General features: G+C 38.1%; 3 protein-coding genes across 8 annotated transcripts in view; all 3 read left to right on the top strand.

The window, feature by feature from the left end:
- The window catches only part of LOC115430591 (inactive phospholipid phosphatase 7), an 11,250-nt gene extending 6,773 nt beyond the window's left edge, over window positions 1-4,477 (top strand). For both annotated transcript variants that reach the window (XM_030150683.1, XM_030150684.1), the window contains one exon: window positions 2,727-4,477. In XM_030150683.1, the coding sequence (XP_030006543.1) occupies window positions 2,727-3,115 (389 nt within the window). In that variant the 3' untranslated portion in view covers window positions 3,116-4,477. The remainder of the gene's footprint in view (window positions 1-2,726) is intronic.
- An 18,760-nt stretch (window positions 4,478-23,237) lies between these two features.
- On the top strand, window positions 23,238-52,292 carry prrc2b (proline-rich coiled-coil 2B). 5 transcript variants are annotated; one of them, XM_030150253.1, is made up of 31 exons: window positions 23,238-23,410; window positions 27,598-27,769; window positions 27,871-28,048; window positions 30,762-30,864; window positions 31,264-31,327; window positions 31,497-31,640; window positions 31,955-32,268; window positions 32,429-32,553; window positions 32,667-32,830; window positions 34,830-34,917; window positions 35,022-35,190; window positions 36,817-37,156; window positions 37,264-37,445; window positions 37,715-37,916; window positions 38,031-38,238; window positions 38,386-40,443; window positions 42,488-42,648; window positions 42,810-42,925; window positions 43,041-43,182; window positions 43,543-43,619; window positions 44,164-44,451; window positions 44,604-44,705; window positions 44,823-45,015; window positions 45,732-45,829; window positions 45,917-46,044; window positions 46,698-46,938; window positions 47,078-47,245; window positions 47,450-47,529; window positions 47,624-47,705; window positions 48,994-49,203; window positions 50,121-52,292. In XM_030150253.1, the coding sequence occupies exons 2-31, from the start codon at window positions 27,655-27,657 to the stop codon at window positions 50,286-50,288; spliced, it is 6,708 nt and encodes a 2,235-aa protein (XP_030006113.1). In that variant the 5' UTR covers window positions 23,238-23,410; window positions 27,598-27,654; the 3' UTR covers window positions 50,289-52,292. The 5 variants fall into 5 exon arrangements, with proteins under 5 accessions (XP_030006113.1, XP_030006117.1, XP_030006115.1 ...); XM_030150257.1 differs by having other exon boundaries at window positions 27,874-28,048; window positions 38,034-38,238; XM_030150255.1 differs by having other exon boundaries at window positions 38,034-38,238; window positions 50,121-50,288.
- Window positions 52,293-61,094: 8,802 nt separating this feature from the next.
- Window positions 61,095-67,206, top strand: edf1 (endothelial differentiation-related factor 1). Its single transcript, XM_030150258.1, has 5 exons — window positions 61,095-61,333; window positions 62,249-62,300; window positions 62,487-62,647; window positions 66,308-66,401; window positions 66,612-67,206. Exons 1-5 carry the CDS (start codon window positions 61,256-61,258, stop codon window positions 66,671-66,673), a joined length of 447 nt encoding a protein of 148 aa, XP_030006118.1. The 5' UTR covers window positions 61,095-61,255; the 3' UTR covers window positions 66,674-67,206.
- Window positions 67,207-72,089: the final 4,883 nt, after the last annotated feature.

Raw genomic sequence — 72,089 nt, forward strand, 5'->3', positions numbered from 1 at the left:
ATTAAGGGGGACAAAGTCTTCTGTCATGGTGTATGTGGAGTATCACAAAACAGTGGTTGTCGTATAATGACCATACCATGGACATGAACTGTCGTCACATGGTGGATATTTTCTCTTGATGTGAAGCGCAATTACTGTTTTCCAAAAGATAATATCCATCTGAGTTGTTGTGTGTATGTGTGTGTTGTTGTATTCTGCTGCTTGGTCCTGACCCTGGACTATAGAATGAATTACTGAATGGAAGAATCTCAACATCACCTACTGGTTTCTGAAGCCAGCAGTCACCATGTTGGCTTTTAGGACCATATTTGGACAAAAGGGGTGGATCTTCAAGAGGTCACTGCTAATCAGGAGCTCATTAACTCAGTCAAACTGTAGATGTCATCAAATAAGAGCAAAGGACATGTACACTATTTAGGCAGTCCAAATAAAACAGATGCAACCAAAATGACTTGTGGGGAAAAAGGATTGACATTATGGCGAGAAGTATATAGGGAATTCAGTCTCTACATTTATGTATCACACAGTACCTAGCATTAGCATTAGCATTAGCACTTGCACATTAGTGCCATTCTCTGCAGTTGAAGGCCTCAGGGACGGACTCCACATATTCATCAGTGCCGTGGTCACAGATTCCTTTTTTGGGGGGGGGGGGGGCATTTTTAGGCATCTTTCAGTCTGACTAATGTCACAGAGCTGTGATCAAGTTACATAAAAATAGAAGATTTGTCAAATCATTATCATTTCACTTCTTCCTGAAAATGAAAAGACTGTGAATAGTGAAAGTCCAGATGGACATCAGGCCATATTTTAAAGTAAAACTAGTGGTTTTCATGTTAAAAAGGAATAGAAACCAGAGTTTGTTCTTGATATGATTTAAAAAAAAAAAAAAAAAAAACCTAAATGATGTTTTTTTTGAGAAAAGTGAGTTTGAGATGTTTCAACAGGCGAAGCCCATTTACAGCAGCTTTGTCTGTCATGAAGTCAAACCAGGGGCCAAACAAACATTATTATTATTTCACCTTCACCTTTTCTTCATATTGTCAAAACTGAAGTCAAAAATAACCAACCCATCAGATGTGACACTCATTTCTTCCATCATGGCTGAACTCTTAGACTAATGTTGTAAACATAAGGAGAATGTTCAGGATGTCAGAGACCTGATACCGTTTACTCACACTGAAACACATGGTCAGTCAGCGATTATGTTTTCATCTGTGATGAAATGACATTAGAACTGTTCATCTTTGGTCTGAGTAGCTACCTTTGGTAAAGTATCACATTTGTTAACCCATGAGCTACTGTTAGACAACAGCTAACATTAGCCTGCTGGCTGTTTAGAAGCTAAATTAGCATTTAAAAGCATGTGTGATACAGTAGCAGAGCCACAGTTCTGAAATACAGTATATACTCATGCATTTTTAAAGCAGGAAGTAAAACCTTTAATCAGACATGTAAATGTAAATGTCTTGGTGTCTTCTCATTCGGCTCAGACACTTTAAGAGTAACATGAAGGAACATTACTCAAACTCAGTGTTTCGCAGCGGGGGCGATACCACCCCCAAGGGGGCGTTTGGAACGAGAAAGCTGAGAGGGGGGCGCTCTGGCACAAATGGGGGGCGTTAGTCACTGTTGTACATTACAACATTATACATCGCTCGCCCCCCCATCCCAGTGTGAGGAGACCGTGTTCAAACGTATAATAGAGGCACATATTCACATCTTGTCTTACTCCCACTATGTTCATACACATAAAACCCAACACGAAAATGTGTGTAATCACTGCTTCAGGTGAAATGTGAGACATAATAAAGCCTGTCCTGTCATTACCATGTAAGCTGTACAGTAGAGTTAACCTGATAGCAGTTCAATGCTAGTTTTAGACGCAGTTTATGGATCCAAACCAGACATGTGTTTTACTTTGAAATATGGCCTGATGTCTGTGCAAGTTCTCATTTGTTGAGTAGTTTTTGAAGTTTAAGTAGACTGGTTTTGTTCTTTTTAAAACATTTCTTATCCAAGAGTCTGATGAAAAAAGAAATACAGCCTGATGTTCCTCTGGATTTTCACCACCCATTCGCTTTTCAATCACTGATCATTTGTTAAACAGTGACATCATGATGGTTTCATGGGTAGAATAGAACAACATGACACATCAGAGTTAAATGGATGCCAGGTGAAACTGGTCTATATTGATCTATATTCCATGACTTTTGATTGTTTTCATATTTTATTTGGAAATTCAACCATTTCCTGTTCAGAATGTACCTATTCTGTTACACTGACTCTCCTCCATGTTGATTTGTGTTGTCTTATGTCATTCTTATTTCTGCATTTGTGATATGTGACGAATTCATGTAATTTTAATATCCCCTAATATATTCAAGATTCAAGAATGTTTATTATCATTATGTGCTCATAATGAAATTTATCTTACAGGTAGTTCTTGGCTACATGAAAATATAAAAACACTAAAGAATATGTACATCAAGACTATGTACATCATATATAGAAAAGAAGTGTAAATACACAGTATGTACAGTACAGTAGAACAGTAGGTGCAGTTTGAATGCATATAACAATAGGGTATAATATGAAAGGATTTTTCCAGCTTCACATGATCGTTGGTAATTTTCTTTTTGTGATTGTCTGTCATTCATCTAGTTTTACAAACTGGATTAGTGCAATGACAGGGAGATTGATTATTATTTTGTGTTTTTTCACAGCCCTAATCCTTGATGTCATGACAGTCGCTGGAGTCCAGAGGCTGGTGAAGCGCAGAGGACCCTGGGAAATGACGCCCGGGTTCCTGGACTGCGTGGCCATGGACGTGTACTCCTTCCCCGCTGCCCACGCCAGCCGGGCCGCCATGGTGTCCAAGTTCCTCCTGTCCCACCTGGTCCTGGCAGTGCCGCTCCGCATCCTGCTGGTGCTGTGGGCATTCCTGGTGGGCATGTCCCGGGTGGTCCTCGGGAAACACCACCTGACCGATATGGTGTGTGGCTTCGCTCTGGGCATGCTCCACTTCAGCCTGATGGAGACGGTGTGGCTGTCATCAAGCACCTGTCAGAAACTGATCTCCATAAGCACACTCAGCTGGAGCCCCTTTTTCTGAGCTTTGACGTAAGGCTGTGCTAGAAAAAAACTGATTTGATACTCTGTTATCCCGCAGTAGCCTTGATTCCAGAAAACAACAAGCAAATCTGAAGCAAACTTTTGAAAACCGCAAAAAAGACAATTCTGTGCATTTCCATAAATAGGTTTGAAGTAAATAGCCTGTGTGGTGACATCAGAGGGCGTAGCAACAGGCTAAAATGACTTAAACACAGTAGAAGAAGAAGAAGAAGAAGCACATTTTGTTTCCACTTTCACTTAAAATCAAAGAAATTTTTTCTAATCTTCCACTCTTCAAAACGGGAAACTTCAAATATATTTATGGAAATGCACCGAGCGTCAAGGACTTAAGGGAGGTTATTTGTGCATCAGTCAGACGTCCTTATTGCAGTTTGTAAGATGATAATATTTGCATCCAGATGCTGATGTGCATGTACAGCACTGGACAAACATGCAGGTTCAAGGCTTTATCCAAGACCTTTGATGATGCTTCACGAATCCTCAGCCACAAGCACACTCACACATGCACGCACGCACGCACACACACACATGCACGTACACACACACATGCACACAGACACACACACACCTCTGCTGCTCTTTCATTTCACTTAAAGCTGTGAACCTGAGTGAAAACAAATGCATATGCTGGCGGTATGTTGACAGTACGTTGGTGGTACGTTGGCGGTACGTTGGCGGTACGTTGGCTGTATGTTGGTGGCACGATGGCAGCGCTGGTTTTGCATCCGGTGGGACATTGTATTCGATGGAAACTTCTTTCAGTTCACTCGAGCTTTTCTTGAGTCACCGTGCCTCTTCCTCTTTACCAAACCTTCTTCTTCTTTTGCTTTTCCTCTTCCTCTTTTCTCACTTTATGAAATACTTGTGCTTTTATTGTTTCCATTTTTTTTGTTTCCACTGGTGAGTTTGTGAAATACTTGAAATATGTCAAACTCTACTCAGAATTTACTGCTGAATGTGCTGAATTTACTTGTTTCTTTTTTTTCCCCTGAAGGGTGAAAATAATTTCCTTAAACATGCCAGTTTTTTTCTTGAACCTGTGGGTCTTTTACCTCAGGGTCTTCTACTGCATTATGGCATATATTCGATACTGATATGCAGATTTTACAGATAGTTAAGGTTTATTTGGCAGTGAAATGATGTGTGTTTGTAAGTGTGTGTAAATGTATATGAGCATGCAGACATTTGAAGCAAAAATATTGGATGGAAAAAATATACTGTTGGTTTTGTGTGTAAATACAGTTTTGTGTATATTAGCAGGGTTTGTTCTGTACAGGAATAGATCATGTTTTTACTTTTTCTTTTCATTGCACTAATAAAATGAGTTGGCTTGTCAGTAAAACCCTCTTCTATTTTTTATGGTCTGCTATTAGAATGCTAATAAGTTTAACAACCAACATGCTTTCACATCTGTAATGTTAATTTTACAGTGTTATCCTGAAAGATAAATTAGTTCAGTTTCCATTAAGGGGAAAAAATAAAAAGAAAACATCAAACACAAACTGATGAATAATTCATGCCTGTGAATGTGATGATCTCTGCAACAGCAACTTTTACTGGTTTAAAGGAAAACTTTACATACACATGGAGTTTATGGTATCACATGCAGGGGTTGCAAAGGTACATAAAGTACAAACAGTATGTTTTTACCCAAGAAGAAGTACTGATACTGATACTTGGAGACAAGGAAAACTACTGAGGTAAAAGAAATCTACTTAAAGTATGAAATTAGATTCAGTTCAACTCCTGTTATATCTTTTATGTTCTTATTCTAAAAAGTTTAAGCATAAAATCTATGTTTCCATTTTAAAGTTTTACACCTGAAGAGGTTTCATATCTCAGTCCTGTAAGCTCAGGTTGGGTGTCTATAGAAATTTCTGTAATTTTCTCAAAAATCACACAAATCCTACATAAAAAATATCAACATGATGCACTTGTGTCTGAGACTGAAGACAATCCAGATCTGAGAACCTATCTCCCATCAATCCAGCATATTTGATGATCATTCCTGACACAGTAAGTTCAGATTTCAGATTTTTTATTTATTTATTTATTCATTTATTTATTTAAAGTTTTTGTTATCATCAATCATTTAAAGACCCAAACATCCACTACTGACCAAAAGCATCTGCTTATCTATAATGTTTAATAACTTTTAAACTACTAATCCTATTAAAACATGTAAATAACTGGTGTAAAATACAGTTTGTCATCTTTTCATGGTCATCGGATATGACCCAATTGGACGTTCAGAGGCTTTGTGGTGAACATGGAAACACCATCATCTTCTACATCATTGATTCACCAGTAAAACCCATGGAGTTGGATCAATGACAGTGGATGGAGACACTTGGTTTATGTTCAGTTAATGAAAGATTTTGCTGAAAAATTCACTTTTTCTTCAATTTTCTTCTGTTTTGATATAATAACCTTTGAATTTACTGAGTTTTCATGAACATCTAAAATAAATTCAGGAAATGAAATATAGGAAAATACAAGATTTAGAGAAAAAATACGAAGATAATTTTATAATAAACGGTGAATGGAGTTGGCTCAATGACAGCGGGTGGAGACACTTGGTTTTACTTTCAGTTATTCATATCTTTCCTGAAAAAGTCACATTTTCTTCAGTTTTCTCTGTTTCTGATATAATAATCCTCAACTTTGATTGGAGCTTTAATGAACGTCTACATGATCAGTGAATTAAATATAGGAAAATTCATGATTTACACTGAAAAAACACAAAATATAGAGGATAATATCATCATAAATGTTGATAAATTATTTAAAAAAGGTTGAATAGAAAGAAAATTTCATTTGGGAACTGACACAAAAGTAGCGCTGGGTCTTCATGTGTTAAACCTGTTTTTTATTATGGCATGGTGTGTGCTGCTCGACCTCTTGGCCAGGTCGCCCTTGTAAAAGAGACCTCTAACTCAATGCGATTTTATCTGGTTAAATCAAGGTTAAATTAAAAAAAAAAAAAAAAAGAAAGAAATGACATAAATTAGTTTTTTACACTCATTGTTCATTCCTTTTACACCTCTTTATTGTCACTGTCACTGACACCGAGATGATCCAGTCCAACACAAGTAACTTTAATACTTGTCATGACACAAATGTGAATCCAAATGTGTGAGTATGTTTTAATGGCAAAGGAATTAATTTACACCATATGTTTCTATTAGTGAATTCACAACACACTGCAGTTATTCAGTGTGCTGATCAGACCTTCGGGGGCAGGGTTCCATGTCTAATTAGTTTTCATCACAGAATTTTCTTTATTAAGTCATTGTTCCAACTTTTTATATTGAACTCAGTTGATCTTAAGAGCAGATAGAAAAAGATATCTGTGTTCAAATCCAGGAACTCAAGTAAAAAGTTGTCAGAAAAATAAATACTCATCTAAATATTGGTTTGTCTTTCAAGAAAACAAGTAGAAAAACTCTTGTATATTTGATTTTGACATTCATTTCCTTCACTCATTATGTTGAAATGAGAAGTGTTAAACAGAACATTATCTACACCGTCGCTCAGTGACTGATTCCTGGCATGATGTGGTAATTTTTCAGGTCAAGCTGCAGCTGAAAACATTCGTGTGCTGATACAACTCTCTCATTGTGATTAAGGTGGGGTTTTTTTCTTCACCCTGTTTCTGACACAGTTTCCTGTCACACTAAACAGAACTAGCTCAGAGGAAACAGCAACAACAGCAGCAACATGAAACCGTTCAGACCGAAGGAACAGAAAGTGCCTTTAAAATACAAGAGCTCTGGAGGGTTGGAAAAAGAGACTCAGGTTCAGTGGAGTTCAGGAAGTATAGGAAATACATGACAAACTGGTGCCAATAATGTGGTTTTAGTAAACACATCTTCCATATAATGTAGATTTTTGTTGATACAGGCTCACAATAGAACACACAAAAAAAACAGATGAAGATGAAGCAGCTGAAAGTGACGCTTGCTGACACTCTTCCTCCTCTTATTTTTCAGAATAGAGCTGTTGTTTGACTTTAGGCCAAAAATGAAGGCCTGACACAAGCCCAAAATACTCCAGTGACTAAGTTCTGATGGTCTGAGGGTTCACGTGGACTGTGTCAACAGATATGTCCAACTGTTGAGTCAGGATCGGAGCATGTCCAAACTGCTTTTAAAACAGAAACACAACGATTCCAGGTGAAGTCTGATCATCCCTGACCACAAACAGACGACTCAATAGCATTCAGGCCGTCATCAGATGGCAGTAAATGTATGCTTTTTAATGATAATGTCTAACAGTTTATTTTAAACCAAAAAGTCCATTTTAAGTCTCCTTGGGACCATTGACATGAATCATCTTAATGTCTGGATCTTTTCTGACGTTGACTGTGTTGAATTAGATTTATTTGGGTACTTACTTTGCTGGGATACTTTTATTTTTAGTTTTCTCTTTGATGTTTTGCATTTTCTGTCCCAATTCAGTTGTGTCTTGTCATATGCTTCATGTAGTTTTTGTGCATGAAACACATGTAATGATGTAATAACTTTAATACTTTTTTTTTTTTTTACATGTGAGCCTGTCCACGTCTCCCCTTGAAGGGTATGAACAGAAATAAACTGAAGACTTTTGTCATTAGTTGTCAAATTTGTTGCATATCATTAAAACTAACTGATGTTACTAACTGTATTTGTTTATTTGCCCCAACACGCAGCTGTGAAAAAAATAAAAAATAAAATAATAATAATAAGGCAGGGGCTCCCCCTAGAGGACATGGCTCCTCTGCACTGTGCTGTGATGGGAATGTTTTCATTGCTGAACATAGTGGTCATGTTTATGTTGTGTAACTAATATACATAGTGTAGCTGATATAAAACTACGTTATGAAAGCTGATATAAAGCTGATATAAAGCTACGTTAACTACTACCAGTTATGAGAAGTGGATTCCTTAAACTTAAATTGTATCAATTAATACACATTCCTCATGGCGTGATCATCAGACGTAGGATGTGCAGCTGTAGAAATAATCATTGAACCACTGTGAAGGAGAATTGAATTTCTTCACAAAAATCACAGGTGGTCTAAAACTGTTTTCAAAGCAGAAGCTTTTTGCCTCCTGTTACTCTTGAAGACTGAAATTTGTTCCTAAAGGTAAACTTATTTCTTAAAAACAGATGTACAGCACAATACTGTGTTTTTAATAATACAAAACATCACTCATAGCAAAGAGCTGAGAGGAAAAAACAATTTAAAATGCACTGTGTGTATAGACCTAGACCAGGGTGTCAAACATGCGGCCTGGGGGCCAAATGCGGCCCACCAAAGGCTCCAATCCGGCCCCTGGGATGAATTTACAAAGTGCAAAAATTATACTTAAGATATTAATAATCAAGGATGTTGAACTCGTTTTAGTTCAGGTTCCACATACAGAACAATGTGATCTCAACTAAAATATTAGCATAATAACCTTTAAATACTGACTCCACATTTTCTTGGTTTAATGTGAAAAACACAATATTACATTACACCTATAAATAATGACAACTCCAAATTTTTCTCTTTTCTTTAGTGTAAAAATTTACATTAAATTATGAAAATATTAACATTTACAAACTATCCTTTAACAATAAAATGTGGAAAAAACTGAAATTTTGAAAGTGAAATTTTAAAGTTATTCTTCCTGTTATTAAATATATTGTGTCTTTGTAGATCCAATCCATAATATGGATGTATAAATGGTAAGTTGAGGTGTAATAATTTTAAAATTGCACTTTTTTTTAAAAAGAAATTTCAGTTTTTTCAGGTTATTCACATCATTTTTGTTTGGATAGTTTGGAAATGTACATATTTTCATTATTTAATTGTGATTGCACTTAAACAAAGAGAAAAATTTGGAGTTGTCATTATTTATAGATTGTTATGCTATTATTTTACTGGTCCGGCTCACTTTATATCATATTAGTCTGTATGTGGGCCCTGAACTAAAATGAGTTTGGCACCCCCGATCTAGGCTTTATTATCTTTAAGATCTCATCATTACAGAGAAGATGGAGATACATTTAGCAACAAGTAGACTCCAAAATGAAGCCAATGGAGCAGTGAAAAGTGGCTACCAGGTACTGGCTCCAAAAAGCACAGAAAATACCCATATGCTGTTTTTTTTCCCCAGTCACATCAGCTTGACTCAGTTTTCTTTTCCATTTCCACTGCAGGTTCACTGATGTCCTTGTCCCTGTGGACAGATTCAGTCACTTAACACATTAGGAGCAGTGATCTGAAGGCACTCAGGAACCAGCTCCAGACTGTCCTCAATACCTCGGTTAAGGGGCACTGACGGGAGAATCAACCACTGTTTCAGTCAGATTTAGTATAATTTTGACTCACTCTGACCCTCAGCCCTTGGTCTATGCTCTCACACAGTAAAAAAAACACCAAAAAACCCGTGTCGAGTAAAGGTGAGTCCAGCTGATGCCATATTTATGGAAAAGTACCGTAGTAAAAGACATTAAATTTGACTCTAACACTTCTTTGACATTTTTGCTTGTATTTGGCATCTGTAATAAACGATTCTGTTGGTCTAGCTTTACAGTTCTGCTTGGTTAATGAGGTTTTAGAGCTAATAGAAGGTTTCAGCGTCAGCTATGTTGGGATTTTTAATGAGTCACACATTTAGAGCTTCTGTTCATTGAATCAAACATAATCAATTCAGCTCAACTGCAAGTATGGCTTATTAATGTCAATAACAAAAATGTTTAATGATTAAGTTAACGATGTCAATAAGTTAGCATTTAACATAAACGCACCCATCACTGCTGGTTAGCTGTAGTTGTCTTTCCTCGATATTTCACTTGTTGTCTTGGTGCCTTTAGCTTCTCTGAGCATCATTTCACAAATCTCCTATGTATTTTTAACACTGACTTTAAACATTATTTATTGGTGAATAAATTGAACTGAACTGTTCACCAGTCACTGGCCGGGGAGTAAAAAAATTATGGGGGATTTTTTTTTTTTTTTTTTTACACGTATATCCAGTATGGTGTTTTTAGTAAATAGGATCTGAAAATGCACTGGTGGTCAGTCCAAAAACACATGGTTTCTCTTGATCTTTCCTTTTGGACATTGTTTGCTGTAGTTTGGCAGCCGCTTTCATCTTTCAATAAAACTTGCACCATAAAATATCTGTTTTCTATTCAAAAACAGAAGTTTCTTAAAGTAGAAAAAGTCTAAAGTAATGATTGTTTCAATACAATAAAGACAAACACTCAGCAGAAGAACACATTAGCAATCACAACAGCAACTGAAGAAATAACTTTGGTTTTGTTATATATCTGCCATGATTAATATGATGGTTGGGGGCGGACAGTTTCATCAAGGCTGAAAATTGCTTCAGCGCAATCATGGACAGTAATGTTATGCATGAGAGAATTTAAAGATAGGTACAGAGTTACCACCCATGTTAAATAATATTTAACATCACCTACAGAAAGAGGGAAACACTGTTATTGTAGCTGTAACAGTCGTTTCAGAATTTGGTATGAGGTTGTGTTTGAAATAATAGACTTTTATTTCTGCTGCTCTGCACACGCTCACAGACTTAGTTGACACATATTGTGACAAGTTTTGTTTTTGATTAGAAATTAATTTTCTCTTTTATTCACCTTTATTTAACAAGGAAATGAGACTCGTTGAGATTAAAAATCTCTTTTGCAAAAGTGTCCTTGCCAAGACAACAGCAGCAGAAGTTACAGACAACAGATATGTCCATATCCATACATCCACACTAATACAAATGTACATAAAATACATAGTAAAAATCAGTTCTAAAACTATTCATAAAACACTAAACTAAAAACATACATATAAAACACCATCAATAATTTACAAATTACCAAAAGTATAAAACAATGTCCCTTAAAAAGCGTCACAAAGCAGAACCTGTTTCAATCAATTAGAAAAACACTTTCATCCACATTTATCCCTTTTCCATTCATTTAAAATGACTTTGAATGTATTTACAGAGACCAGTTCCTTCAGTTTGAGCTCCTTCTGTAGGTTGTTCCAGACAGTAGAACCAGAACATTTAAAAGCTTTCTTTGCAGTCGTGTTCTGACTTTTGGAACATGTAGAAATAACAGATCCTGGGACCGGAGATTGTAATTATTAACATCATTCTAACAGATGTAGATCATTAAATATGATGGAAGAAGACCTGAAAACGTTCATAAATAAAATACCAGAGTTTTATTCTGCATGTAAAAAGATCTGTCCATCCAACTGAAGCAGATAAAAGACAACGATAAGCGTGAACTCTGAGGCCTTTCTTCAGTTTTCTCTGTTTTGATATAATAACCTTTGAATTTACTCTCGGTTTTCATGAACATCTACATCATCTGTTAATTAAATATCAGGAAATACCTGATTTATACTGAAAAATGCCAAATACAACTATAATATTATTAATGATAGTAAAACAAATGGTAATAAATCACTTAAAAAAGGTTAATTACAGAGAAAAGTTCATTTGGGATCAGCCACAAAAGTAGCACAGGGTCTTTATGGGTTGAAACATTTTGCTGATGGAATCAAATGAATATTTTTTTAATCAATGATAATCTAAGTTTTTAAGTTCAACAATTCATGTTTTATTGCTCTATTATTTAATCACTTTCTGAAATGTGCTAAGATAATAACACTATCAGTGCTTTTAGGATGGTATCCACTATGTTGATTTTTACAGTTTTGTACTAAGCTGCTTTTTCATTGGGTTAAATTTGCGCGTACACTGATGTGATGGGCTTTGTGTCTGGACAAAAGATTAGTCTTAGTTCATTAGACGTGTTATTTCTCTATTCTTTTCTGAAGTTCTAACAACATCAAGTATTACAAGAATACAAAGAGTTGGCATGAAATGACTCTTATAAAATTAATGGGATAAACCTGCAGAGATTAAGACAATTCACAACAATTTTTTTTTAAAATTTTGTGTCAAAAAACGCTCAAAATAACACACTTTTTCATTTTTAAAAAACGTTGGTATTATAACCCTTATATTATTATAACCCAAGAAAGTACAAGTTTTGGCTTTTAAAATATTAAATAATTGCCTATATTGAAAACATGATGATGCAACAGTTTTTTTCAGATGCATTTTGTAATGTCCTTTGCTTTGGACAGTTTTTTTTTTTTTTTGGTATAAAGCTGTGAAATTCTTGTAGACAAATGTGGACAGAAAACCCATAGCTGGGTCTTAGGAGGTTAACTTTACTCTGAGGTTTTATGAACATCTACATGATCTGTAAATTAAATATAGGAAAATACCTGATTTTCACTGAAAACAACAAATTACAGAGAATAATACTATAATACAGTGGCAGCTGGTGAAATTACTTTTTGGTGAGGCGCAGTATCCAAGTTAGTTTTCAGCTGCACTATAACCACATATAAACAGAAGGACACATGTACATGCACCACTATTTTAAAATAAAAAATTAGATTCAAATAAAAATGCACATTATGTGTTTTCAGCCATGTATTTTTTTATGTGTAAATTTCACCATCTATTCATCAAACACACTCATATTTCTACGACTGCGTGACGCACCACCCTCAGCGGTGCTAGTAATTCATGTTAATTGGTTTTGTTCATTTCCTGTTTTATTTTGGTGAGGGGTTTTGTTTGTTTGTGTGCACTGTGTCTGTCTTGTCTGTGTCCTCCCTGATTTCCCTGATTGTCTGCACCTGGGGCTCAATACCGCTCTACCCTTTATATACCGTCTTCTCCTTGTGTCTGTTGTCAGTGTGTCTCTCATGCTGTGTCATGTCTGGATCTCCCTTGACCTTCTCCTGGTCCTCTGTGCTGTTTGTTACACTTTGTAGGTCTTCTGAGTCCACATTTGTAGATATTTTTTTGTTATATTTTTTGATACCTCAGCCGAGAAGATTTTTGTGTTAAATTTTTGATACCACATTTGAGAAGATCTTTTTGTTAACTTTTTGAAACCACTTTTGTGAAGATTTTTTTTGTTAGAATTTTTGATACCTCGATTGAGAAGATTTTTTTATGTTAAATTCTTGATTCAACTGTTGTGAAGACATTTTTTGTTGTTTCAATATTTTGAGTAAATAAATACTCAAACTAAGTTGCTCTGTGTCAGTCTCGTGCATTTGGGTCCAAGCCTTGTGTGTTCTTAACACTCTGTTGTTAAAGTCAGACCTGTCCTTGACAAGTGTCTTTTCTACTAATAGTATGGACAATACATTTAGACCAGTGGTGAAGGTAGGACGGATAGATCACATGGCATTAAAACAAATAGAAAATCTACATAAGGGCTAAAACAAATCGACATCACAAATTCCAGGAATCAAACCCCCACAAATTAATAAAATGAATCGACAATTAAAATAATCATTGTTTGTTTTACTGCTTTTTAAATGTTTGCAGGATATTCCAGTTGTTGAGTATATTACTAAAAAACTGAGAAATGCATGTGCATGGTCATATATTTCAGATAAAAAATGTAAAAGTTATGTGGGATTTTGTGTGTTTCAATACTGCTCGTGTCTTTCCTGTATATTTCTTGCATATTTCACACACATCTGTTAAGACCCTGCAAAATACTATGTTAAAAACCTTGAAAGCTGTCTGAGGAATTCAGCTCACACTGATCTGTTTGACTTTATTAAAATATCAGGAAAACTTTTAAGTCTTTTTGGTATTAGTGTGATTTTTAGCCTATTTCAGGGGGATCACTGTAACATTTTCAGCCACTTAAGTGTTGGTGGAATTGAGCTCTTGGTAGGCGGCCATCTGCCTCAAATGGTTGGGGTGAGTGGACAGAAGAGAGAATAAGGAAAAGGACAGAGAGAAGCAAAGACTGCAGACTCTGGATGACCAGTTAAACGCCGAGACAGTAGGGGTCCAGAACCACGTATCAGGAATGTCCACCTCCGGAACCAGAAACACCTGGAAAGAAAAGCAAAAAGAGAAAGGACGAAACACACTGCAAGACACAGAAGATGGATCAGGGTCACCTAAGAAAGTCCTAAATATACACCCCACACTATTTAAAGAGGCAATTCTTTAAGCCACGAGACTGTCACGGTCAACACAGTCTATAAACTCTGGCCACTGCCCACACACACAAACCAAAGCTTAAACACCACCGATTGTCTCTGTACAAAAACAATGACAGCCGTCCTGCATGTAAATAAATGTTTACTTGAAAATTACTGGAATAGGTCCATATCACAGAACTCTAAAAAAAACCAAACTACTTGAAAAAGACAATGCTTTTAATTACAAAAACCTGACATTTTATAGGACACCAGAGACTTAGACTGCTCAACACTGACAATGCATTGGGCTGGGGAACACCCTGCGTTCAGGTCACAAAGACTTACACTGCTCGAGACTTCTTATGCTTTTCACCAGGGAACACCAACACAGCGGGTGACCTGGGTATGAACAAAGACTTATATAGTTCAAGACTTACAACACTCAGTGACTAAAAAAGTGGGTGCCCTCAACACAAAGAAAGCCATTGTTGCTATAGACTGTCAACTTGGTCCCAACCAGGGCCCAAATATAACTTACCTTGGTCAAAAGTCTTACACCACTTACACAGCTTTCAAAGATGTTACAGTTCGCACAATAAATCTTCACACTGATGAATCAGATGGTAATTAAAAAATGAACTTAAATACATAAAAATCACATGTGGGCCACCGTAGTGGTCATATGGCCCCATAATATAACTAAAAAAAAAAAAATTCAAAAATTTCATGCATCAGGTTATAATAGGAAAATGTCATTGGTTTTCTTGTAATAAAATGTTAACAGGAAAAGTACAATTATAAAGTGTAATGGCAGTGAGATTAACAAAATGTGGTTAAAATGGAAGTCAATGCAGCTTTATGTCCTACAGAAAAAATATTATTGCAGTTCAATCAGTTTTGTTGCTAATCTTTAACTTTCCCAAGTCTCTAATCACCACCAATTATTTATCTGCCTATTGTTTATTATATGGAAAATATTCAAGTTTATGTGTTTTTTTGTAATTATTCATGCACAATTCAAATAACTAAACTGGCATTAAAAGGGTTAGAATCCTGAAAATGTTTGAATGTAGCTTTGTTTTATTTATTTATTTATTTATTTATTTATTTATTTATTTTTAATTGATGTATGATGATTTTTTTTGCAGGTTTTTTTTTTTTTTTTTTGTGTGTGTGTGTGTGTGTGTGTGTGTGTGTGTGCCATTTTTGCCAAAAATGTAACCAGAGGGTAACATGCATCATAGGAGTATACAACACATATAAGATTAAAAGACACTGGATTTCATACATATAAGTAAAAAAGAAAAATTCTAGCCAGGTTTCATGCCAAAAGCTGCAACACAGCCAAACTGATCACCAGATTTACAAAAATATTTTCAGAAATGCCTGAGGAGTACCTAAGGGTTAATACCACTTCCACAAGGGTCTACACTCAGGTTAGTGGAGGGAAGGAGTTGCCTTACGTTTCCATTGCAGACTAATATACACAGTCTAGCTACTGCCCAGATACACAAGCCTAAACCTTAACCACAACTGATTGCCCCTGGATGACAGAATTATAGCTAACCTGGATTTAAACAAGCATATAACCTGGAAATGTCAATGGACCTGACTACACCAATCAAAACAGACAATGCCTTCATTCAGAAACACTGGACATACGGTAAAATACCAAAGACTTTCGCTGCTCAACACCAACAATTGAAATATGACTATAGAAGAGACCTTACAATGCTTTGGGTATAGAATACGAGGCACTCTTGCCTCAAACAATTATTTCTTGCTTAACTGTAAAGCAAAAATATAACCATTTATCTTAGATGACGTCATTGTGTTGGGTTGAACTCCTTGGAAAAAGACCAGCTCATCCCACAGCTCAGAGAAGGACACTTCACTTCCCAAAGGGAGGACTTGGCTGTCATATCAGGTTGCTCCACTCACAAGGCTCCAATTGGACCATATGACCTAATAAAAGTTATAAAAAATTTTTTTTTTAAAAAGAGATATTTCCAATACACAGTATCAATATATCATCCATAATTATATGGACAATGTCTTCATATTTTATGATTTACATAACAGGGCACATGAATACTCTTCTAAACCTGTCAAACCCACACACCCCATACTGCCAAACCAAGACTGAACAATCTGGACTTGTCTTATTAAACAGCCAGTTAGATTTTCCCATTTCCTGTTTTGTCAGTTTGGAACCACAACAGGCAGGTAATATGGTAGAAGGTGGGGTTTAAGTAAACATTGTAATTTTAATGATCAACAAATGGCTTCAGTGTAATATTTCATGTACTGCTGATTGTGATTATTTTTCTGGTGGTCTTCCATCCACATGTGAATTTCTTTCTTGATAAAACTCTGTCTGGCATGAAAGCTGAAGGAACTTTTTCTCTTTGGCCTACACCGCATTTAGGATTTCTTCACCACTTAAAAATTCACACCCTCATTAAACAAATTTAAGATTAAAAACATAATTCAATTTAGCCAATTCCTTGAAAAACAAGTACTGAACAAAATCCAAACTGAATTCAAAACTAACATTATGAACACTTACACAAATGCCTGTTTTCCAACATTTTGAAGGTTAATTTTATACTTTTAAAGGACAACTTATATGTTCAACTGACATAGAGCTAGTTAGAGACCGCTCTGAGACACAGTGGAGTTGACCTTTGACCTGTGGGCTTTTGGTTCTAGTGATTCTAACCTTTGTCTGGCCACAGTTAGGTTCAAACTAGAGCAGCCCCATTAAACATAACTTCGCTCAGGTCTGATAAATGAATACAAAATATGAGTGAATTAGTTTAGTCCTCATTTTGACTGTAGAACTGGCCCTGTCTCCACTAGATCTTAAATTATTAGAGTACATTGACTGTTTCATTTTATCAGTAAAGCTGGGACAAAATTTAAATATTAAAAAAACTTATCAGACATGATGGGGAGGGAAGATGTTTTTTAAAAAACACATTAAAAGATAACATTTGTCTGCTGTCATGAACAAATATAAATAATTTAAAATACAGTTATATCTAAATAGCCAACAGTAAACACTATACCTCAGCTCTAAAGCTGTCAAATAAAAGCAGCTAAGTACAACTATAAAGCTGCAGAATAAACAGTCCAGTAAAACTTCCATCCCCTCTACTCTGCACGTAGTATATTGAAAATAATTCATAGTTTCTGTCTTTTTCACCTGAAAACATAGTGACATCATGACAACCTGACATTTCTTAAAAAATGAATTCATATTTGTCATCAACAATTAGGTCAGATGTAGATGACAAAATTAGCTGTTATAGCTATACAAAGAAATTCCCAATTTGTGTACTTAGTTGTAAGAGTGAATATTTGACAGTAGGGCCTGGCCAAGTGAGTAACGGAGTGAGAAAGCATTGTGCAGCAATACTAATCATTCCATATCTGTTTTAAAAAATCAATTTAGCAGCAACCATAATAGCTCAAATTATAGGTCTAAGCAAGTAGGCTACTTAAAATGCCATTAAGGAATAATAACCAAATATTTAATAAAAACCTGAATTTATCATCATTGACAAAGTAAGGGAGTGAGGAAAAATATACAGTAGCTGTTCAAGGTTTGAAAAAAATACCAAAAAGTGCTGTTCCTCAAGGAAAGTGTAAATATTTAGCATACCACACTTTTCTTAATATATGAGAGTACATTACATTCAAAAATTAAATTGATATCATTTTTATTTTAGTTTTAAAAGACATTAAGTCATGGTAAAGGAGTGAGAATCCAAAAGAGTAACGGAGTGAGGTGTTTGTTCAGTGTGATGAACCATAATAATAATCAAAGATTTTATTAACATACCACATATGTTTCATTACTAAATTTACATCTTTCTGCTGTTTTTTTTTTTTTTTAATAATAAAAACCATTAAAAATCATTATTGTATTTGATTATTATGAAATATAAGATTAGACACAGGCATATATTTGGAACGTGGCGTATTTATTTTCACATTTGTATTTACATTCTTAATTTATGTTGTATACATTCATTTGTAGCCTTTACTGTTTCTACGTCTATAATAAAAGTTTGACTTTAGATAAGGGACCAGTGAAAAGCTTAAATGTGAAACAAACTCCACATCTGCTCAGTTTGATGAGTTACCTTTACAACAAATCAAAACATTATTATTTTGGGAAAAAAAAATCTCTACATTTCTTTCATATTTTAACTGAAATGGACTGACTAGTAATATGAATTCTACCCACAGCTGTAGAACAACTGCCCTGGGACCGAAGAGTTAATTTAATTCTGATTCTGTCATTTTCCTCTGATATCTATCTATCTATCTATCTATCTATCTATCTATCTATCTATCTATCTATCTATCTATCTATCTATCTATCTATCTATCTATCTATCTATCTATCTATCTATCTATCTATCTATCTATCTATCTATCTATCTATCTATAATAGTGTGCAATAGACATATTTGCAAATAGAGGTATACTGTATTACAAGGTAAAAAAAATTTAAAGATATAAAGTAGTATAAAAAATTTCCAACTATAACAGTGTAAATATTTCAGCTCCTGCAACTTTATTTATGATCAGAGCCTAAAAGGACCTCTGGTAGCGACTAGAATTTCCAGGATTTTGGAAATTGTGCAATAAAACACACAGTTCTGTTGACACCAGTCTTTTCCTAAGTCTCTGTATTTTCATTTAAATCAGGTTTTGAGTAAATTAAACAAAAAGAAAATAAACTCTGATCATTTTTATGTAGAACAAGATCAGACTGACTGCACAGAAATTAACGTTACTCATTCTTGCGGTCGATTATGCAGTGTCTCGATTGCTTAGAAATGATCATCGTCTCTATAAAACAAATGGACAGTGTTGAAGTTCAGATAAGGTCTGAGTCGGCAGCAGAAACAGAAACAACACAAACCATAATGAATTGATCAGCGTTAACAGCAGTCATATGATCAGAGGCAATCGTTCCAGTTTCCTGCATAAAAGGTATAATTAAAAGTTATTAAAATGCACAGTTAAAAGAAATCTAACACATTTAATCTAGAAATGTCTCATCTGGGAGAGATTTTAGTGTTTGGAAAGTTGGAGTCCAAAAGAGTTCAGGAGCTTTTTGAGGAAATAAATATGTTCCCCTTGTAGAGGATCCATTTGGAGTCTGTTCTTCCACTGTTGGGCCCTTGATGTTCTGTTTTGTAGATTAAAGCCCTGAACCGGAACTGTGGATGAGCATCAGAAGTATCAAAAGTATCAAAAGCATCAAAAACATAAAAACTGCATGAAGTGTGTTTTCAGTGCTGTCATCTAGTTTCCCTCTACATAGTCTATACTTAAAATATGACATGTTAATGCAACACACACATCCTGTTTTTTTTTTCTGTGCTTTAATGTGGTCAAATAAATGGACATATGATGGCACTGACATATACTGTGTGTTTTTACATCTAGTTTTCACCTATTATATAATTTCAGTTAAGTATAAATGTCTTGGAATCCACATAAGATGTCCCACATACATATAATTTAGTCTGTAATACTAGCTGCTGTGTGTTAAAGTCTTTAACACAGTGATTTTTTTTTTCATAAACTGGTGTATTGTGTGTTCTTTTCCTGCTTGGTGCAACTGATCAAGAAAACAAAAATAAGAAATAAACAATCGGATGTGATCTGTGTTACAGTCTTTCATATAAGCTCATCACTGATATCATTTAAATGGTGGTGAATTTGTTTTGATGGTGGGACAAACTGGTCGATATCTAAAGTGTCCAATCAATACTATTGATACCACAGATAATCAGGTTATCATATAAATAGGACAGTTTTGGCAGATCTGATGTAGAATAGGTGAGTTTGAAGGAAAATTATGCCTCAAAATAAATAAATAAAATAAAATAGCAATTAGAACCGCCAATACCTTTTAACAGTTTGATTTATATTTAGATCCACATGCAGTAAATAATATATTCATTAAATAATTATTCAATAAACAGTACTAAGTTCAGTGATCCAAGTTTATTCATGTGTTAATTACATTGATTTTCACTTCAACTGTTCTCCAGTTTCTAACAAAATCGAGATAATTTCAAACTGTTGAATTTTCAAATTACGATTAGATAAATCATCTTTTCCCCTTTTATTTACTAAAAAGCCTTAAAACATCCATGCCAGTAGACCTCTAATTGACACGAAGTACTGATCAGTCAATCAATCAGTCAGTCAATCAGTCCATCCAAGTGTTGATTCAATCACCATAGTTTCACTGCAAAAAACAGAATGACACTCATTGTTGGTGTAATTGATATAAATGTAACACAAAGGAAATGAGTCACTGATAACGCCAACAGCAACAACAGCCATGAGAGGATTCATTATACAGAAAACCAACCACAAACCATAAAAAAAAGTATCGGGCTCCCATTTCCCCCCTGAAATGTCAGCATTTTTACTTGTTTTTTTATATGCTACTTATAAAGGCACTGTATAACACCACAGAAGACATGAAATGTCATGCTCTTCTTATGCCTACTGTATTTTCTTAGCACTGAACAGATGTGTTGGTAGGATGACTGAACAGAGGCTCACTCCTGTTCAGAAATGTATATATTTTCAACGGATGACGGCACCATTTCCAAGCTGAGGATGTGTAGACACTGTGAGCTACACACAGGTTAACATCAAGTGCTAATGTTGTTTACTTTGTTGATTCTGGACCTAAGAATTAAAAAAAAAAGTAAAAGGAAAAAGTAAGTGGGGATATTCACCTTAACTCTTTTTTATTTTCACCAGTAGGAGGAGGTTAAGACCAGCCTATCTATTTCCCATACTTTTTGCCCCATACCCCACACAGATCATGGCTTAAAAAAACTTTAAACCAGGGGTCTCAAACATGCGGCCCGGGGGCCAAAGGTTCCAATGCGGCCCATTGGATGAATTTGCAAAGTGTAAAACTTCCACAGTCAAGGCTGTGGAACTCGTTTTAGTTCAGGTTCCACATACAGACCAATATGATCTACAGTAAAACAATAACAGCATAATAACCTACAGAAAATAATGGCTCCATATTTTCCTCTCAGTTTGATGTGAAAAAAATAATATTACATCATGACTATGAATAATGACAACTTCAAATTTTTGTTTTTGTTTTAGTGTAAAAAATAACATTAAATTATGAAAATATTTACATTTACAAACTATCATTTAACAATAAAATGTGAATAATCTGAAATTTTTAAAGAAAATTAAGCACAATTTTAACAATTTTCTGCCTGTTATTAAGTGTTCAGTGTCTTTTTTGATCTGATCCATAATGCACATATATGATTAAGTTGAGGCATAATATTGTTAAAATTGCACTTATTTTTTTCTAAAAAAAATTTTTTTTTTTTAGGTTATTCACATCTTTTTTGTTCGGATAGTTTATAAAAGTAAGTATTTTCATAATTTAATGTTTGTTTGGTTTTTTTTGCATTAAAACAAAGACAAAAATTTGGAATTGTCATTATTTATAGGTTATTATGTTATTTTACTGATGCAGCCCACTTCAGATCAAATTGGGCTGAATGTGGCCCCTGAAAGAAAATGAGTTTGAGACCCCTGATCTAGATGTAGTTTGATGAAAGCTGGATGGATGGAAGCTTTTTGTTCTATACAATCCCAACACATAAAAGACATGACAAACTGTGAAGCTGAAACTGAAGCACTGTGGTACTGTTTATCCGTCAAATGTTCATTGTGGTCGGTTTCAGATGCTGCAGCTCTTTCATAATTCATAGTTTGAGTTATTGTTTGATCAGTATTAATTGTCAGCCTTGTAAATACCAGCTGGACTGACTGTACATATCCTGACCAAGGAAAATCAAATTCTCCCTTTGTACAGTAATCTACACCTGGCTTTTCTGCCTCCGTCCATAATAATATTCATTATATAGACCAAATGTCATCTAAAATTAATGTTTATTTGCAACATCGTATAGCAAACTATTACATGATCAACAACAAATTAATTTTAGCCAAAAAAAAAAAGTCACAATTTTGAATGTCTGGGGTCGCCAGAAATTTGTGATGTTAAAATGGGGTCACAAGGCAAAAAAGGTTGGAAACCACTGATTTATTGCAATATTACCCTTTGTATTTTGCGTTATCTCAGTAAAAATCATGTTTTTTCCTATACTGAATTCACTGATCATGTAGATGTGGCTGGGCTTGGGGTTTTTTTGCATTAAAACAAAGACAAAAATTTGGAGTTGTCATTATTTATAGGTTATATTTATAGGACTAAACAGGGTGAAGCTGCATTTCACTTCTTTCATTCATTCATTTTCTGAACCCGCTTTATCCTCACTAGGGTCACGGGGCTCACTTGGAGCCTATCCCAGCTTGTTGCGCAAATTAAAAATAACTTAGATTTTTGCTTGAATAATACAAATAAACTCAACAAGACTGCTCCCTGAGGCAATATTTTTCCAAATAAAAACAGGAAATGTACAATTATCTTACAAATATGACAGGGTAACTTTTTTTTTAGAACAACAAACTAATTTTGGTAACAAAGATTTTAACAATATCAGTGGCTGCGATGAGCCCATTTACATTGCACATCTCAGAACATTAAAGTGCAAACTGTATAAACTATGCAAAAACAGAAACAGTGCAGTAAAATCCTTATCCATTCTCCAAACCTAAACTCTTTTTCTAGTCTAGCGACAGATCACCATGGCAGTAGATTTGTTTGTTGTGCATCCCTAAAATGAGCCCAGGGTGCTCCAGAGCTAAAACATTAGTTCTACCTGCTACATGTGCTAACCTGAAGAGAAAAAAAAAAACAGCCAGGAGTGATTCCGTGCCCCCCTTGGCAAGTCTTCACGCCTCCCCTGGGGGGCCCGCCCCACAGTTTGAGAAACTCTGGACTAATGTAATCTCACATCCATGCACTGTGTAAATTTCTGTAGTACTGGGTTTCACCAGTGGGGGGCGCCTCATGGTGCTTTCCTCTTCTGTCCGTCAGACCTCTGTCATTGACGTCATGACGCTGTCCGCCGAGCCGCTCCAGCCTCCACTCTGCTCTGTTCATTCTCAGGCCGGGTAGGACCCAGCAACAACACAGCGGTCGGTTCAACCTATGAAGAGTGGGTTTCACAATCGCCATCCATCCTTTGAGTAGACAATATTTTGTGGAAATATATCTATATCACTGATCAGAAGGTACACTAAGTCGTTGAATCGGTGAGTTACGGATGTGGTTGATGGTGTAAAAATCTTGTTTCTGCCTGTCTTCTTCTCTGCTCCGTTTTATTGTTGCTTTGTTCTGGGCAGCAGCCATTTTTAATCGCCTTGTCCTACATTCCCATCGCTGTCTTCAGACCTTACTAAAAGCCAAGTAAGGCTGAAAATATTAGCACACGGGTTGAGTGAGATATTTCCTCAAAGCACACTTTCTTTTGTAGTGTCAAGCACAAAATAAAGACACCGGACTCCCCGGGCCTGTTGGGTTGGTTTTGGATAGACTGGGTTGTAAGTTTAACGGATTTGTCATCTCGGTAGTTTTGAACAAGCTATAGCTGCGTTAACAGCCGAAGCTAGGTAAACGCTAAGTTAAATCTCAGGTTTGGGGTCATTACACTATATCAAATACCTATTGAGTGTACATGTCTTTACAATCTAAATTGCAATAGGCACGATAATATATTAGTTTATGAAGTGATGTCCACTAGCTCTTGCTGTTTACATAGCCATTTTCCCTTAGCTAAACTAATAACACTTTCTGCTAGCGGTGGTTGTCGGCTAGCTAGCTACACCAAGTGGCTGTGTTAACGCTTTGGTGTTCAAGAAATACTTTAAAACACGTAGAAAAACTCCGGGAGACGAGGGAAATACGCGTAATACACTGTCTGATTATGCCAGTTTTTGTTTTAGTTAATAAAAGACTGGAATTAGCCTTTGTTGTTGTTGTTCGTCGACCTGGCTGGTGTCATTTTCATGTGCTGGAATTAGCATTAGCGCTCGTTAGCATGCGAGGATGCAACCTAACGGTACCTACAATTAACAGCTAATGACACGGGTCAGACATTATCATACACACAGGGACTGTGTGTTATGTCGGTGATTTAGTACAGTAATATTTTTACCACAGTGATCTGATCAAAGTAATAAACTGACTTTAGAAACGTTTGATGTAGAGTACCATTGCGTTTTCGATAGCTTCTTTTTGTCGGACCCTAATGTGGTCTTAATATAAAGCAGAGAAAGCGATTTGAATTCATTAGACTTTCATGGAATGACTTGATCCACTCAATAAACAATTGAATCGAAGGAAGTGATTGAATTATACTTGTTTTGGAGTAACAGTGAAACGCCTTAGCTGCGTTATGACCGAGCGGCCTCCAGTTTGCAAAATGTCTGGTATTCGGCACAACAACGATATTATCTCAATAGATTAATTGTAAAACATAGAAACTCATAAGGCTTTAAGTATCTGGACCTACCTAGGGGAAGAGGGAGCAGATTATAAGGATTTTGCTTCATGGTTTTAACAGTTTTACACCCCTCTGTGTCAGTGGTATATTGTGTGAAAGTAACCATCAAGAATATAAATGTGCACTTTTAAAAAACATATTACACCACTACACTGGAGCTGATTTGATGGCCTTAAATACTGCCCACTGTACGGAAGCAGTGAAAAAATTTGTCATCCAGGACTGTCAAATGTGTGTCCTTAAACACTTAACTGGATCAGCTGTTAACTATCTTCGATTTGACATTTTCCTCTTGACATGCTCTTGTGCAATTATGTTTATTTCCATGCCTTTTGTGTATTAGTTTGTCAAGTGTGGCCTGTGTAAGACTGCAGGTTTGTTGATTTGTTGTAGACATGCTGAAATGTGTTTCCTACACATGAACTATACATATTCTGTTACAGAAGGTGTGAGTCCATAGCTTCTGTTTAACTGTGGTCTCTATAAGACACAAAGCATCTGTGGAAAATATGTGTCTCAGTCTACATTAATATATTGATATGTGTAAGAAATAATGCTTCAACCAGCAAATACCATTATGTGGTATAAAGTCATACAGGTGATTGAGGCAGTGGTTTAACAAGTCTAGCTGAGAAATGTGTGCTGTGTTGTTAAGATAGTTTTGTGCTATTCAGAACAGAAAAAATACATTTACATAAAACCCAAGATTTAGTGTTTCGGCTCAGTTGTACAGTCGACCTATCCTAACTATTTCCACCAGGAATCATATACTAACTAACATGTATTAAAGGTAGTGAGTAATATGGTATTATTAGGGTTTATTAAAGTAGACAACACGGGATAGCATGAGTAGGTCAGACATGTGTTTGTTAAATGGACATGGTGTGCCTTTATCATCGGCTCTGATCAAAGGGGCTCAGAGCAGCTCAAAACACTTGATATTCTACAAATCTATACACTTTAGAACATCATACATAAAAAATATGTCTCTAACATGTGTTTTACACTCAGACAGGATTTCAGGTTGCTTAAGGGCATGTGGTGGAAAATGGAAAACTACACCTTAAGGCAGAGTTAAATTCAAGAGCAGAGAGTTTCATTGAGTTAAGCCTGCTTTTTCAAGGTGCAATCAGTTATGAATGGGAGTGTGGACAGTAGTGGTTGCCAGATCTATGGTGTTATGGCCACAGTGATTTTCCTGCACAAAGTGGGGCTTTTCCTGTGTGGAGGGAATTGATTGGTCAGTTGTTACCCGCCATGTTTTGAGCCGGAACAAGACCAGCAACACTCTCTATGATGGTTGGAATGCTAAAGAGGCGTTTGTGGTTTGGCTGGGTGTAATTCGTAATAGCTTATGAACTAGGCAGTGTCAAACTACTGACTTTGACCTTGGTGTCAGGGCCCTAAAGTTGTTAAATTGAGAATACAGCCATTAACATTGAACTTGTTCTTGGTGTGTGACAGAAAATATTTACTTGGTTTTTATTTTTAGCTGCTGAGCTGCAATTTCTTTGGCCACAAGGACAACAGGTTTTCATAGACTTTAGCAGTTGTGTTCCTCATATAATTACCTTCAGTACAGTGTATGATTCTTAGTTGTTGTCAAAGCCTTAAAATGATCTGGTGATCAATTTTGAATGTACTGCTAATATGGTATCTTGTTTTTCTTGTAATTTTAATAACTATGTTAAAGCTGTACCAAGTTAGATATCAGGGGAAATGCACAGCTCTCTTTTACAGGTCTCTCTTCTCTGACCAAATACAAAGATAGATGACCCGCCATAGTTTAAAAATGCCAAAATAAAGCTGAAATGTGACGTTAGAGGAGCTGTTGTGTAACTACTTTTAGGAAAGTTGAGGTGAATCTGATGAATATTAACAGTGATTGGTGATTAAAATGGTCGATCATGTATTTGTGTCATATTTTTTTCTCAAAGCCAAAACTTTCTCTTCTTTTAATTAATGCGATATGTCAAAAATTAAGTTTTATGTACATTTTGATTTCCTGTTTCAGGGTAATAAGAGGAAAAGGGCATGTTCTTGTATGCTATCTGTTTTGCCCACTTTGGATTTATTTGAAAAATAGGTGTTCTGGCTCAGTAAAATGCATAATTATGTCTAGAAAATCATTTTTGACCATGTTCAGTGATGCATGACTCAGTCGCCGAAGCAAAACAGCAATATCAAGCTTTTCCTAAAGTAATCCCTTTTAACATGATACTGTCTGTAGTACTAAGAAATAAGACCATGTACGGTAACAAAAAGTAGATGTTACGTTTATTAAGCAACAAATAGCTTACTTATGATCATAATAACAAACATTTGGAAATCAGACATGTTTATATGATCAGTTTGGATGTTACATTCATGTAATGTATATATTTTTTAAACCTTCTTAGTTTGCCTTAAAATTGAAAATCTTGCCCTCCTCATAGATTCTAAAGTTTGATATATTTCATGTATAAATATAGTGTGTTTAATATATTTCAAGGAATAGAATCTACAAGGTGGGCAAGAATGTTATTTTAGATTTTAAAAGTGAAACCTAATGATTTTTGCTGTATTTTCCAACATGGTATTCAAATGAGGTCAGGTCAAAGGTCATGTTTGGTTATTATATGGAGCTGGATACGTATTAAAGGCACTATTTAAGTATGCTTGACTGTGATTTTTTGGAAATATTGCTGGTGCAAGGTGATGTCAAAGGGGGTGACTTAAGGTGCTGTAGCAGCATCTTGAGGTTTAGACAGTTGTAGAATATCAATATATGGCATTATAAGATGTATTCTTCTTGGGCTCAAACATTCAACTGTTTCTGAGTAAGTCTATGAAAGTGGGCTAGGTAGGTACAGAAAGAGATGAAGCCTTTTCCAACCTAAGATAAAATATTTTCTCATTCTGTGCCAATTACTAAAGATAGAATTTTTTTCTTTTTAGAAGGCACTGGGAAGAGGCGCAAGGGAAAATTTCCATACTCGATGACATTACATCGCAATGTCCGATCGTTTGGGGCAAATAACCAAGTCCAAGGATGGGAAAAGCAAGTATTCCTCACTCAGCCTATTTGACAAGTACAAGGGAAAATCAATAGAAACTCAGAAAAACACAGGTAAGCACTGTTTGCCTAATGTTATATTATTTTCCACCAAATTTAATTTTTAGATCTTTGTCAACAAAGATGTTGTGTTTGCTGTTTTTCTACATCTCCAGTAGTTCCTCGACATGGCTTACAGAGTCTTGGCAAAGTGGCCGCAGCCCGGCGTATGCCCCCACCCGCTCACCTGCCGAGCCTGAAATCTGAAAACAAAGGAAACGATCCCAACGTGATTATTGTGCCCAAAGACGGTACAGGATGGGCGAACAAGCAGGAACAACCCGATCAAAAGAGGTCAGAACAGAAGGCCATCACATGCCACACTCAGCCTATCATAAATATGATATCACTTCAGTGGGTTTATTTGAGCTAAACTTGATGATTTTGTAATTTTTCATAATGTTTGCATTATTTCCACTTTACTACCTACCACTGACTGACTCTTTTTGGGCAGTTTGACACTCAAAACATGGCGGCAGCTCATTTAATTCTTCTGCATTGTGCTTGTTTTTTAGACATGATAACATTGTAAAACTTCTTGTAATTGGTCTTAAAGTGCAAACTAGTGTTTAATACAACTTATGCCGTGGTTCCACTATGTGGAACTGGCTCAACTCGACTTGGGTACCAGATACTATTCCTCGAGACCGTTTCTATTACAGGACACTACCGACTTTACAGTACCTGGACGTATAGCGATGCAGCACATTGCTTCCGTGTCGTCTGCTCAGAGAGTCGCTGATAAACTCGCTCGTTGCGTGTTGTCTCATCAAATTCATGCTGAATTTTATGTCGGTCACCAAAGACTGAATCTCCTTACTGAATGGTGTACTTTATCGGGCTGTCATCATGTGGATTAACCTACCGCTACATTTACTGTAAACTTCCGCATCTGGTTTTTGTAAAACGGTGGGTCACAGAGACAACTCTCTGACCAATCAGTGGTCTGCAGTGTTTATACGTCACGTTTTAGTATCTGTTCCCCAGTCTTGGAACCTCGGCAGAGGTGATACCAAAAAACTAATATTGGGTACCAGATTACAGGTCCTTTTTCGTAATGGAAACGCAAAAGTACGAATGGAGTTGAGCCGAGTTGGTACCACGTAGTGGAAACGCGGCAATAAATGAAATGAGCTCACCTTGATCTGGACGAAGTCCACTTCTTTAGGTCCATGGTCCTGGCTCTGTTTCATTACTCATTAGTTGAAAGTAGAACTATTACAAATATTCTTACTAGTGTATAACGGTTTTAACACTGTAATTGACTCCTACTGCAATGCTGGCAGAAAGTTAACAGAATAGACGATAATATTTTTATCACATAACTGATACCCCCATCTAGGAGCAGGCAAAATATCCAAAATGTCCTGTCATGATCCACTTAAAGTAACCGAGATTTCTGTAAATTGAATGAAGAAATCATCAGTGCTGCCACTAACAACTAATTTTCTAATTACTAATGTAAACGACTAATTAAAAAAAAAAAAATCAAGTCTTTGTTTTTTTGTTGTCCATTTTATTTTGAATGCAACTCAAGGGCCAAACCATAAAATGTCACCTGTACCATGACAAATGTAAACAATATAAATAACTTAAATATTACCAAACAAAAAATTACAAAGTGGAATGTTTTCCACATCCTCCCCCCAAAAAATTTGCACAACGTGATTCAAGTGGCTAGCAATCAATATAAAAAATATTAATACAATAGGCCCTATGCAATTTCCAGTGCAAAGTGACTTCCAGTGAGCATTTGCTTCACAGTGCAAATATATGTGGTGCAAATATTGTGTCATATCTCTCAATCATTTTCAGGACACTGTCAGTGAGTACTGTTGCAAGTTGTGGCATGCAGTCCTTCATTGGAAGGATGAATTCAGTCAGATTACTCTACCTACAACTGACAAAAAGAGAGGAGAAAAATACACAATGAGGCTACTGATGTAGACATGGAGAGCCTATTCCTAATATCATGTCTGGGATTCCACCTTAACCTTCACTTACTACTTTTGTTGGAAACTCATTAAATAAACTGTTCAAAAACATTATGTAGCCTATTAACAATCTAAGCATAAGCATCTGCATTTCCATTAGGTTACGCCATATTAGTCAGATTCTGAACTAGCCTACTGCCTAAAGTAAGAGAGAGCAGGCGCATATCGAGGCATTGGCATGGATTCCCAGGGTGCCGTGGCTTCAGGCCACGAAGCCACAGCACCTGGGGCTTGTCTCTGGCAGCAGTCACAGGGAGATCCCGTTCCTACTGCGTTTGAGACAGGAGGCCAAAAATAAATAGGCAGTCAATAGAAAAATTACACATTGACTAAAAAAATGGTCGTCGACTAATTTTCATTGTCGACTAATTGTGGCAGCATGAGAAGTTGTTAAGTACTTGATCATGTGTAGTCAATCCAATTTTATTTTATATAGCACCAAGTCATAACAAAAGTTGTCTCATGACACTTTACACATAGAGTTGGTTGAAACCAGACTCTCAATCAGGTTGTTATTTTGGAAAACTGCCTTGTTGTTTTGTTTCTAACATGCTAAGCTCTACCGCTTCCCAAATCATGATTTTGTCTGAGGAATCTTGATTGAACAGTCAAGTGAGAAACCACTTCTGATTAGCTGTGTGCTTCAAGTATACAGCAGATACTACTGGAATGACCAAATCTCCTTTGATGGACATATATACTGTCATAACATCCAGTTCTACTCTGATCACAATGTTTTGGCTAAATGTAAAGCACTGTTGACTTTTATTGAAATATTTAGTGGATAGCCTCAATAAACAGCCAGGCTTGAACTTGGTAATAATCCTCAGATGATTTTTACAAAATAGTCTTTTAAAGTAGAATTTAGGTTTTGTATTTAGAGGATCCAGTCGGTCTCTGTTAATGTGTCTTGTGTCCAGTTCTCCCTGAGGGAATGTATCTTTTATCAGCTTCTTTCTTGATTCCTTCTTAGATTCCATAGAGCTGATGGTTTTCCTTTTCTGTCCTTGCAGTTCTATTGCATCAATACCACAGCTGCCGGAGTTGCAGCCGCAGCTGGCTTTACAGAAATCTGTCTCCAATCTGCAGAAGCCCTCACCAGTAGCCAGCCAGGAGGTGTGTGTGTATATATATATATATATATATATATATATATATATATATATTAGTATTAGTGTAGTATATATATTTATATAAATACTGTGTATATGATTATGGGTGGTGTAAATTTGCAGTGATCAAAAAGTTTAAAAAAACATCTTGTTTATGTCAATCAGACCAGACAGTGATTTCAATACTGTCTTTATAGAATTTCTTACCCTCTTTGCAGAGGTTAAAAAGCAGACATTTTCTGAAGTTAAGCCCTTGAACAATGATAAGTCTGCTTCCAAAGTAGCTGAGGAATGAATAATGTTTGATACTTTATGTAGGTATGATGTTGGTTAAGGAAGATTGTCTGGCAGAAAAAGAGTGGTACAACTTTGAGACTGACCTTGATTTTCTCTGTTTCCACAGAACACAAACACAGGTGGACCAAAGCAATGGGCCCAGCTAAATGGAAAGGGAGTAGAGCAAGATGGTGAGTCACTGCTACATTTGTGAATTTGTTATAATTGAGGGCAAGATATCTGAGGCATACAGCCCTTATTTTGACCTGATGTGCATTTACCAGTTAGCACAGTATACTGTATTTTTCTAATTAATCATAATAATGTTTTTTTGTTACACTTACTAACATACAACATCAGGTTCAAGGGCCTCAAACCGACTTCAGCCCTTCTCTCACGAGGAATTTCCCACACTGAAGGCAGCTGGAGAACAGGACAGGGTTGGCAAGGAAAGAAGCGGCTTCGATCCGTCGTATGGGCCCGGACCAAGCCTCCGCCCCCAGAGTAAGGCACCATCTGCCAGCTCAGGAGCTGGCTAATATTCCTATAGATCAGCAAATAACATTTGGAAAGCTAATTACCAAATTGGCAAGATTTTGGTCAAGAGCTACCATTACTGCTAAGAAAGTAAAAGATCATGTGATAAACCAAATGAAACCAATTCCATAGTGGCAGAAGGTAGCAGGTAAAGGTAGTGTGTTTACAACCCATTGTTCATGGATGGTAAAAGGCCTTTTTAAGTCCTTAATGAGTAACATACAATTTGTGATTTCTTGTTCACATGAACTAAAAATGTGTAAATAACTCTTCATTTGAAGATGTGACGAGCTGGAGGGAAGGTGGTGGCAGGAACCTTCAACCTTCATCCCTGACCCTCAGCCTGCCAGCAGATCCTGAGGGAAAGCTCACTGCCCTGGGTGAGACTGGTACCCCCCCAGCCTCATCTCACCCCCCTTCTGCCACCGGCACCACCACTTCCACCACAGTCACAGCTCAAACACCCAGTCTGGATCCCAAGGAGCCTTCGCTGCGACCTGCCCAGCCTGTCCGCAGAACAACCGTCCCTACTGCTCTGCAGTACCAGCTCCACCACACTTCAACTGCTGTCTACCATGACATGTTACCTGCATTTGTAAGTATATATGACTCAGGACTTACTTAGACTACTACTTGGAATGAAGTACAAACACAACTTCCAAGACACCCTACAGCAGTTTTTGGTTACAGCCATACATGGCTTACACTCTTTTGTTTGTTGATTGTAGTTCACTTTCCCATCCTACCATTTACAGATGTGCTCTAAAGAGACACGTGAAGCCCCAGGTACAGACCACGCCCCTACCACTGTTACAGCCCCAGCCCGATTTGATACTAAACCCACTTTCAGGCAGAGCTATGCCAAACCTGATCTAGTCAAGTAAGTACATGCACAGTGAGAACCCGTTTTTTCTTCAAGCAGTTTGACCAAGAGATTTTTGACGACTGGCATTTGCAATGTTTTTTTTTTTTTTTTTGTTCCTGTGATTCCAGTGGCGATGTGAGGAGAGAGAACCGCTTTGTTCGCGGTCCACCTCGACTCTCATCTCAACCCATTCGCAGGCCAGGTGACAGACCGCTTCGGCCAGCCATCATCAACCCAGAGGACCTGAAAGATCTGGATGAGCTCGACAATGACTGCGAAGACGGATGGGCTGGTTAGTAGTGCTTTAAACCATTCATCTACAAATTTTAGCTAACAGCCCCCTTTCCACCAGATTCTCTGGAACTTTAACCAGGAACTTATTTACCTGACAAAAGAATTCCTGGTAAGCTGCATGGTTTGCATTTCCTCCGCACATCAAAATTCTTGAAAATGTATTCAGATGAGGCTTGCTCATTTCAGTTGTGACTGCTTTAAGTCCCACTGAATGTATAGAATGAGGTCCAGGTTGTTTAGAGCATATTAATACGTTCTTTAACATATTCAGATGGACAGACAGATGATTGTAACACACTTGTAGGAGTGAGATGAATATATTGGGCCTGGCTTGAGCTGAATAGCGTATTCATCAGATGGATGAATACATCCCTACTCCTTACAGTTCCACACAAGCACACTTGCATACTAAATTGCTTAATCTGTTTCCATAACACATAGTTGTTGTTATCTTGTGGTTATGTCTTTTATAGAAATTTTAGTATTAATACACATAAATAGACTATCATTCTGGAATGGCAATAAAAAATTTCTGGTTTTGCTAGTTCTTGGCCCGAGTACAGGATGCTGCAACGGTGCATTTGTAAAATAGTGATGGGAGAGAAGTTGTTTTGATGAAACATGTATTCGAGGAAGCACTTAGTGCTAGTAAAACAATTAAATTCATACAAACCAGTGTGTCTTTGTCAAAACTTACATTTTCGGGGTGCAGTTGTAGCTCGGGTTCATTCATTCGCCGTCTGAACCATTTTATCCTGGAGAAGATCACGGGGGTGCTGGAGCCTATTCCAGCTGGTTATCAGGTGAAGGTGGGGTACACCCTGGAAATGTCACCACTTCATTGCAGGGCTGATGTTTAAAGAGGAACAACCAATCACTCTCACATTCACACCTACAGGCAATTTATCAGATCATGTTGTCCTGTTGGCCTCATCAAACCTGGACCTTCAGCATGCACTGGGGTGGTTTGCAGCTGAGTGCAAAGCGAATGGGAAGAGGATCACCTCCAAATCCGATGGTCATGGTTCTCAACCGCAAAAAGGTGGTCTACCCTCTCTGGGACGGTGGGGTGTCCTTGCCCCAAGTGGAGGAGTTCAAGTATCTCGGAGTCTTGTTCACGAGTGAGGGAAGGACATAACGTGAGACTGACAGGCGAATCGGTGCAGTGATGCGGCCATTGTATCGGTCTGTTGTGGTAAAGAAGTAGCTGAGCTGATAGGCGAAGCTCTCGATTTACCGGTCAATCTATGTTCCTACGCTCACCTATGGTCATGAGCTTTGGGTCCTGACCGAAAGGACAAGATCCCAAATACAAGTGGTTGAAATGAATTTCCTCCATAGGGTGGTTGGGCACACTCTTAGAGATAGGGTGAGCAGCTCAGTCACCAGGGAGGAGCTCAGAGTAGAGCCGCTGCTCTTCCACATCGATAGGGGCCAGCTGAGGTGGCTCGGGTTACTGTCTCCTGGACCCCTCCCTGGGAAGGTGTTTGGGGCATATCCTGCTGGGAGGAGGCCTCGGGGAAGACCTAGGATGTGCTGGGGAGACTTTGTCTCTCTGCTGGCCTGGGAACACCTCGGGATCCCCCTGGAGGAGCTACATTAGATGTCTGGGCTTAGACTGTTGCCTCTGCAACCTGGCCCCAGATAAACAAATGAAAATGGATGGATGGATGGATGGATGGGCAATTTAGATTAACCAGTTAACCTTTTAGTGCATGTCTTTGGGCGGTGGGAGGAAGCCAAAGTACCCAGAGAGAACCCATGCAAACGTGTCTCATGTTCAACATGCAAGGAACATGTAAATTCTACACAAAAAAAGCTCAGAGGTTGTTCTTTAATGTAGGTAGTGGATGGAAGGAGAATGACAGTCCTGCCACTGCATGACAGCTGTTGTCTCCAGACTGCTATATAAACTGCTGTTTGAGGTTGGGAGACATGATGATTTATTCATAGTCAGTGACTATCACTGTTGACAGGTTTTTTGTTTTATTTTTTAGGACTTCATGAGGAAGTTGATTATAGTGAGAAGCTCAAATTCAGTGATGATGAAGAAGAACACGCCCCCGGAGACAAAAACAAAATGTGGTGAGATCACTTATCTGTTACTTGTTTGAAATTGCTTTTGAAAATTATCACACTATTTTCAATGCTTGGCTGCTGTATTGTTTGAATATTGTTTTTTCATGTAGGACTGAATGGGAAAGGGAGAAAGAACACCAGCGTGACTGCCAGTCCTCCCTAAGTCTAGGTGAGGCCGCCTACCCCCAGGAGAGCCCTGATGACAGTTACCCCTACCAACACCATCACCATGAGCCTCCCAGGAAGGCCAGTGGTAGATACCTCTCTACGGACAACCAGGTAACTACTTGTGGTATTGTGTTTTTCCACTTTCATCCTGCTCTTTTGAGATTACCTTTCTAAGATTAACTTGCTATTTAAGCACATTAACTTTGTAAATCCCCCAGTGAGTGTTCAAATCACACTGCACAGGTGACGGTATGAAAAGTACTGATTGTATGCAGCTACAACCCCCTCAAGTCAGGCTGCCATTGTGAATTGGGACAAATGACCTTGCTGTAACCATAGTGATATGTGTGTCATTACTTTATACTTGGATACCACTTGCTTGGCAAGAGAAAAGGATGTGATAGACCTAGTAGTAACAGATTTTGGCCCTGCTGTACTGTTGCTTTGATATAAAAATTTGAATTATATGCCATGTAGAATTTCTTTGAGGAATTAACTTTTTACCTCCACCAGGGGATTTTGTGATCGCTTTCCTTTGTGTGTTTGCATGTTTGTTTGTTAGCAAGAGAACTCAAAAAGTTATGGATGGATTTTCATGAAATTTTCTGGCACAAGGAAAAAATTATTAAATTTTGGTGGTGATCGGGGGGGGGGGGGGTTCCTGTCTTGGCGGAGGTCTGCGCTCTCCGAGTGCTTTTCTTGTTTATTATCATTCACCATCCACTTACAAAATAGTTGAAGATTTTCCTAGGTTGTACCTTGCATTGACCTTGTTTGAATTTGTTTTCCATTTCTCTCTCGTTCAATTGAGATTAATCCAACATCTTGTGAACCTATAAATAGTATAGATGACAACAGATACAAATGAACAGATTATTGATCCCCAGAGGGAAAATCACTTTTTTCATCAGCTCAATAAAAGAAGGAAGGAAAGACAAACAAAAAGCAGAATTAATGAACAAGTAATCACCAGTTCATGAATCATCAGACTGAGGTGTTTTAAATTCTGGTGGCAGTGGGCATGAAGGGTCTTCTATATGTCAGTCCTAAATTTTAATGAGGTTAGTTGTCCACTGCAGCTGCTCATCTGGTTTATCAGAGTGAAATGAAGAGGATGATCTGGATTTTCCAAGATTCCCCCCACCACATTCCCCAATTGTTTCCAGCGCCTCTCCAGAAACAAAACCCTCTTTTTTTAACCAGTTTGTCCAGGCGTTTTGCATCCTTTTGTCTGGTACTGCTTTCCCAGCAGATAACAGCTTAGAAGAGAGCACTGGCTTCAACCAACTGGTAAAACGTGCAGCATCTTAGAGCAAACATCAAAAGACGTGAGCCACCCCTGGAAAAATAGCCAACTCTGTCCCTGTCAACAAAATGCATCTGTGTTCAGGGACCAGTCTATCTTGTTGTCTTAGATCAGGGGTGTCCAGTCCTGGTCCTCAAGAGCCACTATCCTGCATGTTTTTAGACGTATCCCTCTTCCATCATACCTGATTCAAATAATAATCTTCTCATCAAGTTCTGCAGAAGCCTCATAATGACAGTCAGGTGTGCTGGAAAAGGGAAACATCTCAAACATTCAGGATAGTAGCTCTCGAGGACCAGGATTGGACACCCCTGTCTTAGATGAACACCAAGATATTTGAATGTCCGCGCCACCTCAGTGTTCAGTACTATTTTTTTTTTTCTACTACATTTGCACACACTCACTTAAACTTGTGTCCATTCCATCTCCAGCCACAGCAGAAGAACCAAGGTGATCCAGTAGCTGAACAGGAAGATCACCAGCGTCACTCTCAGGCTCCAGCCAGGGCCAAATACGTGTCTGCTGAGCTGTCTGAGGCTGTTGAGAGGGCCCGCAGACGTCGAGAGGAAGAAGAGAGACGAGCCCGGGAGGAACGTTTAGCTGCATGTGCTGAAAAACTAAAAAAGCTGGATGAGAAGTTTGGGAAGACTGAAAGACAGTCATCCCGGTCAGAGGAAAACCAAAAAGATGGAGAGGGAAAGGATGCCCCACTGTCCCCGATCCGGGATCAAAGTAAAGCGCACCATGACAACTGGCAATACAGCATAAAAGGTAAAAAAAAAAAAACAATGTCCAATAATATATGAAACCAGTATGTCATATGAAATTTCGAGATTATGGAAAATCTAATAGAATATTTTGTTTAAAATAATTTTCAGATGGAAGCGAGTGCCCTCCTGAGAACTCATCTGTCCATAGTTACCGTGACGAACCAGGCTTCTCTGCCTACCGAGGAAGTGAGGATGAAAGCCAGGAGCCCTCCTCCCCTTCAGACTGTAGTGGTCGCCAGGCCTCCAAACCCATGCCTCCCCGCTTTCAAAAGCAACCACATCACCAGCAGGTGACTACAAGTTAATAGGTTTTCTAACCTGTGGAATCCTAATTGTAGTTGAGTGCCTCAATGTTGTAGTTGCTGCTTTGAGAGAACAGGGCTGGATGTTTCTCAAGGTTGAAAACTTGAGAGGTACTGAGATGTATTTAAAGGATTTAAAACCTAATTGTCTTTGAATTAAAAAGCCTCTAGAATTTCATTGGATAGAAAGCATTTGCTTAACTCATTTAACATTCATTAATCTGAGATAATCTACTTACATTGCTTTCATTCCACAGGAACAAGTATACAAGATGCAGCACTGGCAGCAGTCAGGTCACCCTACGTCATCTGGCTCTAACCACACCCAGCGGGGCTACTATCCCCCACATGTCCTTGGCTTTGATCCTCGCTGGATGATGATGCCTCCCTTCATGGATCCCCGTATGACCCAGGGAAGATCTCCTGTGGACTACTATCCCAGTGCGGTTCACTCCTCAGGTAGATACCATGAAGAAAACAAGTATATAAATAACTTCAACTTTAAAAGCAGATGACTTTCATATAAAATGATGTAATTTTTTAAAAAAATCCCCAATTTGTAATTGTTCTCAGCAGGAATGATGAAACCTATGATGCACCAAGACCACCTGAATAGTCCTGGCTCTGATGAAGGCTGCCATTCCAGTATGCACCAGGAGAGAAGAGCCCCTTCCACTGAGCCCTGTCCTATGTGGAACCAAGATGGGTACCCATTACGTAGTTTCACTCCACCCTACCAGAGGCAGCATGAAAATTCCAACAGCAGCCAGCGGGACGACAGGTTAGTTATTCTGTAAATGCTTGAAATAAGAGAGTTTTCAAATGATAATCTTCTTATGTTACATTTACGTTAGTTTTCTTTTGTTTGTTTTGTTTTTTTAAATTAAAATGACACTGACCTACCTATTGAAATTCTATTTTTCCCCAGAAGTGACATGGCCTGCTCTCAGCAAGACTCCTATGAAGATAAGGCCAATGAGTGCTTGGACCAACCACAAGATAATCTCCCTCATCACACATACCCAAGCAGAGGACCAGACCGAGAGCACCAACACCATGAACAAGGCTTACTAACCACCGCTCAAAACCACTCCCAGCATCATGCAGATGGTGAATACCTGAAACAGGACTCTAGAGATAAGTATCTGAAAGATGGCACAGACTCTCATGATGAGACATCAGATGGCTCCAAAGACATTTGGAAAAGAGATGGCAGTCAGAAGAAAGATGGAGGACCCAACAGTGTCCAAAACCAGTGGTCTGAACCCAGTTCCAGTTGTAGTAGTAGTGTCAGCCAGCCATCTGAGAACAGTGGGCGAACTTTGACTCGTAGAACTGGGCCAATAAAGAAACCTGTTCTTAAGGCTCTTAAAGTAGAAGAGAAGGAGAATGAGAAGCCTAAGCCTGAGCCTGAAGAGAAGCCTGTCCCATACCGCCTGGAGAAAGAAGTCCTTACAAATGTTTATGACTTAAAGAAGGATAACCAGCCTGCAAGCAACAGGCGTTCAGCTTCACCTGTTGTTGAGAAACAGCCTGAAGAGAGGCAGCGTCAGTCTCCAGCTCCAACTAAAACAGAAAGGCCTCTGAGCACCCAAAGTGATGACTCTCCAAAGGATAGTGCCTGGGACACTGGCAAGAGTCAGCCATCCAGAGACAACCAGGAAATTCGTGAGCCACAAGTACCACGGCGCAACAACTGGATCTTCATTGATGAAGAACAGGCCTTTAGTGCTGTGAGGGGAACAGGTAGAGGCCGTAGTCGAGGCTTCAGGGAGTTCAGCTCTAGAGGTGGAACCCGAGGTGGCCGAAGTGGAGACAATCTCAGAGGGGCTTATAACAACAATAACAGCAGCAGCAGTGGAAGTGGTCCTCAGCGGACAGTCAGAGGTCGAGCCCCCCCAAGGGACCTTGTCAAGGTGGAGGAGTTCCAGAGGGGCAAGCCCCGAAGGCGGAACGTCAGTGAAACATTGAGTGAGGCATCTGAATATGAGGAACTACCCAAGAGACGTCGCCAGAAGGGATCTGAGAATGGTGAAATTTACACAGAGTCTGGAGAAGTTCGGAAAGCAGACAGAGACTCTTGGCGATCTAACAAAGTGTACACAGATGAACAAACAGCCCCCGATTCCAGAGAAAAAGCCAAAGCCAGCAGGAGCTTCGGAGGTCGCATGTTGCCCCCCAGACTGAATGCCACTGGAAGTTACAGTCGAAGTTTTGGTGGCTCTAGGGATATTTCCACATGGAGAGGCCGTGGACCTCAGTTCAACAGCACTGGTGGTCCCATGCAGGAAAATGGTTACGGTCCTGGAGCTGAAACTGCTTACTCCCGCAGACCCACTGTTGACCGCGAGACTCTCAAGTACACCCCTAAATTCACCGGCTCCTTCATGGAAAATGGCACAGAGGACCGTGAAGGAGACTACTACTTTGACAATGATAACCCTGACAGGCAGGTTTTAAGGCGACGCCGCCCACCTCGTCAAGACAAACCTCCACGTTTCCGTCGGCTGCGGCAAGAGCGTGAACCTGGCTCAAACCAGTGGACAAGTGATGAGTACTTAAATGGAGACTTTGCGGCCCCCTGGCCTGGGCGCTCCAAAGGCAGTGGGGATGACAGCTGGCCAAGTGGACACTATGCAGGTGGACGCTCTAGTCAGCATGGGCAGGCAGAGGAGTGGGAGACAGGATCAGACAACAGTGACTTTGGAGACTGGAGAGAGAAGAGGAGCGGAAGTGGAGGTGCAGCTCCTCAGGGACACGGTGATATTCCGTCAGACTCTGGTCACAGTGAACCAGGCTCAGGTGAGAAGAGGGAACTGTCCAAGAGAAGTTTTTCCAGCCAGAGACCCTTAGTGGAACGGCAAAACAGGAAAGGAGAGCCATCACTGCTGGAAGCAAATAAGATGACGCGTACACCCGATAATCCTCCCACCTCCTCCTCAAACAGGAGTGAAAATTGGCAGAATGGAGGGGCATCTTGTAAAAGGTGAGGAGAATGGGAGCATGGCTGTCTCTACAGATTAATGGGATGAAACTGCATTTGTTTGTGTCTGCAGGTTGTAAACTATTGTATGTAGGTGTTTTATTAAAATTTTGTGGGCTCTCTAGTGCCTCCTTTAAATTCAAGCCCAGTCCTTATATTGAGTTTCTTGAAGATGGTTCACCTCTTTAGTCCAGTAGCTTTCCTGAAGTGCTAAAATAAACCCAATCTTAGATGACTGAAAATTGTCACACGTTTCTCATAGTCACTTGGAAAACAAGCAAGCTTCCTTTCTATATAGTTTAGATGTCAATAGCTCATTGCCTGTTTCCAAAGCTATCACAGTATTTTCTTCTAACAAGGTATGTGATGCTTTCTGCTCAGCTTTATTGGACTGACAAATGTGAAAAAGATACCTGTGCAACAATGGAGTTAGGGATGTAACTATTAGAAATTTTGGTGCTACGATTATTGTTAGGGAAATAATCGTGGTTTCACAATTACTACGATAATTTTGAGGGGGTTTATATGTGGGGGTGCAGTCCATGCCACGCATACTTCATAATGGGTACGCGTAGACGTGAAAGTGAATCTTTGTAACAGTTCACTTACTTTTTCCAAAGTGACCTGCTACAATGTACTTTAGGGTCACGGGTGGATTAGCCATCAGCAAGGGAAATAAGCAACAGACAAAAGAAGTCTGCGTCTGGCTCTATATTGGCCTTTTCATCTCCACGTGAAGCCAGCACACACCTCCCACGTTCGAGCGCATCCCCAACAAAACAAACTCCAATATAACACAAATAAACCACAAAGCAACCACATAGCAGAGCCAACCAAAAAAATTGAACACATTTAATACAAATCATTAAATATAAAGCAGCTCACCCCACCCCCCCCACCCCCCAAAATACCTTTCCCTTTTTAGTCCCCAAAGTTTTTACGCATGCAAATAGTCAATGATCAGTTGCAGTAGCTCCAGGCTTTACTCACGGCACCGTACAAACACCACCACAGTATTGGCCCGTGTTGGTCCCAGTAGCTCCACGGAGGACAGTAATCCACTGGACAATGGGAGACGTTTAATCCAGAAAGGTATTAAATCCACAAAGTTAGCTCCGCAGTGTCTCAAACTCTGGCATGCTGCCAATTTGGTGTATGACATCCCTCTCCTCTGTGCATCCCTGTGCACGTGTCATATCCTCCTCTTTTTATGCTGACAGCGCACATACATTTTATAAATTCTTTTTGAAGAATATAGCGCACAATAAATCAACACTGTGACCAAGTTTTACAAAAGGACTAGCAAATAAGTTTTTTCATCTTTGCTGGAGGTCTTAAAGTGATGCATATTCAACAGCCATCATTAATACAGATAATGACTTATGGGGTCTTAACAACACATCACTAATTCCTCTAAATCTCCCGCTGTTGTGAAACTTCGTTAACTTTTATTTGAGGAGGCAGGACGTTTGTTTAAGCCAGATTGTTGTGAATGGGTTGCACGATGGTAGCCTGAAGCTGCATAGATGACAGTAGCGAATGCAAACTCCATGGAAATGAAAGTGACAGGCGGTCAGCTTGTTCCTTCTGTCATTTTCACTGGTGGAATGTTGAATGTAGTGCTTCTGTAACATTGCTTTTGTTCTGTGTGGGAAGTGCAAATTGGCATGTCTTTTGTTCCGCTCTTATCTCTGTACTTTATGAGACAGTTATTGGTAGCCTTGACGAGTCATTAACCGTGACGTTTAAAATTGGGATTAATTGTAACACCATGACATCGTTACTGCCCTAATTGGAGTGTTGCCTCATTGTACAACACTGGATCTTCCCCAGCATCCCCCTGAGATAAAGTTTAAGTCACTTCAGATTTTTGTGTCTACCAACATTAGCTTTTGCTGCTCTTGGTCAAATGAAAGCTTTTGGTTTTACATTTCTGTAAACTGCCAAACTGTCCAGAATTGATTTTTTTGTTTTTTTATGTAGAGTGATACTTTTGCTGTGTTGCATACTAAATTAAAAGTTTTATCCCTGTCTTTCCTGTTTGCAGCAGGAGCCCAGATGAGCCAGGTCCAGTCTACAGCATAGAACAGCCTGAGGATAGGGAGCCCAGTGAACCCTCGGGGAAAAAAATAGACAAGGACCTGAAGCCAGGGCCGGTCAAGACAGACATATCTGAACCTCTGTCTCAGTATGAGCTCAGCTATCCGAGTGAGTTACATGTATTTTCTTTTTCTTTTTTTTTTTTGTTAGAAAGGAATCTAACAAACGGTATCTGATAAATCTACTGCACTAACATCTGCCTGTTAATGATCCATGTGACAAAAAGTTTAAGAATAATGGATCTACCTGACACTATGTCTGTTCTGTAGTTGAAGGGGATACAGGTGGATCAGTTTCCAACTCAGATGGGTACCAGGATGCCTTGTCCAAAAAGCAAAGGCGTCCACAGGAAGATGAGAGGAGGCGGAAGGAGCAGGGAGCTGCTGTAAGTTCAACCCATGCTCTAACCTGATGCTCAGTAGCCACTGCAGAGGATGAATTGGGATTTTCAGAATAAAAGTACATGGTTTGTTAAAGTTGCCTTAACTTTTACCTGTTAGGTGCCGGGGAAGAACAGGCCGATCACATCCAAGATTCCACCACGCTTTGCTAAAAAGCAGGGAAGCATGAGCATCGAACAACCTGAGGAGGCGCTTTCCTCAAACAACCTCGGAACTGAAATCTGGGAAACAAACAGCTCAGGTAGTTGGCAAATTCAGTTTGATGTTGGTGTTTTTTCAGTGTTGCAGTTGATACTTTAATGTAAAAACTCAATAGATGATTATGATAACTTCAGAGCAGTCATGAAGCAAGTGTGACATTAAATATTCTAGCCAAAAGGTGTAGTGAAGTCCTTCATTGGGTTTATGTGACATTTGTATTGATGTATTGAAGTTTTTTAAGTTTCAAAACAAAAAAATTATTTGTCAAAACATTCTCAATATTAACCTGATAATTGACAGAGGGCATTATCTCTTTTGCTCTCTGGTTCTTTAATGAGTGTTATGTGGAAGGAAATATGTCTGAACTGTGCACTAATTTTTCTAACTGATTCATTCTTAGCTCTTTCAGTCCAGTCTTCAGGGGGAGACTCATGGACTAAACAAGTGTCATACACTGGCAGTGAGCCTAATTCTGAGGTATGGCCTGGACTTACTAATTAGACACTTAACTATGTCATTGTGTTTTGCTTGCTAGTTTAAAGCTGCGGGAGACTTTCATCACCAATTTTTCATCAAATCTGTAAAACCCCAGTCATATCCCCAGCATCATGAATCTGTAAGTCTTTCTGTGATTACTCACCTGAATTTCTTCCCTCAATTTTGAAGTGTACTCCACCATAAACAAACCATTTGTTTACAAACAGAGCCGGTAGGTAACTCAGGCATCTTCGGAATTTTGTCGCGTCGTGCATTGGGAGAAGCATTGTAACAAATGGTTTGTTTATGGTGGATTACCTTCAAAATTGTTCACCATGAGGGAAGAGATTCAGGTGAGTAATCACAAAAAGACTTACAGATTTGTGATACTTAGGCTATGACTGAGGTTTGACAGATTTGATGAAAAATTGGTGACAAAAGTCTCCCGCACCTTTAGCAAATTTTATCTCTTTATCACTGGAAACAGTTGCATTAGCTGTCACATGATTATTTCATCTACTGCACAACTTTTCTCCCTGTGCAGGACTCTGATGCTGGCCCAGAGCAGACAAAAGAGCAGCACAAGCCAGGCCCTATCGGGAATGAGCGTTCCTTGAAGCATCGCAAAGGATCAGAAGGCGTTGATAGGTTGGAAGGTGGCCCTATCACGCCCGTCAATGGTGTGGATCTCCATGTGGACACTGTGCTCCCTGTGCCTCCTATTGAGTTTGGTGTCAGTGCCAAAGACTCTGATTTCAGCCTGCCACCAGGTTCTACTCCAGTGCCTGTGTCCAATCCTGTCAACAAGCTTCAGGATGCACTCACCACCAATGTGAGTGATTAAACACATTTCCTACTTAATGTCAGATGCTGATATTATCACCACCACAGATTCAGTTATTGAATACTGCAGGACCTTCCTTTCATCCTTAAAAACAATTAATGTGTCTTTGGATGACATTAATGGTTTTCTTTGTTAAACAGACGGCTCTCAATCAGAGCATCCCCATGCTACGCTCCAACCACCTGCAGCCCGCCATCAACCTCAACCCCATCTCCTTCCCCACCGCAGACCTCACTCTTAAGGTATTTGAATTACAGTACCAGAAACATAATGATGCTTTACAGTATATAAGCAGACAATAAAATGTCAAAATAGTTTTGTTCAAAGAGGCAAGTGATCTTGAAATCTTGTTTGTTTAGATGGAGTCAGCACGTAAGGCGTGGGAGAACTCCCAGTCGTTGCCTGAGCAGGGCTCACCTGGCGGAGGGGCTTCAGGTGCTCAGCCTCCCTGTAGTGTAGGCTCATCCAGTGGGGTCAGCTACAGCTCTTTTGGAGGAGTTTCCATGCCTCCGATGCCTGTGGCCTCAGTAGCACCTTCCATGTCAATGCAAGGTAAAACTAGACTTACGCCCAATCCCAATTCTCATTTTCACCTCTACCCCTTGGCCCTTACACTTGGCACTACCCCTTGAAACAGAGTTGCAAGGAGTAGGGGTTGAAATATTCCCCTTTGAAATGAGACAACCCTTCGAGACCTGTTACGTCATCAGCGGTCATCGATGCCGCTATAAACAGATGTGACAACTTTGTGAAAGAATTCACCATGCTGTCAGCAACTGTAACCGTCTCTGTTCCATGGGCTTTGGGCAGCTTTTTGCAGCTAAAAACTGCAAACCGTAAGAATGCAGTCTGTAATTCATTGAAACGGCTTTAAACGGATGATCAAATGATTGCGTTATTCACGAAGAAGATATGTACATTTGTGTGTTTCTTTCATCACACTGCTGCACTTTTTTTGCTGCGTTTACCTCCACTTGGCCATGATCTGAACAGAATTATGGGAAATTTCTAATACCCCACCGTTTTGCAGCGTGGTCCTTGAAAATTCTGTTTCAATGGCCAAACAGCCCTCCCTCTTAGCCCTTCCCCTCCAGCTCATCAAGGATTGAGACACTTCTACCCCTTCATGTGAATGCGCAAAATGGAGGGGTAGGGCTAAGAGGGAGGACCAAGGGGTGAATTAAGATTGGATCTTAGTTTTGCAGTTTTGGTAAGGCATTATTTTTGATGAGGAGTCTAATATCAGCTGTGTTGTGTCCCCTCTATAGGTAATCATATTCCCCCTTTGTATCTGGATGGGCATGTGTTTCCTAGCCAGCCACGCCTTGTGCCACCCACCATGACCCAGCAGCAGACCTACCAACAGGTAGAGACACACAGACACAAACCAATAAACAGCCCTTTGTATCTGTATGCAGACTTGTCATTGTGTTACATGTGATTACCCATTCAGGCAGCCGCAGCCCAGCAGATTCCAATCTCTTTGCACACATCTCTTCAGGCTCAGGCTCAGTTGGGGCTTCGTGGAGGTCTGCCGGTCTCGCAGTCCCAGGAGATGTTCAGTTCTATCCCCCCTTTCAGGTACTGCCTGAATTGTCATACAAGTAACTGCGATTAACAATATTTTTGATAGTCGTGCAACTTCATGCCACAACTATAGTGTAAGTCTAATGATACTTGAGTTATACTTGTTTTACTAGTCAATATAATTGGAGACTGATCCCATGAAATCGCGTTGTATGTCACGCCAGTTTTTATGGCATTTGGCGTGACATACGTACACATTTTCAACCTTTCCTGTGTTATTCAATGGCATTTGATTGCATGTCAATTTACGCCAAGATCTCCGGTTCACATAACCCTAACCCTCAGTGCGTGGTATTTGACGCTGCATGAAAATAACACGCGGAAAGCTTATAATATGTATAGATAGCATGCCAGTTAAAAGTGGCATGTATATTTACACGAGTCATTATATCACATTGATAATTACTAATTCTCTTTTGAACCTGTAGCAGAAGTAGTATGTGGAGCGGAGAGCAGTATTTACAGGAGCACCAGTCTAATCAAAATAATGATAAAATGTGTTGTATTGGTGTCCGTTAGCTGTTACATACAGGTGAATGGTGACAGTTCAGTTATTGTGATCATGTGATTATGAAATGGTTGTGAGAGGCCTGCTCATACTGGTGTTTGGTTCTTCACTCACCTGGCCGCACTCCCCTTTCTTCCAGGTCCCAGGTCTACATGCACCCTAACCTGTCGCAGCCCAGCCCCATGGTGCTGTCAGGTGGGGCCCCCCTGAAGGGGCCCTACTCGGCCTTTCCTGGCATGCAACCATCAGACATGGTGAAGACCCAGTCAGGCTCACACTACCAGCCCATGAATGGCAGCCAACCTATGGTCTATGACAGTCAGATGAACCAGGGCCCTGGTATGGGTTCCTCACAGCTGATGGACTCTCAGCTCATCCAGGTTAGTGCACAACTGAAGTACACAGGAGTACAGTAGTCCTGTTTATACTAGGACTAGTCCTTATCTCCATTATTAATTACATAATCAGATCATTAATAGATTAACTTGATCATAGCTAATATGAAACATTTTTCACCAGGTGACCATGCCATTACCTGGCTCCCAGCTGCGCTATGGCTCAGCTCAGCAACATCTCATTCTTCCCCAGTCCATCCAGCTGCAGCAGGGACAGAACTTGTCAGTGGGGGCCCCACGACGCATGATGCCCCCCGGCTCCCAGCCCCCGGTCATGACTGGCAGCCGAGAGGTACAATCTGATCTTTATGCATAAACTGTTGTTTTCAGAACTGGGTGCATTAATTGATATTTAAGTCTGCTTAAGACCAAACAACACACAAGCAAATCTTTATGAAATCACTTCGTTACCAAAAACAAAATGCTGATAACATTCTTCACCACAGAAATACAAAGCAGTGTAATTAATACTGACATGTTCTTGTCTTTCCAACAGGGCTCCCAGATAGATATGAAGGGTTTCCAGTTCTCTGAGAAGCCCAGTCATTCCCCTGGCATCTCTGGAGCCTCTTACAGGTCAGTAAAGTACTACAGATAATAGAAGCTTCATCAGGTCATAATGCAGTTAATGGACTGTCAAACTACATGTATGTTCTGTGTTTGTCCTCAGGCCGGGGTCTGCCAGCCCCAGTGGGAAACCCTCTGGTCCGGGGGGGCCTGTTGGCCCTCTGCCAACACATTTCACTCAACAGGTATTTAAATTTTTCACTCATGAACAATGATTAACATTTAGTTTTAAAGTTATCTCACAAAGGCATTTTCAAACTTGGTCTAAACTGAGTCTTCAACCTCAAAGGTGTTGTGTGTGATATTTAGTGACATCTAGTGTTGAAAGTGCAGATTCCAACCATCTGAATAGTTAAAGCTGCTGGAGACTTTCGTCACCAGTTTTTCATCACATCTGTAAAACCCCAGTTATAGCCTGAGTGTCATGAATCTGTCAGTCTTTCTGTGATTACTCACTTGAATCTCTTCCCTCACGGTGAACAATTTCGAAGTGTACTCCACCACAAACAAACCATTTGTTTACAAACAGAGCCGGGAGGTAACTCAGGCATCTTCGGAATTTTGTCACGACGTGCATTGTGGGAAGCGGCAGCGCAACCATATGACATCATGTGGCTGTAAGAAACTCAACGCGAAAGCGGCTGAAGGGAAGCGGAGCAAGCAGAGCTCCGCCTGGCAGCGGCAGCTTCAACAAACATGACGTGGAAACGCCTGGAGCTCCGCTTCCCTCCAGCCATTTCTGCGTCATGTTTGTTGCAGACATATGATATCATATGGTTGAGCATCAGCGTGGGCCTCCGCTTCCCACAATGCACGTCGCTACAAAATTCCGAAGATGCCCAAGTTACCTACCGGCTCTGTTTATAAACAAATGGTTTGTTTATGGTGGAGTACACTTCAAAATTGTTCACCGTGAGGGAAGAGATTCAGGTGAGTAATCACAGAAAGACTTATGGATTCGTGACACTTAGGCTATGACTGAGGTTTTACAGATTGGATGAAAAATTGGTGACAAAAGCCTTCCGTACTTTTAAGGGTTAGGTATGTGGATCAGAACCAGTGTCACAGATGCTGATCATCTGTTTGGGTCGGTACTGGGCCGACAGCATCAGATCAGGGCAGTCCGAATATACCACCACAGTACACAGAAATGATGCATTCAAAGATCATGGAAAAGCAGTGAGGTTTTTTTCTGCTTAATTATACTATATTATTATTATTATTATTATCATATTATTTTATATAAATAAATAATTGTGAATGTTTCATTCCATTTGCTCACTGAGAGCCTCTGTAACCGTTCTAAACTTTATTGACTGGGATCAGTTAAACTGGACCTGGATCAGAAATAAAGTACACATTTGAAAATGCCTACATTCAGTACTTACTGGCATGCTAATTCTGTCTATTTTCCTTTATCTGCCTCCCATGTCCTTTACTCTGTCCCCCCTCGGCTTCGCCTGTGACCCCCAGGTCCCACCTGCTCAGGGCAGCATGGTGATGCACATGCGACCCCCCACCACTGGCCCTTTCCCCAACCCCATCCAGAGACCAGTCATGCAGGTCAACAAGCCTGTCATCATCCGCTCCCCCCCCTACCCCAACCCCGGCCGTGACCCCCCCCACTCCACACCTCCCTCAGCCCCTGAGCCCCCCATCAAAGGGCCAGAGGATGGCATGAAGGTGAGCCACCCACTATAAATATAGGTAATTTACTTTTAATCCATTTTCTGTTTCTCAGTTTCACTTGTTTGTGTATTTTCACTACGTACAGTTTATATAGTATTTAAAGTATATATACATATATATATATATATATATATATATATATATATGTATATGTATGTGTATATATATATATATATATATATATATATATATACAGGATTTACAGTGTGTATATATGGTATGTCCAGGATTTACACTGTCTAAATATAGTATATACAGGATTTACAGTATATGTAGTATGTGCGGTTTATACAGTGTTTACTGTCTGTGTGTGTGTGTGTGTGTGTGTGTGTGTATATATATATATATATATATATATATATATATATATATATATATATATATACCTATATAGTATTTACATCACATGCAGGACTTACTATATATAGTATGTACAGTTTATTCAGGATATACAGTATTTACCTTTATGAATCACTTTTACCGCAGATCACGTCAGTGTATATTTTTAGTGCCTTTAGTGTGTTATCTAGTAACTGTATTGTTTGTAATGATGCTAAGTAGTTGTTTTTGCTGTTGGTGGGTTTTGAGATAAACTGTAAATATTAAGTAGACAGTATATAATGAGCTACAGTGAAGCTTTGTTGAAAACAGTGAAGTTAATGTGTTTTCTTTTGCACTGTAAACTTCACTAGTCAGAAGTGTGTAGATGCAGACATTACCTGATATCAGTTCACATCAGACTGTTTTAAGTGATACTATGTAAACAGTTATACTAATAACAGTACTATTGTTCTACTACATTAATACTGCAGTAATACTGTAATACTACTTTAATACTGCATAAACATTGGCTTCCAAGGCTGTAGGTTTTAGTGACTCTGCCTCTTTTTGTTTTTTTTCTTTTTTTGCAGAACAAAACCATGCGAGATGTGCGCAAGGCTGTGGGTGAGGGGAAGACCCCCCCTGTGGGCATGACCAGCAAACTCCAGGAGCCCCTGCCCCCCCCAGGGCAAGCCAAACCAGCACGCACTGGAGCCATCAAACCACAGGCTGTTAAAGTCGAGGAGGGAAAGGCGTAACAATGGACCTTAAAATCCTCAACATCCCCAGCCTGACAACACCAAACCCCTGAGCAGCCCCCCCCCACCTCCCAAGGCAAAGAGGGGTAATGAATGACCCTCTGGAACTGTCACAACTGGACGTTATTATTTCACAACACATATAGAGATATATAAATATATATAAATATATACATAGACACAAACAGTCTTTTAAGCAGATCTCTTCAAGGTCCTCTTTAATTTATTATTAGTCATTTTAAGGGAGAAAAGTAACGAGAAAAGATGTTTGTTTTTTGTGTTTCTCCCTAAACTAGGAATAGAAAATGGCCAACTGAAGACAGATGATTGATTTTCATACTACTTTGCCAAACTGTTCTCTGCTCCCTGTTAACAGACACTTCAACTCCCGCCAAAAGCAAACTGTCAAAAAAAAAAAAAAAATCAGCAAATTCTCAATGCAGCGGGACACTTTTTTTGTCATATTTCATTGGCATTTTTGCTGGTAAATGTGGAGTTTCTTCCAAGTCGACCATTCTTTATTGGTAAAGGACTCCTTTTATGAAAGCAGAAAAAAAGACTCCGGTTTGTGGACGTCATGCATGTCACCATGATGAAAGTGAAGCCATGCTTTTCCTGGTTTACTTCGCCCAGCTCATGAACTGCGGCTTAAACTGCTTAGATTGGTAGAAAGTTACCTGTCAATATTTCTTTTCTTAAACTTTTGTTCTTTGCATTTACACTTTGTCGCTGGCTTTCTTCTGTGTGTAAAACAAAATTAAAGGTGGACGTTTTCCCAGAATCATGTTGCTTCCATGGAACTCCCCTGGCATCGACACAGCGCGTGCATGAACGAGTGTAAACTTTACAGACTGTTCCACCCACTGACCATTATTGATCAACAAGGTGGTGACAGTTTTGGCTTCATTGTGATTTTTTTTTTTTTTTTTTTTTTGGGAGGGGGGGCGGGGGGTGTTAAAGAAGATGCTATATTCAACATTGCTGTAAAAAAAGACCCAGAACAGCTGATTGAATTGTTTGCTTTCTTACTGTGTTGTTTGGGTTGTAATGAATCAAAGTGTCTGTTCATGAACATGTGATGTGATGAGTTTTATATCCCTCAATCTGGGCTGTTTTTTTTTTGCTTTTTTTTTTCCTTTTATGTTTCCTGACAGACTTCTCTCTGGTTCCGTTCTAACTCCAACATCCACTGATGTTTAGAATTGTGAAGAAAGTGAGATCATCACTATTTATTCTTCAGCTTCTGGTCTCTGAAGTGGCACAAGCAATAAAATGCAGCCGAGCTAGAATCATAATCAGGGTCCAAGTAACTTTTTTCAGATGGGAGTTAATGATTACAGCGGGGTGGGGGGTGGGGTCTGATCTTTGCTTTGCTGATTTATTTTCATGTATGTGAGCTCTGCAGATCCAGAGGAAACAACAGACTTTTAAAGTGTTTGTATTATTTGAAAATGTGAAACTGTTGGAGTTTTTTTTTTTTTTTTTTTTTGTAATGGACACATTTTAAAACTCACAATGCCAATGTCATAACTGGTTCAATGTTACTCTTACTATAACGCTCCATGACACTACAAATGTTGCGGTTTATCTTTGACAGTGTTTCACTGGTATATATGTATATGCATACTTATCTGTACAGTTGAGCCTGATCAGTGGGGGGGGGGGCTTAAATCCACAGTTAATTTTAGATATTGTGGCACTATAAAGGATTTAACGTTGAAAAGGTCACTGTGTTCTCAGAATGGACTGCTTTCACTTGTGAATAGGTTTCTTGGGCTTGGAGTGTTTTTGCCTCTTATCCCCTTACTGCAGAAGCTTCTCATCATTGTACCTGCACCAAAATGTTTCCCTGACTTTTTTGTACTTTTCAGATGCATATTTGATTTTTGTCAGAGGACCAGTGCTTTCTACAGCTGATCTCCGGTCTGTTTATCCTACCTGATCTTTATCCTTTCAGATACTTGGTCATTACTCTCCCTTGTTAAAAAAAAAAAAAAAAAAAGAGCTTAAAGAAAGAAAAATAAAGCGGTCGTGATTTCTTAAATGTACTGTCGATGCTGTATTCTCACTTTGTCATATTAAAATCATGCATCAAATTCTTGTCAATGCATAAATTATGGGGGACTGATGTCAGCTTTGGCAGCTGTGGTTTCATTTGAGTGATGGATGGAATTCATCACTGAAAGCTAATGTACCCTATGCACATATCTATAGTGTACTATTATACTCCTGCTGTAAAGGCTACGTTTGTACCATTTTGAGGAGAAAGTGTTCTCAAAAAGCACCAATTCTGCATATTTCTCTAGTCTCTGTCTATAATATAACTGTCAAATAATGTGTATTGATAAGAAGTAACACCTATTTTTTGTTCGTCTGTAACTTCTTTGTAACAGCAAAAAGGGTCAGATTCCACTCATGTTTGTTTTTAAGTGTGACCAGCTCCAGTCACAGGAAAACTATTTTTTGCTGAAATGTGTTTTTGTTTTTTTTTTGTGGTTCTCATACTGTACCTGTGATGTCATCAGACTCCTGTGCCTACGTCCTGAAGTGACATCACACTGTGTTTATGGATGTAAATGTGGTTCTGTCCTGGTTCTGCCTCTTCAGGTGCAGAACTGGGACCTCAGTCTGAACCATCCTGACCCATTTCATCTGACTTTTAGGTCTCTGTAATACGACATGACTTTTAAAACATCAGATTCGTGTTAAATTCAGACCACATATGAATGTGTCCTGGATCTACGGAAGAGGATTAGGGCCACTGGAAAAAAAAAAATTAAGGTGCAATATGTCTATATTTTTTATTATAATTATGAGAAAAAAGTCAGAATTTTGAGATTAAAGTCAGAATTTTGGGGGAAAAAGTCAGAATTCTGAGAAAAAAAAAAAAAAGGTCAGAATTCTGACTTTGTTCTCACAATTCTGACTTTCATCTCAGAATTCTTTTTTCTCAGAATAATAATTTTTAAAAATTTATTGGACCTAATTTTTTTTTCTCTCTAGTGGCCCTAATCCTCCTCTGTATGGGTCTTGATCTGATAATATATACTTTAGTTTTAAAGTTAATCCTTTGAATTCACACCTTTTGTTTTACTGGAGTATTTTCACTGTGTTTTTGGAATTTTAGTGAGGAGAATAATGTGAACATGTGTCACTTCACTGCTTTAGTCCATGTGTCTTAGTCCAGGACTGTGACCAGTTCATAATGGAATCTGATTTTATCTACATTTTTACATAGTAATGTGAGCAGATTAACCCTTAAGCTCTGAATAGTAAATCAAAGCAGATCCGGCAGGTTCAGATCAGTTCATGTTGGTCAAAGTGTTAAAAGTGAACAGACTCCAGTGTCACTGGTGGATCTGATCCACATGTACTGGACTCATCATGACAATATTTACAGTTGTAGATTTAAAAGTATGGAAACTGAACAACTGTAATACTTGATTTATGACAATATTCTAAACCTACAGAGTAGGATGTACTTAAATACTTTGAATACCTTTGGACTAGTACATTTGATCATGTAGGTGTCATTTCATGCACTGTTTCTTCTCTGATATTTGTTTTTTTACTCATTTAAAGGATGTGGATCCTGAACATTCATTCAAGCTTTATTAAGGACACAAAAACTAAGTCCATAGAATAAGGTAGGGGAAAAAAAACAACAACCAAAAAACCTGAACCTCAGTCTGCGTCAAAAGATGAACAGAACTCCAGCCTCAGTTCAGCTCAGGTTGAACTCATGGTTTAACCCTCTGGTATCCAGGTGTGCCTTTTAGGCACACTTTGCACTTCTTTTTAAAAAACTAAATATTATTTTTCACAATTTAAATAAGGTTAGAATTCAAAAGTTGTTCATTTTTGCATGATCTTTAAAATTCTGGCAACCAACTAAAATGTGCACATTGTAAACAAAAGAAAATTACCAGACTAGCATCTGTCTCCCAAGTGTGCCTAAAACGCACTATTTCTTCCATTTGATATGTATGATTAGGGCTTACCTGGATTTACAAAAATAAACTCAAATTAGAGCAGAAAAATAAATCAATATATAATATTTAATAGTTTGATTTATAGATGTGCATTTTACGCACACCTGGTGACAGATGCTAGTATTTTTGAACATTTGGCCAAAAATAATGCAAATTAACCAATGTTGGAGTTAATCATTGACATATGCAAAAATCAAACAATATGTCATCCACTTTTTATGTAGTATATTGAAAAAAAAAAATATTATTATTATTATTATTTTTTTTTTTTTTTGCATCCGAAAAAATGGTTTGTTTACATTACAAACACGGCATTTAAAGGGTTAAAAAATGTGACAATTATTGAGTATTCGGTATTTTTATTTACGGTTCAAGTTGATGAAATAGGAAAAAAAAAGTGTAAAAGAATTCAAAACAAACTGTATGAAAATTTTTTGACGTTATTCCACAAGTGTGCGAAAAAGGCCCACTTGGTGTTTCGTATGGGCCTTACTGGACTGGATACCGGAGGGGTGACAAAGCCGTGTTTACTAACTCCACGCTAACCCGTAGACCTCCGTGTCCGTGACGTGGGCCTCATTCCGTGGATGTCTGTGCAGACCCGGGCCTGTCCGGACGAACACCAGGGAGACTAACTCACTCAGTTTTCTGTCATTTATTACGGTTTTACCTTCGAGCATTTTACAGTCTGCGTCAAATAAACAAGGTAACCTTCACTGTTTTTACCTTTTCTTTTCTTTTTTTCTATTCTTTTTTCTTTTCTTTTCTTTCTTTTCAGGTGACGGCGTTCATACGCGTCAGATGTTGGATTTAATCGCATAGTTGTTGCGATAAAACTGGATGTAGTCTGTCGTACCTGAGGGGGTAATAAAAGAATGAATGTAAAACTAATGTTTTAGTTTAGAGTTAGTGTCCTGGGTTATCCTGGTTTAAACTGTGAGTGCTAGCTAACTAATGTGAACGTTAGCATCACTTCCCAAAACTCAGCAGTTTGACACAAAAGTCTCGGTTTGTAAGTTAAGGTGATGCTAACGTTTGTTGAAATACTTGAAATATGTAGAGTAAGTTTTTTACTGACGAAAAGGGAAAAAAGGATGCAGAAAAAACAATACGTCAGCCATTTTACCAGGATGGAGTTAGCTTAACTTTAACAAACAGTCCTTTAGCTACAAGACAACTCAGCTAATGAGGTTAACTGTGCTAAGTTAACTTATCATCTGTTAGTTTTGTTTAAAAAAGTACTAATGCACTTTTTGACGTATCCAATTACTGTTTAACAGATGGATATAATGCATAAATATATTGAAGCACTAACCTTATATATTGTTTATTTCTTATGTGTGTACAGGACTTTGGCCAACTGTATTGTATCTAAGGCTTTATATTAAAGTTCATTTGAGTACCTGAGAACCTTATATTTTCACATCACCAGCTCCTGTGTTCTATTTTGTCCTTATTTTTTTCTATTATGAGACAAAAGTGGATAATCTAAGTGTGTGAGTGTTGAACTGAACCTGAACAAACTGGGAAAAACCTCTTGGTTTCTCTACCAATGCTTGATAAAATACTGTGTTTTTAACAAGCTGTAAAGAGGAACGCTTCATGGACATCCATGCAGTAATAAAAAATAGTAAAAGAGGCGCTCTGTGGTGAAGGGACCGTCAATGCACAAAAAATACAAAAAACAAGGCACTGTCTTATAATTTTAAAATGCTTTTATTCGTTATGGCATGTCTCAATGGACCTCATTGAGTCCCAACGCATTTCAGCCTGCTGCCATTTTAAAATTATAAGAGAATGCCAGGGTTTTATATTTTTTGTACAAAATACTATATTTACCACAATAGATGGTGTTTTTTTTTTTTTTTTTTTCTCTAAAAATCAGGTGTTTAAAAATTGAGTTTATTATTCACAGAATCCAGATTGCAGACTCACTCAGATTTCTTTGAGGTCTTTCCTGAATAGTGTAAAATTAAAATGATGCACAAACAAAACAAACTACCAAACTGCCAGAGCCCTGATGCACTACACAAACACAGGGAAACCCTGAGTTATGTGGACACAAAATACTGTATCAGATATGCTCTATTACAGCAACACAAAGGTCTATTCAAGTATAACTGCTAGGAAGGTAATGAGAATGTACGTTTGTGCTGATGGTGTCAAGGGACAGATTCACACGACACTGATGGAGAAGCACAAACACAGGCACATAGGTCTATGTATACTGAATTATATGTTTTAAACCTACAGTTTTGCATAACAAATAACATATTCTTGGTTTTTGATGATGCATGATGTGAAGACTCATCTGCTGTTTATAAGCCCAAATTGCTTCCAGTTCCAGTGTTCAGGTGTGTTTTTCTGATCCAGGATGATCAGGTGTGTTTTTCTGATCCAGGATGACGACCAAAGGCAGAGTCAAACCCGATGAAGATATGATGATGATGCTGGAGCTTGAGGACCGACTGAAGGAGCAGATTGACAAACTGGAGCATGTTCGTCTGGCTGCTGTTGAACTGAAGGATAACCTGTCGGGGGTACGTGAACACACAAATACACAAATGAAATACATCCACTTCTGCAGAAGTAAATCTGTTTTGACGTTGTTTTGTGCTTCAGAGCCACAGTGATGTGACTCAGTCTATTGCTGATCATCTGGATTGGTTAAACCACCTGTCAGAGCGAGTGGAGACTCTTCATATGAACACCACTGTTTTTATTCAGGTGACACTTTTTAATGGAATATGATGCAGAGTTAGTGGCTAACTCTGCATGTACTGTTATGGTTCATTTTGTATTCTAGTGATAATCTGGGAGAATATTTGAGCTTAATTGTTTGTCTTTAAATTACAATAGTTTATTACAACACAGTGAGACAGATAAAGGTTTTATTGTCACTGATTTGAAGGTAATCTTTCATCTTTCAGACACTGTAGGAGTTTATTTTGTGCCTAATATTTTGTCATATCCTACAGGACTGTTTGTTTCATTTGTGTAGATCAGCTGAATGCTTGACAGTTTTTTGCATCACCTGTCTCTAGATGAATCCGAAACCTCGGGTGTGGGCGGGGAAACCGGGCTCGAGACATACCCACCGTTGGGGGCGTGTCCACCAGGCTGATGACGCCCTGTCGGAGTTCGGATGGTCGCCCATTCGCACACGACGAAACAGTGATGCCGCCTCTGAAATGTCCTGTAACTGGTGATCACAGCCTTCAGGTCGCTTCAGCCAAATGGACCAAAGAAAAGGAAACTTTGCACATTTCTACTTTTACTCCATGTTGACATTATAATGAGTTCAGTTCAGGTATTACATGTAATGTGATATTATGACTATGTACTGTATCATTGCCTTATTTGTTAGATTTGAATTAAACTCCCTTCAGTTTTTTAAGAAGACATAGTTCATTACTGCCTCTTACTGATGTAGAAACATTACTGCTCTTAACCTCTGACCTCTACTATGTACTGTATATTAAGTTTGACACCTGTCTCATCTATTTCTACTTTTAGGGTTAAAATATCTGTTGGAAAATACATAAACATAAACTTAAATGAAGCTGTAATAAGAGTCACCCTTTTTTCTCCTGAGTTATTGAAGACCAAGCTTTGAGAACTATGTTTTTACTCCAGACAGATGTCCTCTGCTCAACACCACAACTTTGCATTAGACCTAAAGGAAATACTTTTACAAACTCATCAGGTCCAAAGAATGGCATGTACATATTATTCTAAAGCAGCGAAGTGGGAGTGTTGATGACGGTATGGATTTGTTTAAATATTTAATGTTCAGTTCCATTTGATTATGTTAACCTTTATCATGTTATGTGTTATTTACGTTCATGTTGGAGTATTGAGCCCTGACACCCTGGCAGAAGTAGGTTGAACCCTCAAAGATTGTCTGTGTAGGAAGAGTCACTCTACTCAGTGTATTAAACACACGTAACTGTGAGAAAGATGATCAGACACTAAAATATCAAAGCGTCATCTTCTGTTCAATATCATGTCCAACCTACATAGTTTTCTAGTCAGTATGGAATTTGTTATATTATTTTCCTACAGAGGTAAACTTTATATTACATTGCAGCCCAAAACGTCACTGGTCAAATCATTACTGTCCCAGTGAGACAGTTTTACCTAAATGTACAGCAGCTAAAGTGTGACAGTGATCCATCCATTGACCTAGTTTGTTTCTGTGACTGAGTTTCTGGTTATTAACTGACCTTGAACTATGTTAAATTAGTTTTATGGAACTGAATCAGCTAAGAATGAGTCAAACGTAACCAAACCAGTTGGACTAATCTGGTAATCTGACTTTATGATCAGGTCAGAGTAAATCCAGTCCTTTCATTAGTGACCCCATGTCCTCTGTCACTTGGATTTATTTAATGCAGTGGTTCTCAACCTTTTTTTGGCTCGTGACCCCATTTTAACATCATAAATTTCTGGTGACCCCAGACATTCAAAATGGAGCCTTTTTTTTTGCTAAAATTAATTTGTCTTTGATCATGTAATAGTTTGCTATACTATGTTGCAAATAAACGTTAATTTTAGACAACATTTAGTCTATATAATGTATATTATTATGGACAGAGGCAGAAAAGCCAGGTGTAGATTACTGCACAAAGTGAGAATTTGATTTTCCTTGGTCAGGATATGTACAGTCAGTCCAGCTTGGATTTACAAGGCTGACAATTAATACTGAACAAACAAGAACTCAAACTATGAATTATGAAAGAGCTGCAGCATCTGAAACCGACCACAATGAACATTTGACACATAAACAGTACCACAGTGCTTCAGTTTCACACTCACAGTTTGTCATGTTTTTTTATGGATTATGAGTGTCTCTGTCAACTCACTGTATATTTTTTATTAGTAAGTTTTTTTGTTTGTTTTGTTTTTTTTTCTGTTTCATATTTTTATTGGTATGCATACAAGATAACAAAAAAATACGTGCCAACACCATGGCACCCTGATGTCAACATTAACCAGGTTTGTAAACATCATTACTTTCGAATTTGCTTTTTTTTTTTTTTTTTTTGTGACAAATAACAATAAAACCAGACAAACAATATAATGAAAAATAAACTAAAACATAGTCTGAATAATATACTTGAACTACTGACATAAACATAAGAAAATAAGTAAATAATTAATAACTAAATTTAAAAAAAAAAAAGGGGGGGAGGGGAAAGGGAATTACATTGTCTCAAAAAAATCCAAAAACACTTGCCATTTATTATAGAATTGGTTCGAGTTTCCTCGCTTCAAATATCTAATTTTCTCTACTTTTAAAAAAGACATAACTTCATTAATCCATTGTGTATTGGAGGGGGCTATTGTAGATTTCTAATTAAGGAGGAGGTGGCGTTTAGCAATCAGGGAGGTGAAAGCTATCACTTCTAACTCTTTTACATAGTATTGAGTATACTCGTCCGGGAGACCAAAAATAGCAATGTGTGGTGAAATGTCAATAGTTTTCAAAAATACCTTGGACATGGTGTTGAAATAAACTGACCAGAAATTTGTCAGGGCTGGACAAGAAAAAAACGTGTGTGAGATTGCAGGGTGAGCCTCCACATCTGTCACAGATATCTATCGTATTTGGAAAGATCTGAGCCTTGTCTTTGAATAGTGACATCTAAACACAACTTTGAACTGTATCAAAGTCAAACGGGCACAAATAGATGTTTTATGAATGACTTTCAATGCAGATTCCCACCAATGCTCCTCAAAAACCAGTCTTAATTCACGCTCCCAAGTTTCTTTTGTATTGCAAGTTAAATAACCATCGTATGACTGAATAGTGTTATAAATTTTCGAAATTAAAGACCTATGTAAAGAATTAAGTTGCAAGAGTTCACCCCATGATTGTTCAGGTGGAAGATGGGGGAAGTTGGAGAATAGAGATTTTGCACAATTCCTCACCTGGAGAAATCTAAATAGATGGGAGGATGGAAGATTGAATTCAGTAACCAGGTCTGCGAAAGAGCAAAATACCCCTTCCTTGTAGAGATTCTTAAAACATTTCAGTCCCTTATCTTGCCATAAGGAGAAAGTGGGATCAGTAAATGCAGGTTTAAACACAGGATTTTTCAACAGTGGGGTTAAAACCGTGGGAGCAGTAAATTTAAACTGTTTCCTGAATTGAAACCATATCTTAAGGGTAGCAATAACTACAGAGTTGCAGGTAAAGCCAGAGGGATTTGCTATGATTGGGCCAGTTAATAAGGCAGAAAGAGAGACAAGGGGACATGACTGTGTTTCCAGTTGACACCAAGGTATATTAGTTGACTTGGACCAGAATGCAATTTTAAGTATGTTCGCAGCCCAATAATAAAATTGAAAATTAGGCAGAGAGAGGCCGCCATAGAACTAACAATTCTGAATGTTTTGGGTTGTTTTTTTTTTTTTTATCAATTACTAGAAATTTCAGGTGACCCCATGTGGGGTCCTGACCCCAAGGTTGACAAACACTGATTTAATGTAATTATTTTCTCCTGTTTCTTTTGTCTTATGGATCTAAATCGGTCCATAATGAGACCTGCTTTCTTAGATAATGGACTCTGCTCAACAGAACAAACTGATTATTATTTGTTATGTTAACATTTATACCAGTACAGTCCGTTCCGTGGCCTGGGTCAGATGTGGGTCAGCGGCGCCGTGTCCGTCCTCCACCGACAGAGGGTGCTGTCGGGGCCGCGTCCGTGCTCCATCAGCAGAGGGCGATGTGGGGGGCGTGTACATCCTCCACCGGCAGAGGGTGCTGTCGGGGCCGCTCTGTGACGTCACTGTCTTCTGATCGTTGTAAATAAAGCTTCGGTGGGGCGCGTGGGTGATAGTTCTAGAAGGTCCGCGTGAACCGCAGACGCAGCTCCGGCTCCAGACAGACAGCAGATAAAACCCAACTCACATTATTTCAGTATCTGTGACCCAGAAAGATTAGCGGTACCGACTGAACCTGGGAACATGGCAGAGAGCGACTGGGACACGGTGACAGTGTTGCGGAAGAAGGGCCCGACCGCTGCCCAGGCCAAGTCCAAGCAGGTTAGCACGGGTTCCTCAGTTAGAACGACTGTTTGGGTTCTCTTGTAAACCGGTCTGTGTGAGTTACATCAGCTCTGAATGACGGCCACGTTAACGGCTAATGGAGGAGCTGCACCACTGATACAGAACATTTCATGCGTGGTTATAACACCGAATGATCACAGAATATCATCGATTCACGGAGATACTATCGTTTGTTGACAGTCACCAAGATGTTTATCTGGAAAAATAAAATGAGCTCTTTGTTCAAGCAAACTTGGCAGTAGTTAGCATTAGCAACAGTTAGCTAACTAGTTAGTCCACGCCAGAGAACTTGAAAGCTGTTTCCTTAGCAAAAATTTGGTTTTGTGGTCAAAGAATTAAAACTCATGACCTAAGTGCAAGTTTGTTTGATGTAATTAACTAAATAGATAGGTAATACAAATACAAATCACTTGACTTTACAGAAATAATTGTGGTTTTTCGTTCGATCCGAAGCGTAAACTGAACAGCTAATGTTAGCTCACAGTTGATGGCGTAGTTAGCTGCTAATGCTGTCTATATAAGTAAACAACACGAATACATTATCAGGCTCAAAAGTGTCAGCTATCTCGATAAAAGTAACCTCAGATACATCAGCTAACCTGATACACACAAACAGTCTGGTTTGATATTGGTCAGGGCATGGTATTACTGGGATCATGTACAGTTTGGTTTGTTTGGAGGAAGTGGATGTGTCCGAACCAGGCCCGGTTTCATCATTCTGTGTTTACTTTATGGGTCAGACACAGATAGATAAGACACGCAGGCTGATTATTCATTAACCAACCAGGTCTGCGATAATCAACAGCAACTGTGGATATTACAGAACTGGAGTCGTACTGTTTTTGTCAGTGAACATTTGTAAAGGTTCCGTTTTGTCCATGTTTCCTCCAGGCGATCACTGCTGCTCAGAGACGGGGGGAAGACGTTGAAACAACAAAGAAATGTAAATGAACTTTTTGTTTACATTTATGAAAGACGTTGGTGACCAAAATTTGCAAAGTTCAAATCTGACTCATTACAATTTTAATTGATCAAACCGAATGTGACTAAACTGTGTGTTCTGACCCATTTCCCATGTGTGTGATGCTGTGATGACCATATTCCTCTGGTTTGATGCTTTCTCTTACAGGGTCTGCAGGGCAGAATAAACAGCATCTGGTGACAAAGAACACAGCCAAGCTGGACCGGGAGACAGAGGAACTGCACCATGAGAGGGTTTCCCTTGAGGTTGGAAAGGTGATTCAGAAAGGTCGACAGGATAAAGGCATGACCCAGAAGGACCTGGCCACTGTGAGTACATGTGTACATATAGATGTTGGTTTGTAACAGGTCAGAAGGTCTGGTACTTCATGAGAAAAAGCCTTTGTGTTGTAAAACTGGATTAAATGTCTTGTTGTGAGGTTCACTTACATGAAGTAAGTCATAGAGCAGAAAAGAAAAAGCTTCGACAATAGGAGTGTAACGGTACAGAAAAATTGTGGTTCAGTAGAGGGGTTTTTGGTTCCATTTCAGTTAAATTTTTGTGCATTTTTGGCACAGTGAAGGAGACCAATTTCTTAAAAAAAAAAAAAAAAAAACTTTGAATATAACTGATTTTCATGAAACGATGCTGGCACGCCACTCTTGTTTTTTCGACTTATCTCTCCATTGACATAACTGACTGGGAATCCAAAATGCTCCCACACAATAGTAGACAGACTGTCACAGTTCCTAAACTGTTAGGGTGTTTTATACTTGAACATCTAACAGTGTGAATGTTTCCTGTATATTTATATATACAGTCATCCTCAAAATTATTCATACCCCTGCCATTTTTTGTGATTTTTTTTTTTTTTTTTTTGTGATGAATGAATGAGTTTTGTCAAGTTTGTTTGTGACTTGTATCTGATAGACAAGTGAAGGAAAAACAACAAATGATACTTGGACAAATACTTTGTTTCAGGAGTATTCATGCATTTCCAAGAAATGCCACGTTCAAAATTATTCATACCCTAGGTTTACTAAGTCCAATGTCTGTTTTTAATAGTGAATAGAGTAGCCTTTGTTCTTGGTGATGGTTCCTGTTTGTGTCCACAGGCTCTCTTATGTCTCCTGTGGGATTTTGGTCCACTCTTCCTGTGCCAAAGCCTCCAGCTGGGTCCGGTTCGATGGTCTCCTACCCATCACTCTGGTCTTCAGCTTCCTCCACAGATTTTTTTTTATATCATTTAGGCCAGGACTTTAACTGGGTCATGTGCTTGAACCACTACTGCACTACCTAGGTGGTATGGTTGGGGTCATTGTCTTGCTGGGGCGTCCAATCAGGACCAACCTGGAGTTTCTCAGCGGACACTTTCACGTTGTCATCCAGGATGTTGATTTAATCCTCCTTTTTCATGATGTCCTGTATCTTGATGAGGTTCTCGGTGCCGCTAGCAGAATAGCAACCCCATAGCATTATGTCGCTACCACCATGCTTGATGGTTGGGACTGTGTTCTTCAGCTTGTATGCTTTTCCTTGCTTCCTCCAGATGTAGGCAACATCCATGTGGGCAAACAACTCCATCTTTGTTTCATCAAATCACAGGACTGATGACCAAAAGCTTGGATCTTGGTTAAGAAGAGCACTAGCAAATGCCAGACGAGCTTCCCGATGTTTCATCCTGAGTCATGGCATCTTCCTGGGTCTGCATCCATGGAGACCTCCTTTGTGCAATACTCGCTGGATGGTTGCCTGTGATACCTTCATACCTTTGTTATGCTTTGTGGCAACATAATGCTATGGTTATAACCTATAATCCCAGGATGCTTCTCTGCTAGTAGCACTGGAAACATAATCAAGTTACAAGGCATCATGAATTTAACATGATTATATCAACATCCTGGATGACGATGTGAAAGTGCTGAGAAACTCCAGGTTGGTCCTGACTGGACATCCCGGCATGACACTGACCCCAAGCATCCAGCCAAGGTAGTGGTTCAAGGACATTGCCCAGTTAAAGTCCTGACCTAAATCATAAGGAGAATCTGTGGAGGGAGCTGAAGACCAGAGTGATGGGAAGGAGACCATCTAACCAGACCCAGCTGGAGGCTTTGGCACAGGAAGAGTGGACCAAAATCCCACAGGAGACAGAAGAGAACCTGTGGACACTAACAGGAACCATCATCAAGAACAAAGGCTACTCTGTTGCCTATTAAGAACAGACATTGGACTTAGTAAACCTTGGGTATGAATAATTTTGAACATGGCATTTTTTTGAAAATCCATGAATAAAATACTCCTGAAATAAAGTATTTGTCCATGTATCATTTGTTGTTATTCCTTCACTTGTCTATCAGATACAAGTCACAAACAAACTTGACAAAACTCATTCATTTTATCACAAAAAATCACTAAAAATGGCAGGGGTATGAATAATTTTGATGACTGTATTTCTGTATGTGTGTATATCTGATCCAGTTGGTTTTACTTTGACTCTCCAGTTAAAGGAACAGATTAGATACCTGTTTGATAAATTTACAACCTGCAATCATTGTGTGTGTGTGTGTGTGTGTGTGTGTGTGTTTGATGTCACCATGTTGTTGATACTGATTGGTTTATAGGCGTTAACTTGCATCTGTTTTTTTTTTTTTTTTTTTTTTTTGTTGATTGGCCATGATAGTCTTCTACCACTTCCTGTAATTGGTCCAAAAGTGTTTAACACAGACTCTCAACACCTGATGTCAAGTTTTCAGGTGGATCTGAAAAACTAGAATAGAGTGGAAATATCTAGTATTCTTATGTCAGGTATTTCAGAAAGTGAAAATGATATGTATTGTAAATTAATTACAAGTTAACTAAAAAATTTCAAGCATTTTTTTTTTTTTTTTTTTTTTTTGGTGTTTTCATAATAGCAGCCCACAAATAAAATGAATACAAAAAATATCCACACTATACTGATTCAATGTTAATGTGCTGTGACACAGTAGTGAGTCCACAGATAAACGTGTATGTAAATTTCCGCATTTCTGTACTGTATAATTGACTATATGAAATAATCTAGTATTTTGACACTGAGATTAGGATTTTTATGAGCTGTAGCTGTAATCCTCAAAATTCAGCTCAAAGGCTTGGAATATATCCCTGTATGTGTAATGAATCAGTAGTACATGGAAATTTAACTGTTAAAATGAAATGATAGAAAATCCTTAAGATTTTAGTGAAATTCAGATGTTTATGAAGCACCTGTAGATGGTGTGTATTAGGTCGTGTTTGCACAGTGGATGAAACCCTGAATAAATGGATGAATCTGAGGTTTAACCACTGGAAGGAGACACACCAAGGCACTAGTATTTAACTAGAATATTCTCAGAGTGTTTGTCAGGATGATTTTATGTTTGCTTTTAGAATAAAATTTTAAGGGAAACAGAAATTTGCATTTTCTTTTTGTTTTTCACTGCTTTTTTTCTCTAACACTATTGGTGCTCACTGTTTATTCTGAAATGAAGAACTGTTAAACACAAACTGAAATGATGGATATTTTAACTTCTAAAATACTGACTGAATGAATGACAGATGGGCATTTTAAGTACTTCTTGAGGTCATGGATGGATGGTTAGTCCAGTAACTGATCAGCATCAAAATGTGTCCTTCACACCAAAATGATAATAAAAGACCAATCAGGGAGTGAGTGAACTCCAAGTATCCTGTTTAAGATCTGAAAACACTTTTTCAGACTTTATTTTTGCAGCTCTTGGCAGAAACAGCCATAAACATTATGGAAAACACTAAACTTCACCTACACAAATAAAAATGTGTTGACTCTTAAAGATGGCGACTATTCTTATGGTTTCCACTAATCAATTATTTGTGCACGTCCCTAAAGTGAGTGAATGAATGAACATATGTATAATTAATGTCCCATTACTAAAGTAAAGGAGTTTGTCACATTGGTATGTTTGAATAAAGTTATTTCCCTTTTTTCTCTTCAGAAAATTAATGAGAAACCTCAAGTGATCGCAGATTATGAAAGTGGGAAAGCCATTCCCAACAACCAGGTCATGGGCAAAGTAGAGAGAGCAATAGGTGAGAATCATCTGAAAGAGGAGGGAATGTCCAATATTCATCTACATACATGCATACATATGCACATACATACATATGTAAACATATACACATACATGTACATATACTCGCATACATATACATACACATGTATATGCATGCATGCACACATACATACATGTGTACATACATGTTCCGTGTTAGTGATGTGTTGTCATGTTTCCTAAACAGGCCTTAAACTTCGTGGGAAGGACATTGGCCAACCCCTGGAGGCAAAACCCAAGAAAAAATGAACATAAAGCCTCGAAATCAGCCCCCCCCACCCCTGTGTTCCCTTTGAACCCGTTCCCTGCACCACATTGACCCTGAGCTCCGCCCCTTTCCCCACCCCCTCCACCTGGGCTGATCTCACTGGCGTCCTGCCTCAGGACCTGGTGTTCCACGTCATTACAGGCTGCATCCCGAACAGTCACCGATAACACTTTAATCAGTTACATGAATGAATAAAGGAATGATCTGATGCTTTTTTCAACATCATAAACTCAAAGTTCTGTGAATTTTCTCCTTTCTCTTATGTCTGCTTTGGCTTTGGCATGACCAATTCAACTTCTGTTTTTTTAATGATGTAAAGTCAGTGAAAAGGTGAGTTTGATTTCATGACCAGATCAGTTTTAATTCTGAGCATGATGTTAACGCCAAAAGTGCTTGATCGCATCAGTTCTTTTTCACACACTCGACAGTGGGTGGATTATTCATTATTACAGTGTCAATATTTTAATGCTGTGCTTTGTTTTGATCGAAAAATAAAGTCTGGCAGTTGATGATCTGTGGGTGTGAGTTTGTCACTAAATAGACATTCAAAGTCATTTCTGTCCCATAAATACCATCATTATTATAATTATTAAAACACTCAAATACACTTTGAATACATGAAGTTTATGCTTTGTGATGCCTGTGCAGTTTTCAGTTAAGCTCTGGAGATAAAACTAGTGAAAACCTAAATTAACCGCAGATCTGAGCTCTTGAGTGATGAAAGTAAAGTAGTTACCGGTCAGAATTAAAACATGGAGTCAATTGAAATCATGCAGATTTTTGTGGAAATACAGAACTGTAAAAAATCTTGTTTATTTAACCTTTATTTAACCAGGTACGTTAGTTTAGAACTGATTCTCATTTCTTATTCCACCTGTATCTGTTGGTTTTCACAGTTCAAATGATCATATCTATTTCTTTCTCTTTTCATCAGATACAACAAGAAAATACAGGGAATATGTGCACAACCTTAAAAGACAAAAAATGAACTGAATGTGTTTTAAAGGTTAAATGACTGATGAATGATAAAACAATTAAAAACATCTGACATGAGTTGAATGAAACCTGGTATAAAACAACAGTAAATTAATGCCGTAAGTGTCGTATTATCTGAACCAAAGGGTTAAAATAAACACCCTAAATAAAACCACTGTGGTTTATAGAAGCTGTTTTTCCCTGAACTGTAGGTTGTGCTGCTGTACATATTTCACATATATCCAGACTGGATCTAAATGCAGAGACTGACAAATGCATATGAACTTTATTAAACCAACAAACAAAATGTTGGAGTTCTAGTTAGTTAGTTAGTTAGTTAGGGTAGTTTTTATTTCAGACACATAGAATCAGATAAAGAACCAAACAACATAGTCAAACAAAAATTTTCGGCTCTCAAAAAGGAGTGGGAAGAAGTATAACTTATAGACTCCCACCCTTTTTTACAAACTGATGAGTAAATTAATTCCGCTTCCTTTGCTGTAACACTTTTTTTTCCTATATAGTTTTACAATAACACAAAGCATCCATACGAACCATTCACATATTTTTTTTTCGTCACCTCGCACCCGGTCAGTTTTGCAGAATCAACCTTTTTTTTTTTTTTTTACCTTTTTTAATATAAACTGTAATATTTACTCACAACTGGCTATTTTTTCAATTATTATTATATAATTATGATTAATTATTAAGATGCAAAATGGAAGAAGCTGTGAATCTAGTGCATTTTTTTTTTACTTTTCTAGTGTTTTAGTAACATCTGGGAAACTGATTAAAGTGATTTTTTCTTTAACTAAATGTGAAATGTGGCAAGGTAAATTTATTTATATAGCACCATTCATACACAAGGCAATTCAAATTGCTTTACAAAGACATAAAATTACATAAAAAATCAATAGAGAATAAAGCATTAAACAAGTGGAGAGTGCAGAAGTTACAAATAAAGAAGGAAATTAAAATGGGAATAAGAGACAATTAAAACATTGATTGATTGTGATTAATTAACATGTGATTAATTATGTGTAATTAATTTATTATAAGCTACACATTTCAGTAAAAATTACAATGTGTAGCTTTTTATCTGTACCAGATATTACTGCGCAAATAAGATAGACTGCCTCTTATCAGATTGAAATGTTTCCTCTAATTCATATAATAATATTGTATTTGATTATTTATTTTAGTTAATATTTTTAATGATACTAATTTTTGCTGATCATTTTTACTTTATGTGATAATGATTTACATGTGGGCTGAACCTTTCTCTGCGGTGGCCCAGAGGTGCAACAGCCCAAAAAATTATACACTCTAAGAAAAAAAAAACAGAGCAGCCCAAAAAATTATCCACTGTAAAAAAATAAGAGAGGAGCCCAAAAAAATTATCCACTATAAGAAAAATAAGAGAGCAGCCCAAAAAATTATCCACTATAAGAAAAATAAGAGAGCAGCCCAAAAAATTATCCACTATAAGAAAAATAAGAGAGCAGCCCAAAAAATTATCCAGTATAAGAAAAAAAAAGAAAACAGCCCAAAAAATTATCTACTATAAGAAAAAAAAAAAATCATCCACCTTTTCAATGAAGGGGACGCTGTTTACCCGAAAGGTGTCTTGCTTTAAAATTAAGGCCACCAGAAAAAAAAAAAGCATAGACTGAAAATTTTTAAGGCCTTCAGCTAATGTGGCTAATGCTAACGAAAGTAATCCACTGGAAGTGAAGGTCAGTGCGCTAAAAATAAAGTTATTTTAAAAATATATAGTGGATAATTTTTTTGGGCCATTCTCTTTTTTTTTTCTTATAGTGGAAAATTTTTTGGGTCGTTCTCTTTTTTTTTTTTATAGTGGATAATTTTTTGGGCTGTTCTCTTTGTTTTTTTTTCCTCATAGTGGATAATTTTTTGGGCTGTTCTCTTTTTTTTTTATAGTGGATAATTTTTTGGGCTGTTCTCTTTGTTTTTTTTCTTATAGTAGATAATTTTTTGGGCTGTTGCACCTCTGGGCCACTGTATTTCTCATACCATCTTGTGCTGATGACATTTTTCAAAGAAAGATTGAACATGTAAAAGTTCAGACCTGGGTGTTTAAACCAGTGTCGTTAAATGTTATTATTATTATTATTTTTTTAACTGTTCAAGGGAATGTTGTGGAGTTTGAAATTTTGTCTTTTGTACATTTGTGCATTTTACACTAAATGACTGGAATACATGTTTGAGCTGTTCCATCACATCTTGAAAATAACAGTTGTTTCATTGATTGTCACATATTAACCTTTCATGCATAGTGGTCACTACAGTGGACTGTTATTCTCCAGCTGTTCTCTTGTATATTCATGGATTTTGTTGTTTTAGTTCCATATCAGCCAGTGCAGTGGACACTTATGCACCATCCCATACACTGAGATTCATACAATTAGGATAACTTTGCTGTTCTTGATAAACCTGATCTGCAGTAACATGTTTTAGTGTAAATCAATTGTTAATTGTTATATGGTAATTAATTTTATTTTATTTTTTTTTAACAAAAAGTTTTTGTTTTTGTTTTTTTTTTTTTGCATATTATCTCCTTGAAGTGAGTAATAACTAGTATTAGAATATGTTGAAATGGGAGAAAACATCACATTAGCAGCAGTCAACAATGTTTTCATTTCATTCTTTTCATATCACTTTCTGCTATTGGGTCAAAACACGGTATTCAAAATCTCTCTGACAGTACATTCTAGAGACAGTTTGACTGATTAGTGTTACTAAATGATCCACATTTTTACTTTTAAATTCATTTTTGCTTTAGTTGGACCATAAGGGATTATCTAAGACAAAGAGCTACTTTATATTGAAATAAATGTTGGAATGGCAATCAATTAAAGTTTGCTCTCTGATGGGACATTACTGTGTTTTGACCCTATTGGGTTTTAAATACATACGTCTTTACTTCAAAAATTAAATGCATAGTGTAGCTGAGTGGACATTTTTTTAAAAGAGAAAAAAAAAACTCCATCACGTTGTTTTTTTCATGCCTAAGGAGGAATAAAAGCACTCTAGACAAAAAATCTTGATGAAGGTTCTCATAATTCATGCATGAAAGGGTTAATGACCTTCTGATCTTGTTCAAGTTGTTCAGTTGTGAAATCACCATGACTTTAATTCCCATTTAGTGAAACTGTGTGAAAAGTCTGCTCAGTAACAGCCAGCATCCAGAGTCTGACTGCAGTGCTCATATTCAACCACTAGATGGCACTACACTAACAGAAATATGATAACTTTACAAATCCACCTGCAAACATCATTTATCCTGTCGATTGGATCTTTGTACATAAATGTCACACTTTAACCCTTTCATGCATAGTGGTCACTCCAGTGGACAGTTACTCTACAGCTGTTCTCTTGTATATTCATGGGTTTAGCTATCTTAGTTCCATATCAGCCAACACAGTGGACGCTTACGCATCATCTCATAAACTGCAATTCATACCATTACTGTAACTTTGCTGTTCTTGATTGGTTCTTGAGTGGAAATCAATTGTTAATTGTTATTTTTTGCATATTATCTCCATGAAGTGAGAATTAATTAGTATTAGAATATGTTAAAATGTGAGAAAACATCAGATTAGCTGCATTAAACATGGTTTCATTTCACTGTTTTCATATCACTTTATGATATTGGGTTTTAAATACATGTTTCTTTGCTTCAAGAATAAAATTCATGGTGTAGCTGAGTGGACATTTTTGTACATATACAGGGTGGGGAAGCAAAATTTACAATATTTTGAGGCAGGGATTGAAAGACAGTGTATGACCAATTAGTTTATTGAAAGTCATGAGAATTTATTTGCCACAAGAAAACTGACATAATAGAAAATGTTTTTATTCTATGTGTCCTCCTTCTTTCTCAATAACTGCCTTCACACGCTTCCTGAAACTTGCGCAAGTGTTCCTCAAATATTCAGGTGACAACTTCTCCCATTCTTCTTTAATAGTATCTTCCAGACTTTCTCATAATAGTTTTGCTCATAGTCATTCTCTTCTTTCCATTATAAACAGTCTTTATGGACACTCCAACTATTTTTGAAATCTCCTTTGGTGTGACGAGTGCATTCAGCAAATCACACACTCTTTGACGTTTGCTTTCCTGATTACTCATATGGGCAAAAGTTTCTGAAAAGGTATGGATAATAGTGTTAGGTATGATTATGACATCAATATATGTTTGGTTTCAAAACAATTGACGTAGTGCCTGCTGAGAAAAAACAACTAAATGTTCATTGTAAATTTTGCTTCCCCACCCTGTAAGTAAAAAAAAAAAAAAAAAAAAAAAAAAAAAAAAACCTCAATCTCATTGTTTTTTTCATGTCTAAGGAGGAATAAAAACAGTCCAAAAAACAAACAAAACAAAAAAAACCTCAACTAAGG

Source organism: Sphaeramia orbicularis, chromosome 12, assembly GCF_902148855.1.
Source record: "Sphaeramia orbicularis chromosome 12, fSphaOr1.1, whole genome shotgun sequence".
NCBI classification, from domain to species: domain Eukaryota; kingdom Metazoa; phylum Chordata; class Actinopteri; order Kurtiformes; family Apogonidae; genus Sphaeramia; species Sphaeramia orbicularis.

Bases quoted from the DNA above. Each gene is read 5' to 3' on its own strand.
- prrc2b (XM_030150253.1), top strand. From the start codon at position 27,655: ATGTCCGATCGTTTGGGGCAAATAACCAAGTCCAAGGATGGGAAAAGC. The intron at 31,328-31,496 runs GTGAGTCACTGC...ATACAACATCAG, and splicing joins AAAGGGAGTAGAGCAAGATG to GTTCAAGGGCCTCAAACCGA. The intron at 43,620-44,163 runs GTATGGCCTGGA...CTCCCTGTGCAG, and splicing joins GCAGTGAGCCTAATTCTGAG to GACTCTGATGCTGGCCCAGA.
- edf1 (XM_030150258.1), top strand. From the start codon at position 61,256: ATGGCAGAGAGCGACTGGGACACGGTGACAGTGTTGCGGAAGAAGGGC. The intron at 61,334-62,248 runs GTTAGCACGGGT...TGTTTCCTCCAG, and splicing joins CCCAGGCCAAGTCCAAGCAG to GCGATCACTGCTGCTCAGAG. The intron at 62,648-66,307 runs GTGAGTACATGT...TTTTCTCTTCAG, and splicing joins CCCAGAAGGACCTGGCCACT to AAAATTAATGAGAAACCTCA.